Raw genomic sequence first — 72089 nt, 5'->3', positions numbered from 1 at the left:
TCTCTTATGCATCAGGCAGGATAACAGCCCACAAGCACACCGAGCTTAGTGCTTGCCGCTGGATGCTAACCCACCAAGCTAGGTGAGACATGAAATGAGAACATGGTGCTTCAGGAGCCTCTCAAAAGTGCCTCCAGCTACCAAAGCATAACACACAATCCCTGATGCCACTGTTTTCTTTACTTAACCATGATAATGATAGGGCTTTTAACCTGAGAGACCATCAGGAGGCATTTTTTCTTTATGCCCCAACTCCTTTCAACTTTGAATTCCACAGCTAAGCTGTTATCATGCTGAAATGTGAAGAATATGGCCAAGAGGTACTTTTTAGCTGTTGTAGCTGTTGGCTCTCTCCTGGGAGAGGCAGGACTGCATAATTTGTCTGATGTTTCTCCTGAGTAAGAAGAAACAAGTTTTCAAAATCAAGGCTCAAGACAGGTTTGTGGTAACAATGCTGAGATTCCTGAGATAGTTCTGTGCTAATGCCCTGGCCTCCTGTCTGATAAACCCTGCTCATGTTGCTCTTGGCAGTGTCTGGCTAGCTGGCAAGTGGGCATATATTTCAGTACCAGAGCTGAACTGGAAAATGAACCTGGGGGCACAACTCAGTGTCGAGTGCTTGTGGAATGCAAAAGGAATCCAGACATTTAATTCCCTGGTCTCTCTTTGGAAAATCCCTGCCTTGCTGCTCTCAGTAACTTCAGCACGTAAACCCGAGCAGCCAGCATCACCGATGAGCACCAGAACAGCTGGGACAGTGCAAGCTCATGGAGCATTTCTCTTTGCAAATGCTTTGTCACGCAGTGGAGATGCTGTACCAGGGACCTGATATTTTCCTGGCAAAACCACAGTGAAAGCCACTGCTCTCAGAACTTACTAAACAAACAAAGAAATCAAATAAAACAAACAAACAAAAGCAACAGCCAAACAGTCATAATAGAAATGAAGGGATAAAGTTGATGAAATAGTCTATAAAATATTCCTGGCTGCCTTAACAGGCATGGCATATTGGGTTGTGATCCCTCCTGGAGACACACCACAAAGGGGACAAAAGGTACATGCCTCTGAGTATTTCTCTCTCTAACCTTGCACATGAGGTTGCTTCTACCTCCTGCGGGGATCTCCCAGAGGCAGTTCACCCCATCTTGACATTGTATCTAGGAGTGGTAGGCTAGGTCACCCCCTACAAGGCTGACTTGGATGCTGACATGGAAGAGGCAAACACCTGACTTGAGAGGACCACATTCAGGTGAGATGAACCCACACTCCATGTATATAACAATTTAGCTCACAGGACTGAAGCATATGGACTGTTGTGTTTATAACTTAAGTAGTCTCCATATATAAAAGAAGGCAAGTCTAATTAAAATATACTGAGCAAAAATGGGATCTTTTTGCTCATGTCACAGCCCATCCCTAACACCACTGCAAACACCACAGATACTGCCACATACAAGTCTCAGAATTACATGGACCCAGGAGGTCTCAGATTTACTCTCAGCTTCAGCTACAGAGTATGAAACCAGCCCCATGCCTCATAAACAAAGGTTACCCATTGCTCGGTAAGCTCCTGATCTGTTGCCCATGGTTTATAAAATGGTTTCTCTAAAGAAAAAGAAACTCTTCTAGGAACAATCAACTCCAGTGTCAGCATACCCAGCCAGTACATAAACAATGTTGATGACTTCCAGCAGTGAGATGGGACAAATTCAAAAATCTCCTAAGTTTCCTGACCTAGATGAGACCAGTCACATCATGGAAGAGATTGATATCATCTTTAGCACCCCAAAATAGCTGTTATTGTCATGTCTGGGACTAGTAATGCAACATTAGTAATGCACTATTAATGCATCCATTGAAGTAGTTCATATTTTCTGTGTGAAGTATGATTGTCAGCATGTGTTTTGTAGGAAATGCCTAATTTATTGAACAGAATAGCTTCACAATGAGATTAAAGTATGACTTGACCAGGTGGGAAAGCATTTTACCCTAATGAAGGCTAATGACTTGCTCAGACAAGTCATTATCAGCAATATCTGCTTGCTACCAGGATGGGAGAGGATGGTCCCTGACCACCAAAACAAAAAGCCTTTAGCATCTCTAGAGAGCTAAAGGCAGACACTAGCCTTGGGGCAGGAGTGTGGAAAATATTTCCTGAATAAATTAATACCAATAATCCCGGGAGTGAAGAGTATCTTGAACTTGAAGAGAAGCCTGGGAGACTCAAAGAAAGAACATCAAGAACATGAAGCTTAGGTTAGGAGTGGGTCCTTAGGTATGGTTGATCAGCTCATTAGGCAGTGGTGAGAGTGACAGAAGTCTTGCTGGAGCTAACTGTAAGATAAGTAAACAAGTGCTCGTGTTTTTTGTCTTCATCCCCTATTTCTAAGTCATTTCAGTGTTTTTATTATTATTGTTATTGGTATTATTATTTAGGTTCTGTAAATAAGCACAAGTATCTTATTATGTGTTAGACTGTTGTTAAGGATGATGAGAATATGTCTGAGGTACCTGGCAGACATCAGGCATTGCTGCTGAATCCTTAACCTTAAACACTGGTGCCCCAGCAGTGTGCTGAAGTCACTTCTCTGGGCATTTGGAAGGAAAAAGAGGGATTCCCTGCAGAGGCTGCCTTAGGAATGAGAAGGAGGAGGATCTGTTTGGAAGGAAAATTTTCCAGTGACCTGAATTGGCCAGGAAAGTGAATAGCTCTTCAGCAAGACACGAGAGAGGCTGTCCAAACCCCCACCCCAGGGACATAAAAATAGTCACATGTTAGCAAATAACATATTACATCTCAAGTAACAAGACTCCAACAAAATGAGTAATCATGTAAAAGTGGAAGATTGGCTGATTTCCTCTCCGTATAGCAATTTTACAGACAACAACTCTGCATGATGCCACACGTTGGCTCACCAAGTGTATGACAACATCTTTAAGGTAGCCATGACTTCCTAAGTCTGTAAGAATGCATCTAAATAAAAATACTCTTATTTGCAGCCATGAGGAATGCATACAACTCACATGGAAAATGTCCATGAAAAATCCAACTCTTACACTTGTATTGTCATCTTGTGCAGACGTACAGACAAGGTATCACATTGACATCGTGATCCCAGGCAGCTAAAACTTTAACCCAGTCCTAGTTTCTTTCCACCTTTTGGCAGGGACACATCAAAACATGTCAGATCAAGCTATTCCACATGATGTAACCCATGAAAAACAGTTGCCCCATCCTGGCTTTGGTACATCTAGTGAAGGATGAACAAGTGTTCTATTCATCATGTTCCCAGATGAAAGATTGGGAACAGTCCTTGCTCAGTAAGCTGAATTTCAATTCTTTAAAAAAATAAAACAAAAGAGAGAGAACTGCCATTGTATGTTCTGTGGAGCAAGACTTCCTGTATCTCCTCTATTAATAAATATGATTGTAGCAAAGTGACACCTGACTGTATTACCCACTGATTTCTCCTCCTCATGGTGCTAAAAGGGCAGCTGGAGAAGCAATATGAGGGAGAGCCATGCCCACCCACAGACCTTTTCTTGTGACCCTATGGGAATTCTTGTGCACCTATCTATGCCACAGTTCTCATGAAATTTACCCTGACCAAAAATATGAATAACTTAATGGGATCCATTCTTTGCTCAGTGCAACCCAAGCTATGTAAATCTAATAATTTTAGTGTCAATATTTAGTACAGTGACCTGAAAATCTAATCCCCATTTGTCAGTACATTCTGGGTTGGTTTGGATTTTATTTTTTTTTCTGCTTATAATGCAGCTTCTTTAACCCAGAATCTGAATTGTTATGTGATTAAGCCTACCTTGGAGACAGGAGATGAGAAATTTGCCTGCCTTCCTATAGATGGGTGATGTGCAATTAACTGAGTAATTTTAGCATCTCAGTGCCTCAGGTACTTTATTTATTCCGAGGTATTTTCCCCTTCCTATCTCAGAGGGGGTTGTGCAGAATACAGGGAACACCTGCAATGCCCTTTGATGATTTCAGCTGCTATAAAACTCGAAGTATTAATGGACTTCTGAAACTTTGAGGCAATGGAATGAATGAAGTTTTAGAGTCCATGTTCCAGGCTCTAAGCTATGCTTAAGTATATATTAAAGCCTCTGTGAAGTTCTTATTGGTTATTTTTCTTTTCACTGAGTGGGGTTGACTCCATAATTCTTGTACACCTTTAGTCGTTAACCTGGGCTGGAGGAATCGGTGCTCATTCCTCTCTTCCATAAATATGTAGCTGGAGCCTGCTAGTGAGGTCCTTGAGTGCTTGACAGGCCTTCAAAACAAGGAGGGCAAACTGGAGAAGTGTAATTTTTTCCTTGCTCTTGTCATGTACTCTTGCCTGCTTGTATTCCTACAGCAGAACCACTGAGGGTTAATGAGTTCTTCTCCAGTACAGTGGTCCTCAAAAACGCTGAAAGATGCCAGCTGCCTGCCCACACATCTGCGGTGGTGAACTTCACCCCCTAAACCTTTGGATGCTTCCCCAGCTCCCTAGACCTGTTGCAATTCATGGATGCTCACGGAGACTCAAACCCTGCACTTAACCACGGCAGCACTTTGGAGAGAAGGTTTCAAATCCACATCTGCAAGGAGTAACTGGCCTTGTCTTCTTAAAAGGTAACAGAAATACTGTGGAAGTTCAGATCAAACTTCAGCCCTCACATCTCAGGCTCTCTATGGTGTGGTAAGTCATCTGAACACGTACAGTCTTGGAGTAACTAAGTGGGTGTGAGAGCGTCTGCGGCTCCTGGGCACCTGTTGGTTTCAATGTCAGAACCAGAAAAGGCTTATTAAGAGACGTGACGTAGCCCGTTTATTTTGGTCAAGAGTTTTCAGCCATGCAATTTGATTTGCCTGTGGGTAACAGATTATACCAGATGGTTCCTCATTCAGCCTTCTAACATTGTACTTCGCAGCCTTATCTTGCTTGCTTCACAGCTCGCCCTCCTGCACTAGAACACAGTTATTTTATTTTTAGATAATTAACCTTTTCTTTTGCCAGCCGTGGATGAAGTGCAGGGCTTCATAATTGGTGTGTTGTTGTCTCTGACTACCATACACCCCCATGGGGACATTCAGTCATTGTTAGGGCTGGAGTCTCAGCCTGAATCCGTGACACAGAGCTGCCTTATTATTTACCCTGAGTGGAATGCAGTAGAAATCGATGAAATGAATGATTATCATTACCCAGAACTGACTAGAATTCGGATGCTAAATGATGTGGCCAAATTAATTTTTAAAAAGGCGGAGGTGCACGGTGGCTGCGTAACACTCTTACACTTGAAAGCACAACTCTCATCAGGGGGGAACGTATGACTGCAAATGTTTTTTCAGCACCTAGTTAGCAGAAAAAAATGTGAGAGATTTTATTGACTAGTGAATTTCTCAGGAAGTAGGGTGGTTAAAGCAGTACTTACATATTGAAATAAAGGGCAGTGCCCAAGTCCTCAAGTACAGCCAAGGAAATAAGCCACATCCTGGGGAGGTCCTGTCTTATAAGCCTTATTCCAACAAGGAGGCCTTGGAAACCAGTATAAATGACTGCCTACATGGATATTGTCTGAATACAACTTTTAGTTGTGGCACAGGGGCTTTTGATCTTTGGGTCATTGAAGGGTTGGGTTTTTATGAGAGCTCTAAGTGGGTTGTTATTCATGATCGCACATCATCACTTCTTAGTACTCATGAGCACTTGGAGAGTCAGCACGATCTGGGTAGCTTCTGATTTTTCCAGAAAACAGGATTTGATAACAACATGTGGGGGAAGGGGAAAGGAAAATCCTTTTCTTTCTTCAGCTACAGATGGGGGTTTTCACAGGTACTCCCTGAGCTCCTTTTCAAACCCATCATTTTTTCCAGTCCTCTGGACAAATGTATTGCTTTAACTGCAGTGGTCAAGACCTGTATAGACCCATGGTCCTGGTTTACTGGAAAATCAAGGTGAGTTTATGTCAGAGCAGTTCCTGATGCACAAGGGACTGAAGTCCAGTCTGTGCTGCAGTGAGGGCACCAGATGGGAAAGTGAGATGCTAGATGGTCCCCACTCCATCACCTTTGATCCTTGCCTTCTTTGTCTGGTTCCATCTCAGTAACAACATATGGTGAGTGGCCATGCAAATGGGAAGGGGAGGGAGGTCCTGGCTTCAGCCTTGGTCTGTGCAGCCCTGGCAAGTCTGGGCTTTTATTGAACTGTCCAGAAGCATGCCTGCCTACACCAAGTAATTGCATTTTGTTGTGGCTGTTATAAAATACATTGGAAACATGTGTGGCTAGAAAGGCACATTAAACCTCTGTGTTTCAGTGTGAGTTTCTTTTGCTCTGTTTTGTTTTGATTTAATAGGCCAAAGGAGACATTTCAATGAGGAGCTGTGGCTCTCTCAGAGTTTCCTGTGTTCTTCAAGAGGCTGTAGGCTTTTGTATTAGGGAGGGAGCAAGCTTAGGCTGCTGTGGGTCCAAGGAAAATTTTTGCTCTAGCTAAGTCACCCATAAATTGCAACCCAGGGTGACATCCTCTCCCTCTAGTACTTGCACTCTTCCTTGGGTACACAGTGCCTCAGAACAGAGGAGGAAGAAGGACATTTTCCGGTGGCTCATGAATATGGGGTTCATCCTTAGGGGAACATTTAGCATCAGGGCAATGCCTGATGAGAAACAGCAGTCTTTCTTAGCAGCAGCATGTGGATATTTCATCTGTCAGAGTCATGTTCCCATTGCTACCCATGGGACAATTTCACTTCATTGCCCAGGGCTCCCAGCTATCTATCTGAGTGGGATATCTCTTACTGGAAGTAGCGCTTAGGGTCTGATCCTGTAGAAAGTCCCTAGGAGGTAGCTGAATTCTCACAGGTGTTGCAGGCTCTTTACATGCCTGAGGTTTTGTGTGATCAGTCCCTGGGTTTATGGACAGGTCCTGTTTCCCCTTTGTTGTGTTCCTCTTTGAGCAGCTCTGAAATCAGGAGCTGATCAAGGAAGGCAGTGCGATATGTCAGGTTTCATTATCACCCTGGTTCCTGGTAAAGAATGAGGATTGAGCAGCCCAGTTCTCACAGTTTTCAACTTTCATCTGCCTTTGTGCATGAAGCAGTGTTTAAAATATTGCTCCTACTCTCCCCTGCAAATAAGAGAAGTCTGTGCCTCCAGCAGGAGGTATAAAATATTTTGTTTATTCAGGGAAAGATAGCAATCATGAACATTAGTCTGGATTTAAAAGCCTTGGACTTTATTAGGGAAATTGACTTCAGTTTAATAGGAAAGAAGGGGAGGGGTGGAGGGGGTGAGAGGAACACGAAGGAAATTTCAAACAAAAATGTTCCAAGACCTCTTATTCATGAGTTTAGCTTTTGCCTGTTGAGCTTAAACAACTTTCCATTAACATTCCTTATTGAGTACTGCAAATGGAAAAAGCAAATAAACATTAGTCCATGGCCTGATGTGTTGTCAGTGATGCTGTTCATGATTTTTTTTTTTTTTTTGGTCTGTCAGTGAGAGGGAAGGTGCCAGCAGCACTGCTAGTTGCCATCCCGGCCAGACTCATGCTGCATTTCTGTACAAAGCAGGCATGAGAAAAGAGTTTCATTCCACCTCCATGCTGCCTGCATAGGGACAGATGAGAGGGCTTAAAATGCACCCTAGTATAAATTAATAGTTGTCAAAGATGAGTCATCACATCCTACATTACCTTTCCTAAGCTGGTCAGGTTCTGTTTTGCAAAGTCAGTAGGCTTTTCTGGAGTTTACCATTCTCATCTGGAGACCTCACAGCTGTAATGAGCAAGGACATCTCTTTAATTTCCAGTCTGCATTTTATTGACCTACTTGTTCTTGTGCCAGGATTCTCTATATTAATTCTTCCTTTCCTCCCTCCCTTCTTCCCCCCCACCTTTTTTTTGCCCCCTCCTCCTCACGGGCTTGAAATGCATATACATCAGATATGTAACCTTTCAAGACTTATTATTGAACAAGCCAAGGTCTCCTAGTCCCTTCTTATAAAAGAATGTCTCATCACCACGCCCAGCTCCCTAGCAGGATTCAGCAGATTCATTTCACTAAGTGCCTTACCCACCGTTCTCATAAATACTTGTACTCTTCATCTCTTGGCTGGGTATTCTTCCTAACACTGACATTGTTTTTTCCACTGATACATCTTCCTTTACCTTGCTTTCTTCTTGCAATCTGCTCATAATTGCATGTAGGAAAAACACTTTCAGTCTTGCTCCTTCATTTCTTAGCTTAAAGCTCTTACCAGAAAACAAACAAACAAAAACAGCTGAATGTGAGTGAAAGAAAGTTTCTTATGCAGAAAAGACCACTTTCTAGGTACAACCTAGACCTGTTTCAGGGAACAAGCTTTTTTGAGCCACTGGTTCTTCAGCTTCCTTTTCCCTCTTTCTGTGCACACCAGAGGAATTCCACTACAGGGTCCTTGAGGATGTTTGAGCTCTTCTTTACTGTGGCTGAACTATGACAGCCCTAAATCTCCAGGCAAGAAGGATGCTCAGCCTCATGAGTTGGCCTAACTTGTAGTTTCATACAAGCTCTACCACAAGATAAAACCTTTTAAACACTCATCTCACTTGTTAGCTTTATCAAATATCTTTAGCTAAATTCAATGATGAAAGTTTGTGAGGGAGTGGGGAAAAAAGTCATCCACCTTATCCCTATGGTTTTTCTGTGTCAGAATGTGTGAAGGGACCTCTTGTCCTTGTGTAGACTGGGAACATCATATTAGGGCTGGCTGGAGACAACACAAGATTAGCTAAATGCTGTAGTATTACTTGAATGCAGCACAAAAATGTCCTACCATCGGGTGAGGCCAGCACGCCTGGGGCTTGCATTAAAGTGCATCATTAGGTCTCAGATGATCTTTGCATATGTCTTCTAAAATGTCAACACACAGCTGATCCCATACAGGCCAGCACATCCTTTTATACCATTGTGAATTTAAGTCAGTTTTTCATTCCTAGCTAGTAAAGTGCTGTTAATACTCAGCTAATGGGTTCACCCAGAACTCCTCTCCTGATAAATCTCTTGCCTTAGACTCAGGACAGGAGAGACAAAGAACTAGGTGATCTCTTTTGTTTGTGATCTAGTGAGAGATGTCCCTGTCCATGGCAGATAGGTGGACTAGATGGCCTTTAAAGATCCCTTCCAATACAAACCCTTCAGTGATTCAATGACTCTATGAATCCAGATTGCTTGGCAAGTAAATATATGTGTGTTTTTGCTGGAAATTATTATCCTTTGTACTTGAAATCCCTGCTTTATATCATTTAGCAAAGTTCCTATTTGACTAGTTTTGATCCAGTGAGGAGTTACAACATCTTCTGAACTCAAGCTTCTTAATTGAGAGCTCAGAAATGTTCAGGTGATTTACACAATGCACCTACACCTGGCCTCCGAACAGCTCCACAGGCTCCACCAACTGTTTTAATGAGCAAGAGGAACTGTTACGCTGATGACAGCAGGAGCTCTAGCACTCAGCTCCCATGTACGTGTGCATATTTTAGGCACCTAAATAACCTGTGCCTGGAGCTGAGTATCAGTGTACGTGCTTAGCTTAGGACAAAGGATTTTGAGGGGGTGGTTCAGAGCACCCATTAAGTGGGTAAGGAATCTCTGCTGCTGAAATCAGATGCCTCCAGTGAGATGGTATTTCTATGGGGGAGTAAAAGGGAAGAGGAGGAAGACAGAGAAGAAAGCAGGAATGGAGCTGTTGTACAGGGCCTTGGGGTATTATAAAACAGCTGGTCATGACAAATATTTGTGAGTGATGTATTACAAGTCAGATACATTTCAATTAAAAGACAGTGTAGGCAAAGGTAAGCTAATAAGTAAGATTTAAACAAGAAAATCAGTACAGGAAACTGTTGAAGTGTAGGAAATACATGTAATTAGCAAAGACAGCTGATCTCAGGATTTGGTGGTGAATTTTAACTAAAGGTATGGAAAGTATCTTAGACTTCTATTTCAAGAAAGAAGAGAAAAACAAGTAGAATACGACTACAAACATAAAGGCATGAATAATGCAGGGGTAAAGAATCATAAGAAGAAGCAGGGAACAAAGAAAGAAAAATGGAAAAATGGAAACGAAAAAAAAAATGATTCAAACAATCTTCAAAGATTGTTAGAAAAGGATGAAAGCTTCACTGGGTGTGTCAAAATGAAGACATAAGGAAGTTGAGCATTCTGGGGTGGATATTAGAGCTATTAAAATAACTTTCTTTCCAAAACCTAAGTGAATGTGTTGCCTCTGTTTTCAAGAATTTAGGGAGAAAGGCAATGGTTAATGAAAATGAGTGTCTACATGGAGCCCAGGTGCTTACATGTATGAAATGATGAACAGATAACCTCCATCACAGGACTTTAAAAGAACTCTCAAATGACACTAGAATTGTTAGTAAAGTTTTTCAATAAAATTCTTGAGTTAGAGGTGATATTACAGAAATGGAGAATAGCAAAGGTAATACCCATGTTTTAGAAATGTGAAAAACGTGATATGGGAAGCCATAGGCTTGTTAACTTGATCTTGATACACCTCAGGTCTTAGAATGCAATAAAAGGACGTGGATAACATGTAAATGACAGAAATGCATCTTACCAGACTAAACTGACCTTTCCTTGACAGGATAATTCATTTTCTGAGACAAAGGAAATTAAGTAAATTATACCTATATAAACTTAGTGGAGTATTTGAGAGAGGGCTACATGGACAATTATTAGGTGAGTTGGAGAAGGGGATTAGCAGAAGAAAAGTTATACAGAACTGGCTAAAGATAAGATGAAAATGGAGCTAATATTGAAAATAGAGGCATTATAAGAAAGAAATTCTCTCTGATTTGGCTGGTGATTTAAATAATTTTTGCCAGTACAGAGAGGACTCAGAATATCTTAATGAAATGGAATGTAATTCAAGAATACTTAGGATCTAATAACAAGGGTTTCAGCCATCAGATTAGAGCTTTTCTGAAGTGAATGGCTGAGAAAAAGACCAGGTGACTAGAAGCCACTGAACTGAAGAAGCCATGGAAAAGAAAAGGCAAATGTGATCTTAAAAATATTGGAAAGGTATGTCAAAAAAAAAAAAAAAAAAAAAAAAAAGCCATTATAAAAGATATCAGTGAAATTTTAAGTATTACCAGGCTGCCTTAGAGAACATTAAACTTGTTTGCTCAATCAAAGGTGGTGTCACTCATCTCAGTTTTCTTCACGTGACTCAAATTCACCCCTTTGCACACACATTCCCTACCAGCACCACCTTGTGAGAGCCAGTCACCTTTGCCCCACCTGTGAATTGTGCATAGTTTTATATCCTGCTTACCAAGTGTGACCTGACTGTGTAATGGCAAATCATAGCTGTGGAGTGATTCTACAAGTACGCATCATAACCGTGACTGCAGTGAAAGTTATTTTAAAAGTGTCCCTGCCTCCCTTATTCATTGCAGTACAAGGGTGGGAGTGCAGATTACAGTACAACTGAGGCATGCTAGCAGCTCTGGGCTTGGCTGTCTCTTCAGGCTTTTGCCCTTCTCTTTTTCTCTTGCTCACCCATCATACCCTGCTATGACACTGCAGGGAAAAAAAAAAGTCCACCTTGTCTGTTTGACGTAAAGATATATCATCACAAAACCATCCTAAAGTCTTTGCTACCAGTTAACGGCAGGCACAAAGTTTTGTGTAGATGTGAATCACAGAAGGTTTATCTACACAGGTCTGGATTCCTGGTACACCAGGCTTCCCAAAACAAAAAGCATTAGAAGCCAAGAGCAAAACTTGGCAAAGTCTAGCAACAAGGAACACAGGACCCTGCTAAGAGGTGGAGAGCTGTCTCTTGGAAGCCTTGATGAGCTCCAATTGCCCAGTACATGGTAAGGAGAGCTGAAAACATAATTCTAGCTTGTATGGTGAGTGATGAGTAAGGGGCATGATTTCCAACTGTGAAAGTATATCTAGCGCCGGTAGCCACAATTTCAGAGTAGATGTCATAAGGGAGGAGATGATAAAGCAATAAAAGGTGACTCAAGGGATGGGAAAAATGCCTGCAAATGAAAGTCTGAAAGAGCTCACGTTTGGTTAGTTTAGCAAAGAAAGGACTAGGAAATTAGTGTATTAGAATATGCAATTGCATGGAGGAAAAAAGCCCAGATAGTGAGAGGTGCTTCTATCTGTGACACAAGGTTGGAACTGATGCCTGAGAGAAGTGCAGGTCCCTGCCCCTGGAGCCAGAGTAAATGGGTGATCCAGTGTGTGTGGTGCAGAGGTGGACAGACTGTGTGATCTGATAGCTCTTCTGGATCCTAAATCCTGTGAATATTTGAGTTGTGCTGCAAAGATCTTTCTTCATTCAGGGTTCCTGTCCCTCACCAGAAGACAGAGCAAAAGTCCCTGGGGAGGCTTTCCACTGACAACAGTGGCTGTGGGCCGGGGCCACAGCATTGCAGTGACATGCAGAGGGAAGCAATAACTACTTAGAGAAGTATTAAATATCAGTAATTGCCTGAAAAGTGTCTGTGATTGTATGTCTGTGAAATTTAGAAAGTGAAAGACAGGTCTATACTATCTTTCCAACCAAGAAGGACTTGGAAAACCACATCCCATCTATTACAGACAGATGGGTGGCATGCTGGGACTGCTGACAAGACTGTGAGCAGCTCTGGGAGAATTAGCTCTTCAGGTTAATTTTCTGGCAGGCAGCTTAGGACCAATTTCTTCTTTACATTACCTTTGATCTATGATTTATTATACTTTATTTTATTTATTTTCTGAGGCTTAACTCACTGCATTGCCATTTCCTCAGGTAAAACCTTGTGGGCTCTGCTGTGCTGCAGAGATGTGCTTCGCCTCTCAGCCCTTGCACAAAGCCCTAAGGTCAAAGAAGTAGTGATCTCCTCCCTGGGACTGACTTGCTAATTATCAACTTCAATTTCATGCACTGTTTTTATCCATTTAGCTTCTTAAAGAAAGGTTTTCGTGCTGTATTTCAACAGAAAATTCCAGTTCATGCTCACCAGCTCTTCAAATATCCTTTGCCACAGGAGGGAAAATACGTTTCTCAGGCAGATGAGAGACCTCTGTGTTGGGCTCTTACATTCTCTGTTAGGTGCTATTGCAGCAAGAGCACATAGCATCTTTCACAGTCAGCGATTTGAAACCTGATTTAGGCTCTTCTGTCTGCTTTAGGTACTTCTATCTACTGTAGTACATATGTGCTGCATCTCATTTCATGGAAATGATGAGGATGAGGAGAGATGCAGGTGCAGATTTCTCCATTCAAGCCTTACTCAGCAGTGGGAGGGTAAAGTGGCATGCAGCCCTTGTCGTGGTCAGTGGTGGGAGATGACAACGGAGAATGTCATCTGGAGATGTCTCTCTCACCACAACCACTGTAGAGAGTTTAGGCCACTGTGCTCTTAAATGGCATGCCAAATTTAGGCAATTTGTCTGGGTGTCAGATGTAAGGTTCATCCAAGGGTATGGAGAGAGACAGCATTAGGCTCTCAGTGCCTCTCCACACCATAAATTACACCAAAATTCCTTAGCAATTGCTTCTTTGGAGAGCATCTTAGGATAATCCATATGAGAAGACAGACTGTTTAATCCTAAATATCTAGATGCTTTAGCCCTGTTAGATGGTTGTACAAAGAACAGGAACTTGATTCTCTGCAGCACTCTGGTGAATGTGACCAAAAGAGATTAAAGATAACCTCTGTCTATCAGCGATTACCATCCAGTCTTGCTTACCCTGGTTTTCCTCTGTTATGTCCCAGTGTCTGCATTGGATGAAGCTAGCTTGGAGCTGGGCTCTGCCTGCACATGTGGCAAAATGACACCATCTCTCTGGTGGATGGTCTTTACTGGGGGCTCTTTCTAAGGAAACTTCAAAGGGAAAACATGGTTTTGGTCCTTCTTGTCCCACACTGCAGAGGAAAGGGTCAGGCATCATAGAGGAATTAACTCAATATCAAGACCTCTGTGGTTGTTTTGGTTGGTTGGCTTTTTTTTCTTTTTTCTTTTTTTTTTTTTTGTGCGTGCGTGTTTTTTTTTTTTTGTTTTTTTTTTTAACACAACCTCCAGTCTTCAGAGGCTTTAGTAAATCCTCCTATTTCAGCTTCATTTCAAAGCAAAAGTAAGAGTCTTAGGGCTTACCTATGACCTAACCACTCAAAAGTGCAATTTCGTTTCCCTTAAAATTTAGACTAAACAGTTTCAAGACTCCAGAGAATTTACCTAAACTTTGCCAGGCCCTGAATTAATCATGTTTAAAAAAGGTAAATAATTTTTTTTACTAAAATGACTTCCCATCCTGTTGCCTCAAAGAGAGGTGCTACCATGTGCAGCTAAAAGCAGAGGCACAGTTGTTTTAGGACAGTACCCCACAGAGCACCTTTCTCCTCCCCACTGAGTAATGCTGTTTAGAGTCTATTGCTTTCTCATTTTCTGTGTATACTACCGAGGAGCAGAGGATGAATGAAAGGCAAAGCGTGATGAACTGCTCTTGCAGATGACAGCTGAAAACTGCCGTCAATCAACCACTGTCTGCCTTCCACCCGCATTTGCAGAGGGGGTTAATGAAACCAGAGTCGATCACGGTTGTCCTCTGGCGTGGAGCGCCTGCATGCTGCAGCACAGCAGCTGTGGCTTGGAAAAGAAAGGGCTGAGGCTTTAACTGCCACCAGAAAACCTCCCTGACAAAATAAACACACAAGCAAAAAGGTGAGAGCTTAAACCCTGACACCGGTGACTCCTAGCTGTGTCTCAATAAGGAAGGCAGATTGTCTGGTGAGCATGTTATTCAGAAGTGGTATCAAGTATTGATTTATTTCCAAGAAACCTCAATTACATTGTTCAAAGTCTTGAAAAAGAAGGATGGCCTTGGAGTTATCAGCAATATGAAACTGGGCAGTAGATAACAAAACCCATCAGTGATTCTGAGCTGTTTTAATACACTTCTTGATGTGTTTCTCAGAAAACAATCATCACCAGATATGCTCTTTTAATCTAACTAACCAATGCTGTATGGTGACATCAACTTGTTCCATTACCTCCTCACATGGTTGAGGCTTTATGCTTCACTTATCTGAACAGATGAGCGGATAACCTCCACTTCCAGAGCATCCTTTGGATTTTTATGGTGTTTTGAATTAGCGATGCAAATCTAATTTTGCTGAAACAGACCTAGACTCCATTACTGAAGGAGCAGTTTCTATTTGGATTAACAAGGCTGCATTGTGTCACTGTCTGATGTAAGGTGCAGAAGTGCCCAATTTATCAGAATATTAAATGCAAGAGCCTGTTGTGGTTTCTCTCTAGCCTACAGAATGTACATTTGCAGGTCTGCAGCTGAACTCCCTTCATCAAACACCTCATTACCTTGGCAAAGTGAGGGGAAATAGCAACTTAAATGCTTCAGGAATATACTGGTTATATATTAACCCATGGATCTGTAGCTGTAGGAATAGGACAAGCACCACAGCGTTTCTTTTGTTTAATAGAAAATCGAATCAGAACAAGAATTATACTCCCGTCCTCTTTGGGATGGTGCTTATGACAGAAATGAGAAGAAGAACAATGTTGGAAAGGAGTTTAAACTATGCCTGTGCTGGTGCTACCCAGGAGCATTTCTGAGGTGTGTGCTCCCACGCCATGCTGAAATGAGACACAGGCATGTGCCACCTGCCCCCTCCAGGGTCTGGTGTCCCCAGAGGGCATGTGAGCTCGACAGAAGCCCTGGCATATTCTGAAAAAGTGTCTCATCTGCACTTTTGAATGGAATATGATCCCTGAGTATACCACACACCACCCTACTGGTCAACGTAAACGCAGACCAAGAAATCAAGGTTTTCCTTCTGGCTGAGCAAAAAGCTTTCTGAGTGACCTTGTAGCATTACTGGATTCTTTGTAGCTGGTCTATTTTATGTAAACTGATAGGGATAACTTTTACCTATTTGGCAAACATGTTTCACATAGAATGAACATTAGAAATTACAGTACAATACAACAGTAGGAGGATCACAGAATTAGATTTGGCCTTTTACAAAAGTTGCCATCCCTTGGGAGGCTGTTGTCTTGCAGTTAGACCTTCACATGTCTGTGGAAGCTCCTGTAAAGGTAGCACAGCACACTCTGAGTTTGTGGCTCCATTGCATGCTATGAGGCACTGCTGTGTTCAGAATTGATAAGCCTGCCACAACACCTAGGAAATAACAATGCAGTATGCTGCTGTGTGCAAACCCAGAGCTGCTATGCAAGATTTACCTTTCCAGAGAACTATAAACTTCAGTGAACTGTGTATCTTCTCCGTCTGTTGTTGTTTATGTGCCTATTGATTTATCTACCCATTCATCCACCCAAAAGTAACTCACAGCAAGAGACTTCTCAAAAGCTGTACAAGTGTTTCCATGCCCCTGTTTTGATTCTCCCAGGAGTTATTATTCTGGCACTTCACAAAGCTCCTTGTCAGTCTCTATAAAGTAAAGAACTTAATTGTGCAGAACAGATAGTTCTTTGCTGGTGGCACAATGCCTACAATTATGAAGATGGACAAAAATTATTCACTATGCTGGGGTAAAGTTTGCGACATCAACAGTGGATTTTTCTTCCTTTGAAACAAAAGTTTCTGCATTTTGAATATGTATCATCTTTTGCATGTACTGCTGGTCACCCACCTAACTTGGTTACAGGAGAATTACCACAGCAAACCATATGGGGTTGTAAACAACAGGAAGGAAAAAGGAACTTCTTGTTATAGAATTGATGGGAGTGGATGTAGTTCAAGGACCTTTGCTGCTTCCAGTATGCCCTACAGCAGACTTTATAGGGATGCAGGAGACAGAGGGGATTCCTAGAGATACCCAAATCCCCCTTTGCATCTCTTAGAGGTTCTTCACCGGTGTAGAAACGTGAGCATCCCAAGGAGCCCTGCATGTGCCAGAGAGCTTTGAAGACCTGACCTTGAATGTCCGTGGACATTCCATTGGACATGGAAGTCCTTAGACACATACAACTCCCACTGAAATGGGACTAAATGGGAGTTAGTAAGGTGATGAGGTGAACCTCTGGTGCCAGCTGCTCATCTTTACTGTCTGACTCAAAAAAGCACAGGGACATCAAACTGGGGCACTACCAGTTGCAAATCATTATGACAATTGCATTGGAAACCAAACCTTGAAGATATTATATGCTCATACTGTTTCATGAAAAACTGTCTTAAAGGGGATGCAACTATTTTAGTGATGTTCCTAAACTGGATCTGGGCAGGTACAAGATGCAAACTGTATTTCTGTGAGTGCCACGGACATCTAAAACAAATATATTTGTAATTTGTGATTATCCTGAGAATATGAAGTTGGCATCCTGGCAGATCAGGCTTAAGTACAATAAGAAGCTACTGTCAGTGGAGGTTGAACCAAACAGTCAGAAATTCCTGATTGAAGAAAGGTGCCCATGGAAAAGATGCAGTCTTTTTAGGGTAGCGGCTAAAGATGCATTTTATCCTTTGCCAGGTTTACTCTGTCTCACGACAGGGAGAGATTTCCCTCAGGACCAGTTTGCATTATGTAGAATTGATAAAGCATGCGCTGACTCCTCCTTTTTCTTGTACCTGATGTGATTCCATTTGTCCCTATCCTGGGCAGAGGTAGCACAAGCAGCAGCACAGCTTTTCTTCAGTCACTTGCCCTAAGTGCAAATGCCTGCATGACATAAAAGATCAGAGGAGTTAGACCATATATCATAATTTGCTCCCAGTCCTCAAGGTTCTGAAGAATAAATTAAAAAAAATATGCTTTCTGAAACCATGACTCTTATCTCAAACGCCCAAGATTAATTTCTCTGTTCCCTTCCTTCCTTCCCTACAGCCTTTTGGGCTCAACTGCCGGTAGAGTTTCTTATCTCGGTTCCTAAAACAGACCATACCTCCTCCCCTCCTCTTCTTTCTCACAGGCACCCACACACCTCCTTGGCAGGAAGCGCCAAGAGGGATTTGCTCCCACCATGACTGGCAGAAGAGTCGCATCGTGTCATTTCTGGTCTAAACTCTGTGCTGACCCAGCTTTGAGGATCTCCCGAGATCCCTTCCAACTGGGATCCTTCCATGAGAGGATGATTCACATGCTGTGAGGGGAAGCCCTGAGCCACTGACCAGCCTTCCCACAGTGAAGCAGCCACTTCATGAATCATCTGCAATCCAGCTATGGGTTTAACCTAAAATGTGCGTGCAGTTTTTTGCACACAGAAAGCACAGGCAGAGGTACAGCTGCCTAAAAACTGGTTTGGGGGAAGGCAGTATTGTCAGCCTGCTAGAAATCTTGCCTGGCACCTTGTTCTGGTCAGGTCTTTGAGCACTGGGAGAGCTGCCTCCATTGCAGCTATGAGATTGCTGTACCATGGGAAGACATGCAGGACTTCTCTGGACTCACATACATGTGGATTTTACTGCAAGCCAAAAAAATCTGAGAGGGCACTGTGAGCTGTAGCACTCATGCTACAAAGCAATTAAAAGTGGCTGAGGGAACTGCTGTACTTGGAATCACTGTGCTTCCAAAGCAGTCAGAAACAAACCTGCATAAACCACTCGCTCTGGGGAAGGGAAAGCACTGGAAACAAATAGCCTCAGGCTTGCTCTCCTACAGCTTAGAAGCAGGCTTCCTGTGAGATAAAGAAAACTGCTGTGGAGTTCAGGGTTTGTTCCTGACCTCCTTATACCTCTGGCTTTCCAGGGACTTCAGCAGTAACTTGCAGAAGGAACCATCTCCTTTATTAGGGCCCAGGAGCCTATGGTTGCATTAATTAACACGTTCAACACTGAGGCAGTTCTCAATCACCTGTTCTGCTGATGGTGTAAGTACTAAGTCAGAAAGGCACCAAATTAGCTAAGTGGTTTCCGTCATTTGAGGATGACCTGTGGTTCCCGCCCCAGTGAGAAAACACAGCATTCAGTAGGAGACTGAGAAACAAGGCTGTATCAAGCCATTTCCAAAGCCCTTTTAAATTCCTGTTAAGGTTTGGAATTGAGCAGCCAATTTAAATTCGTCTCTTTTTGCCCATTGCTAATTTTATTTAAGCTGAAATACTTTAAAAAAACATTTAAATGGCATACAAGCAATAAATGTGCAGATGGTAGGTGGGCAGACAGATAATTTATGACCTAGAGCAAGCTATAAGCCATCTTTACCAGTTGTAAATGATGCCCTATGTGTTTCAGACCTTTGACACTATAAACTCTAGTTAACATGAATGATGATTTAGCCCACAGTCCAATTCCACCCAGAAACAAAACATTTCCTTGATTAAAGGATTTCTTAGGGGAATATTTAATGTATCATATAACAGCAAAACCCTTTTACTTAGCAAATAATTCCAGATTTCCAAAACTGCGCCAAACTGAGGCTGTTCTGGCAATTCTGTATCTGCTTCATAGGAACCATATTTCTCCTTCTTAACTAGATTCTTTAAAAGTAATAATAAACTATTGGAAATGCAAACTGTGTGTAGAATAAAAATATTCAGGCCTTTCTTGGAAATAAAAAGCCCATATAGGTAGTTGGACATACTTTCAGGTCTGTGGACACATGCCATTATTTCATGAAAACCAGGATATGCAGCACTGGAAGGGATTTCGAGATGTTTTCTAGGTTGGGTGTTCCTGGACAGTGGGACATTTGTCATCGATGATAGACAAACTGTTTCTAGGATGGTCATGAGGGCATCTTACCTGTTTCTTGGGATAAGGCCATCCAGGTAGGCAGTTGTAACAAACCACTAGGTAGCGTGGAAATAAATGTGTGACATTAAAGATGCTGGGAGTGTGGAAGGATGATGGGAAACTAGAAAGCATGGCATTGGGAACTTAATTAAGTGGATGACTGTAAGTGATAAGAGGGAGAGAAAAGGCCAGGGACAACTCCTTTCTTGCTCATGACATTGTTGTGATGTCAGCTGAACCCACTGAAGGAGATGTCTGTATTACTTTAGCCTTTCTCTTTTGAACATATTTCCGTTTGATGTCCTCTTTCTTAGAGCTCGAGGTAGAAAAGAGTGACGCAGAGACTTCGTTGGGTTAGAAACTGGCTGGATAGCCGGGCCCAAAGAGTCGTGGTAAATGGAGCCAAGTCCAGTTGGAGGCCAGTCACTAGTGGCGTCCCCCAGGGCTCGGTGCTGGGGCCGGTCCTCTTTAATATCTTCATCGATGATCTGGATGAGGGCATCGAGTGCACCCTCAGTAAGTTCGCAGATGACACCAAGTTAGGTGCGTGTGTCGATCTGCTTGAGGGTAGGAAAGCTCTGCAGGAGGATCTGGATAGGCTGCACCGATGGGCTGAGGTCAACTGCATGAAGTTTAACAAGGCCAAGTGCCGGGTCCTGCACCTGGGGCGCAATAACCCCAAGCAGAGCTACAGGCTGGGAGAGGAATGGTTGGAAAGCTGCCAGGCAGAGAAGGACCTGGGAGTGATGGTGGACAGTCGGCTGAATATGAGCCAGCAGTGTGCTCAGGTGGCCAAGAAGGCCAACGGCATCCTGGCTTGTATTAGGAACAGCGTGACCAGCAGGGCTAGGGAGGTGATCGTCCCCCTGTACTCAGCTCTGGTGAGGCCGCACCTCGAGTACTGTGTTCAGTTTTGGGCCCCTCGCTACAAGAAGGACATCGAGGTGCTTGAGCGGGTGCAGAGAAGGGCGACGAAGCTGGTGAGGGGCCTGGAGAACAAGTCCTACGAGGAGCGGCTAAGGGAGCTGGGCTTGTTCAGCCTGGAGAAGAGGAGGCTCAGGGGTGACCTTATCGCTCTTTTTAGGTACCTCAAGGGAGGCTGTAGAGAGGTGGGGGTTGGCCTGTTCTCCCACGTGCCTGGTGACAGGACGAGGGGGAATGGGCTTAAGTTGAGCCAGGGGAGTTTTAGGTTAGATGTTAGGAAGAACTTCTTTACAGAAAGGGTTGTGAGGCATTGGAACAGGCTGCCCAGGGAAGTGGTGGAGTCACCATCCCTGGAAGTCTTCAAAAGAAGCTTAGATGTAGAGCTTAGGGATATGGTTTAGTGGAGGGCTGTTAGCGTTAGGTTGGAGGTTGGACTCGATGACCTTGAGGTCTCTTCCAACCTAGAAAATTCTGTGATTCTGTGATTCTGTTTCTCCTTTAAGAGCCTGCCCAGATTGCATAGATTTTCCTGCTCTGCTGATGTACCAGCGAGCAACTGAGTGTGGTGGGTTTGGCCTCTGTGCAATGGAAGAAAAGCAGTTCTCCAGTCCAGCCCCTGTCACAGCTCTCCCATGATCTGCCTCATCGTTGCCCCCTGCTCCTGTGGGCTCTGCTTTAGTCACATCTGCAGCTTCAATGCCAACTTCTCAAGGCTGGGAAACTAGACCATGTCAGTGTGTTCTCCACAGGTCCCTCAGTTTCCACATGGGATAATGGTACTCAGGTGCTGTCACTGGAAAGGGTGGCTCTGTGAACTGGTCCTACTTGTAGAGGAGGCACAATCAGCCGTGAGATATGATACACATCCATGCACAAGGACAGGACCAATCACCATGAAAACAGACACAGCAAATTGCTCAAACCAGACACAAATGTTTTCTAACAACTGTCTCTTCTTTATTCTATTTGCTTTGCATTTACAAACTTCTGATGCCCTTTTTATTATTTTTAACCACAACCTATGTATATATAATTTAAGCATCTAATTCTATCTACTTTTTTTTTTTTTTCTTTTGAAGAAGACTACATTGATATCTAGGCCTAACTACTGAGTTTTTAGTTTGTTTGTTTGTTTGTTTTCTGAATTTATTTTCTTTTGGTGGCTTTTAATTATAAGCCTCAGCCTGATTTGTTCGTTTGTACTCCCTTTTCATTCTCTAACCTGGATATTTTCAGCCATTTCTTATTTTTTGCCCTCTTAACGTTTTCTGTTGCATCTATGCTTACTGATCCGAAGACTGCTGGTAGTGCAGCTGCATTTCCTAACTACCTTTCACAGACCATTTATTATTAGTTTATGAGCCATGAGCTGCTGCACTGGCCTCTTCTCTCTGTTTTCCAAGAGCAAAATGTGACCCATTTGCACCTCAGATTGTGTTACAAAACACCATGGGAGCAGAGCTTTTCACAAAATTGCCCAAGGCATCCAAGAAGCATACAGAACAGTCTTACTTTTTTAATGTCATTTCCAATCAGTTTTGGTGTCATGAAGGTGTGGCCCACTTTAAACTGGCCACCAATTATTTCGCTTAGACCCACAAGCTCTTGAAAAGCCCTGTTCACAGAAACCCTAGGATGGGAATGCAGAAGTTGGTGCTGGCACCAGGTAGATGTGCACAAGGGGTGTTGGCAGTTGCTCTGTCCCTCGCTCAGTCACGCTGGAAATGATGGCCAGTCTCTTGCCTTGTCCTCTTGATGACACAGCAAACCAGGAGGTGGAAAAGGCATCACCAGTCATAAGCCTGTGTTCACCATTCCCATCCTCTAGTGGCTGGCGGACGTGAGATGGCTCAGCTCAGCAGCTGCCCTGTGTTATCATGCCAAGTGGAAATGGATCCTAAAGCTTTTGTTAGCAGGCAGGCTTTCCCTCGGCCATGCCCCTTTAAATCAAAGCATTTGCAATTCAGTAAAAGCAACGGATAAGTACAATGAAAGCCAGGAGTTCCCTTCGATATGGAAATGTTTCCCCAAGTGACTCAAATTAAATTTCATAAAAAGAAATCCATAGTTCCATGAAATTTATAGATGCATTATAAAAAAAAAAAAAAAAAAAAAAAAAAAAAAAAGTAGTATATTGCAGGTTGCTTGATTTACTGTTGATTCTTTGGGCAGCACTCAGCAGACCAAAGGAGGAATGTGATTTGGAAATGCACTGGAGGGGATTCAGCAGTATGCTGGCAGCATCAAGTTTCATCCAATTTGAGGGGATTTTCACTCTCCTTGGATACTGTAACTAGCTGGGCTTACTATCAAATTACATATTGCTGGATCTCCTGTAAATCTGAGAACTAGTGAAAATAAATGCAAATATAGTGACTTTTGCCTCATTTGTGCTCCCATTAAGCTTTCAGTTATTCTGACATAATTTGTTTCTTTTTTACTGTGTCTTTTTTATGGATTGTGTAAGAAGACTGAAGCTTCTACACAGCATAAGGACACCAAGGTATGTGAAGAATACGTATTGTGGACAAAAGGTCTTTAAGGATGGGTACTGTCGCAAGTTATGTCAACAAAAATGGTGCAGATTTTTGAGCATTTCCTCTTCCCTTAAACCAGAGTGGATGGAATAGTGGGCCTCATGATCTTACCATCACATTAATGTGTATGTATCACATTAATGTGTATGTCCACCACCCTGAAGCAGACTTGTACTGGCCAGATTGAGTAGAGTGAGCAAGTGACCATCTTCACTTGTCCTTGCCTTGTCTGTTCCTTGGATCTCTCTGTTCTTCCTTCCATTTTTCCTTACATCACATAAACGGGAAAATATTAGTGATTTGGAGGCAGCTGCAGCCACAGGAGCACTGGGTTTCTATTTCCCCTCTACAGGGTTCCCTAATGAACCTCAGATTTAGCTAGGCTCCTTGCTGCCTTTACTCCATTTTCATTAAAAAGCTGTCCTGCACTGTCGTCTGCAAACAGAAAATGAGAGATAAATTGCACTTTGGAGTTTTAAAGCACAAATGATCAGCTGAGGTGAACAGAGGCTATAAGCACGTGGAGGCAAAGTACCAGGAAGGCTGTAAGATATGGCGAGACATTAAACCAGCAGTCTGCCTTTGCTAGAGAGAAAGGTTGGCTCCCACAAAGCCAGAGGAATCTTATCCTGGTAATCAGTTACAGCCGTGTTTGCTCAATGTAGTGTGCTAAAAACGTGCAAAAGCAAGCCCTGAAGCCTGCCACAGAGATATCGATGAGCAGACACTTGAAAAGGCTGGGTGCTTGTTAATGTTTAACATGCGAGTCCTCATCTGACTCTGTGGTGTTGAGCTTTATTTGTTTAATCCCTAAATTCACCAAGGGAAATAGAATGCTGTCTATTAGCCTATGATAAATAAGTAAAGAGGAAGATCTGGAAGAGTCTTGCCATATTTATTCTGCTTAATAATACAGGAGCCTGTTCTACACAGCTTTCCATTTATGAGATGAAGCAATATTTCACAGTGATTTAAGCAAATCCTCTTGCCTCAAACGTGATGGCAAAAGAGGTAAAATTTGTCTGTCCTGAGGTCTGCAACTGGATTTGAGAACTGTCTTCACATTACTGCTTCTGCCAGACTCATTTATGGCCAAAGCTGGGAACAAGAGGGGACACACCATTTTGAGCCAGAGTTAATTTAATTTTAGACGGGGACTCATAGCTCAAATCTAAGGACAAACCATGCCTTAATGGAATATTTGTGTGGGAAATTTGTAGCTTTTCTAGCTAATAATCAGGCTTCTGTCGTAATCCATGGAAAATACAGACTTATCCCTTCTACTGAAAGCAAATTCTGTGGAATTCTGCTAGTTTGCTCTCCTGCTTTAGGCAGCACAGCAAAGATACTGCCCATGTGGGATGACACGATAATCCTAGCAGACCAAGGAGTTTCTTCCAAACCAAGTTAGAAAAAAAGAACCAAGTCTACTGGAATAGGATCCAAAATGCTGTCTCCAGGTCTGAAAACTTACATAGGCTCAGATTTTTGGTCCATTTGAAGCCTCACTTTTACAGCCCTGCTCAGGCAGGATGAGTGTCACAGCTGTTCATTGCCAAGTTTCATCAAACCCATGTCAAAAGCTGGAGAGGAGGCCACCAGCTTCCTACAAATAGCCTTGCTTGGACACAGCCTGTGCTGCAGGACAAGATCCCCTGAAAGCAGAACAGTGAATCTTCATGTCAGGCAAAGGGAGGATCCCTTATTCCTGATATCTGCCTTAACAGGGGTTATAAAAATTGCACTTAATGACGTTAGGGCTGCTATTTTTAGGCTACAGCACTAGGAGTTCTGGTAGGTTTGTTTAATACAGAACAGTCATTTCCTTTAACAGTCCCTGCATGGTTTTACAAACTGACTGCCCATCCATACCTCAGCTAACAGTTTTTTTGGGGGTGGGGTGGGGGACGGAGTTGGGGGGTGTCACACTTTCATCTTTTCTAGCTGCCATGGTGATGGTAACACAAACACCTCCGAGGGATGAGTTACTTCCCTTGGAAGAAGAACATCTTACTGTACACACAAGGACTGCAGAAATCTTTAGCGTAATTTTGACCACATGGTAAGCTAGTTTGGTGGGTCATAAAGCAGAAAACCCCTTCTGGGGCCAAGGTCATGTCAGCTCCATCAAGGGAACATTTTATGTGATTCTCTTCCACTCTGAAGACCACGTTTTGTTTCTCACTCAGGCCAAATCAGGGGTATAACTTATGAAGAGTATTTTGCAATCTAAATAGCTATTTATACATTAAGTAGAATATTTGTTGCCAAAAGGAGTTTCTCCCCAGATTCAGATCTAAACCACATTGATTATATGCTTTCAGAAAAGCCTTCCAACCCTTTATCCTCCTGCTCATACTGTTTTCCACAGAGGAGGGTGAGCAAAACATCTCAGCCCCTCCATGGAGGACCGATAGAAGTTTGCACACACTATGCATGCAATTCCACATCTGGGGAAACTGGGGGAGACTGTGCAAAGAAATTGTTCAAAGCAAATATAGAAGATGATTGCCAGAGCCCAGAGAGGGCCCCAGTATGGCTGGGTGCTACCTGACCTGTACTCCACTCTCTTTAGCAGCAAATACATAATACAAAATGATGGTCTCCAAAGCTCTAACACAGGAAAAAATAAAATAATAATAATAATCTTGCTATGTCTGGCATTCTATTACGGTATGGGATATTTGGGGGTTTCTTCTGGAGATTTTGTATTATTTTTCTCTGGGAATGAATAGTTACACTGTAGGGATATCTGGGAAAAAAAAAAAAAAAAAAAAAAAAGTGTTTACTGGAAATAAATATTCAGGATGGAGCCAAGAGAAAAGACCTTATATTATGAAGACAGGCAGCCTTTGCCATTGTAATTTAGAGTCAAACTGAGGTTGTTTTAACTTATTCAGCTTGTGAAGAGTTAATGCAATATGCTTTCAGATGCCTTCAGCTGCAGTCTCACCTCCTCCCTCTGGGTCCTTGCCCTATATTCTTGCACTGCAACTGGTGATGGAAGAGTCTGAAGGAAAACAGAAAGAGCAATATTATTAGCATTCAGAAAATGTAAGAATAAACTTTGCTCCCTGAGGGAATGACTTGAGTGACACAGTGGAAAAAAGCCTGGGGACATGTCTTCCTGCACCCTCTGCCTCCATTACCAGTGCAAAGATCCCTGGGTCTCCAGTGGAATTAAGCCTGCATTGCCTGTTGCACAATCAGGGCATGCCTTGGTAAGATACTGATGATTAGATCTTTCTTAACCATGAATACGTACCAAATCTATCTGTTGTTGTTCAGGTACAGGGAATGAAGCTCACCCTGTGACCATTTTGGCAGCAAATATTATTTTCCTTTGTAGTTCTGAGGTTTATAATTTTATAATAAATACTTTTTAAAACAAAAATCTAAAATGTGAGATATTTTATATCAGCTTCATGGGGAAGGAAAAATAAATGAAACAGGATACACACATGGATATACACAGAAATGTAGACTGTATATTACTAATATATTAACAATCTGTATAACTTTAAGGTAAATAAATACAGTAAGAATGAACAGGAAAGGTAAAGTAAAATGACTGCAAATGCTACTCAAAGGTTTAGAATATTTTGAAAGTAACTCTAAAGGTAGCTCCAAGAAGATTTCAGTTTGGCATTGAAGTATGTGTAAGTTTTCCTATATAGCTGGGAAAATGACAGTCAGAAGGTGGCTTTTTTAAACTGACTTGGCAAAAGTTTTAATAGCAACAGCTGTCCAAACATGCTGCAGGACTTCTCTACACAAAAATACAACATCTACTGAATTTTTGGATTGGGATTTTATTTACAAGCAAATCCTGTTGCCCTTGCACTGCCTTCACATACCACATTTTACAGACAGCTACATTTTTTGTTTCAAATAGCCTTGGGGTTTCTGTGAGGGAGAATGGCAAGAGTGAAACAGAGAAGAGCATAATATATGTGCCAGTGCTCAACGTTACAGATCTTGTAGTGAGCATGAGTTCACTGCTTTGTAAAGGTACACAAGAAAACTACTGTGGAGGGTGGGAAGCTCTTCAGAGCAGAGAAATAACTCCAATTTTGTATGCATGAAAATATTTGAGAGCTGTGTTAGTGCAGCACCGCTGTTTTCTGTCCCCAGCCTAACCACACCAAAGGCCACCTTCACCCTCAGTGCCTGCCTGGTGCTCCCCATCAGCTCTCATGGCACCAAGCCCAGAAAGCAGCAGACCATGTCCCAATGCCAAGTTCCCCCTTCTCCAGTCAGTTCTCTTCTGCCATGTGTGACCAGTAATTTGGGGAAGGTGAGAGGGGCCAGGACTTGTCTTTGATGGGGTCCTCACCCTTAGCTTTGCCAGTGGGAACCACGAGGTACTGCCAGGTTGGTGGTAGCTAGCTCAGATGACCAAGTCGCAGGAGTACCACAAGATTTGTATGGATCTGCTGGATGGAAAGGGACAGAGTGGATCGGAGGCTGTGTCCTTTCACAGATAGGTTTCCATGGTGTGACCTTTTTGCAGCATCACTCCAGTGGTCCCTCCTTCATGCAGCAGCCCTCGTGTCTCCCTGCTGGAAATGCTCTGTCTCCCACAGCCTCCGGTGCAGTGGTCTGGGGAAATCATCTAAGGCATCTTTTTAGAAGAGCCAGCTGACGTAGAGCTGTTCCTTTGCACACAAACAGAGAATCCATGCTCAGGCATCTCCCATGGGGTCCACGGAGTGAGATGGGGTTTGAAAGAGACTCTAGTTCTTGGATAAAGGTAATAAGAAAACATCCAGCCTACTCCTCCCCTTTTCTGAGGGGCTCCACTGAATCAGCAAGATCATATCCAACTATTAAGAAAATCACTAAGAATATAAATGCATTAGGAATAGAAGAAAAAGAAAATTAAATAAGGAGAAGGGGAAACAGAAATGCTTCCAAGAAAAAAAAAAAAAAAAAAAAAAAAAAAAAAAAAACAGGAAGAGAACAAAGCAGTGAACTCTGGAAAGAGAAGATGAAACAAGTGAGCCAGAGTCATGCAGACCTCAGCATTAGTCAGTGTGTTGCTGAGAAACTGAGAATACGTCTGGTCTAACTCCCACTAGGCATGGGTGGTGGGTTTCACAGAAGGAATTACAGCGCGGTGAGAAATGGCATTAGGTTTAAGAATAAATTTTCAAATGGCATTAAAAGGAAGGCCTTGAATCGTCTTTTGAAATGTCATTTTGCCCTTCCTCTCCATATTCCCCACTGCCATCTAAGTCGTTTTTTTTTTTTTCTTATTTGAAAGCAAGAGCTGGCTAAGGATCATTAAGCAGTCAATTTGGTGGTGTTTGAGCATGGGCTAAATGTAAGCCTTCACATACTTTTCCTATCCACAGAGCTGAGACTCAGCACTTTCAAGGAAGAGGAAAGATTTATGGATTAGACATCCATGCACGTTCCCACCCGGGTAGCCCCACGCTCCCTCCCAGCCATGTCTTGGCTCAGACACCTTGGAGAACAGCATCGAGGTAACCATGGTGACAAGGGCCTTAAAATGGTTGTAGTCATGATCATTTAAAACAAACAGCTGCGTAAGTCTGGCCTAATCCTAATGTAATCCTCCCAAGTCTGGCAACCTAAAAATAGAAAGGCAAAAAAAAAAAAAAAAAAAAAAAAAAAAAAAAAAAAAAAAGGCCGTCCACCTACTCAAAATTAGTTCTACCTCAAACAGCGGAGAATTTGTGCTTTGCAGCTAAATCTAAATTCTGCTTCTCCGTGAGACAGGGCCTTTGTGTCACAAGTTCATTGTTATATTTTTAGACCCAGACACTGAAAGGTGGGGCCCAAATATAAACCTCATTGTACTTTGGCAGCAAACAGGAACCAAACGATACCTTGCAGAGGTCAAGCTCAATTTGAACTCTCTCTGGAAGGCGGGAGATTTTTTATTTGTTTGTTTGCTTTATTTTTCCCAGACATCATAGTTTTTTCATTAGCTTCCTTCACAGGAAGTTTTTAGTAGTTCTTCTTGTGGCTCTTATGCTTGTCATTGTGGAGGGATTCAAAGGCTTTAAGTGACTTTCTGGAAGACCATCAAGATGGGATTAAATAACCATTCTGCTATTTTAGCCTGGGTCTTCTGACCCAAATTCATCCTTTGTGGGTCAAGACATCAATATCCGTGGCTGTACCTTGCCTTTGAGAAAGATGGTTTCACGCTTGTCAGAAGTTGCAGTAATAAATAGGACAGAGCTGTATGGTACAGAGACAAATAGAAGAAATCACACAAGGTCTGCATCAGGAGCTTGTGTGTAGGAACCAGCTCCTCCCTGCCACATTCAGGGACTACTGCCATGTCTCTGGATGCCTAAGGAGCTGCACTGGTGAGGGGACACTGAGAAAGGAGATTATTTTTCTGTGCTCTTAGGGTCCCACCGTGCTCTCCCCAGTAGCAGTGGATATAAATCAATGTTATCATGCAAATTGTTTTTGGAACCTGAAGTAGGATCCAAGATGTGGATGGATGTTCCCAAGGTCACACACGATCAGCAGCAGGGCACAGAAGGATATCCTTGCTTCCAAACCGACCTCAGCCCCACCAGCTGAGGAGGCAGCACCAACATTGTCACTGCACCTTTGGTCTCCCCCATGGGGCTGAACTGAAGAGAAGCACTCAGAGTAATGGAAACAACACCAGGGTTGTAATGGAGGAGTGGGGAGGCTGGGAAAATCTTATCTGGCTTCCCACAACCACTAAGTACTCCTTACAAAGTGCTGATGGAGGAATTCTGGTACTGCAGTGTTGGGGTAGGAAGCAGAATAAGACAGCACTCAGGTGCAAGGGAGAGCCTCACTTTCCATCACCACTGCTGTTTGGGTAACACAACTTAATTTAACCTTCTTTTTTGTTGTTGTTGTTGATATTTTTTGTTCTTTATTTTTTTTTCTGTATAAATTTGTGAGAGAAGGAGCACAGGGGTGCTGAGGAAAGCAAAACTGATTTCAAATCTCTATTTATAAATCTCTAATGTTTATAAATCTCTATTTATAAATCTCTAATGTTGTGTTTTAAAATCTTTCAAGGTAATCATCCTCTTTCTACCTCCCAGGTCTGTTTATGTATTCCTTATGTCCTGAGTGTACGAGTGGACCTTCAACTTCCCATCTGTGAAAAACAGCCATCATAATGAGGTGTTGATATGTTTGGAGTGCTACCTGCTACTATAATAGGAATGATTAATAGTGATAGATCATTTTCCACACCCACACAGATAATAGCATCTCTCCTGGGATGGCTGACAATGTAATTGTGGCAGAATGCAGGGAGGCCTGAAACTCATTTCATTAGTTATTGACTGGGGTACTTTGTCTCGTCCTTTAAAAAAAAAATAAAAAAACACAACACATACACACAGAAAAACCACCTGACAGGAAAAAGGAAAAGCGTGTGCAGTACTTTTTAAAAATCAGCACACAGGCACAATTAAAGATAACAATGCAGCAGCGAATCAGTGCAACCCATCGGCATTTTCTTGTTCCACCACACACAACAACGTATTTGCCCCAAGAGACATTTTTGGAGGTGCAAAAGTTCACCTGCAGCCTGTTAATTCACTTTGAGACGGGACTGCGATCACTTAATGGACTCTTCTTGTACCGGCTGCTATGGTAACTGCTGCATCATGCTCTCCATAGGCTTGTTTTCGGAGGAGAGTGTAAACTGCAAGAGCAAATCTCAGATGGGTTTGTTACTGGAATCAAAATCCCAGGGCGGATTTGCAATTCTACACATGGTCTTGGCCCACCGAGCACTCCTTTTATGGGCATGTTTGCTCATCTGGCTTAATTTTAAACCCAGTCCTTAAGCATTGTGTGCTCAAAAACACTTCTCAGAATTGAAGTCTTCTGGGTTTGGGCTGGGTTGGAGGCACATGTGGAAAGCTTAAGAAAAAATAAAAAATAAAAAATAAAAGCACAGGAAAAAAAAATAAAAGATGAGACAAATAGAATGGAGATTGGGTTAAATCATTCAGCCCATCTGGCCTAGTCATCAAGCTTAAAGGGTACAGAAGCAAAGCCCTCTTCAAAAGCAAGCAAAGAAATGTCCTCAGGAGATTGGAAAAAGAGCTACCAAGTCTTAACCGAGCATAACCAAAGCAGTGGTAAATACCCAAGTCTGCAGACACTCTGGAGCAACAACAAAGAGACCTGGGAGTGAAGATTTCTCATCCATCTCCTTCTCATGAGAACTACCATGAAAAGTGACCTTCACCATCTCCTGTCTCATCTCTCTGAAGAGAGGGACGAGTCAGGTGCTGGGACAGGGCAGAGGATCCATGTGGGTGGGAAGAAGGAAAGAGCTGAGGGAAAGCAAGGGGAAAAGGCATCAGAGAAAGGGAAAAAATGGGGAATGAGAAAAAGAAGATGCAGAAAAGTGAAATTGGATGTCAGTGACCTGCTGGAAGCTGGCAAATGTGTTCCTGCACACGGATGGGTGAGGTCAGGCAGTGGCGGGCAAGCAGGATAGGGGTAATGACAGAGGATGCAGGTGCATGTCTGGGCAGGAAGCAGACTTTAGAGCTGGAAGGGGCCTTGAGAAAAGAAGAAGCTTACTCTTCACCCCACAACAGGACACTCCCTGTCAGGGTCATTTCTCACAGATATATGTCTGACCTGTTCTTAAAGATCTCCAGCAGCAGATGCTCCTGGACCTTCATAGATCTCCCACTCAGAGGTTCAACATGTTTTTTTCAGAGCTAGTGTTGAACATCCCATTTCTTTCCCAAGTGCAGAGAAGAACATACTGATTATATCTTCTTCTCAGAAGTGTTTGAAGACTACTTAGTCTATTCCCCTGAGTTCTTCTCCAGGATTTCTTAAAATATGATGTCCAAATATTCCAGCTGATGTTTTACCAATGAGCTTCAAAAGGATTATTTAATGCACCTTACAAGCTACATTCCTCTCAGTATGATGCCAACCTTTTTTGCAGCAACATAACATTCTTGACTGAGGGTCAGCTTGTGATCCACCATTACCCTCATATCTTCCTCTTCAGAACTGCTATTGATCAGATTTCCACTGTATAGCCAAGGGAAATGTATAGCCATGAAGACACACACTTGATTATTCTAGCCTGAATGCAGTACCTTCTGCAATTGTTGAATGCCATTTGGATTTCTCCCTTCAGACCAGTCTTTAAGGTCATTTTAAATTTTAACTCTTTTTTTTTTTTTTAATTTTGTTATCTTTAAAAATATTTTCCCTCACTTCAATCTCCAAATTTAATATATGGCCTTTCTAGTCCCTCATCTATTTTATTAAAAAAGGTACTGAGTAAATGTGATTCAGGACAGAACCTTGCAAAGTCCTATTGAATCCATCCATTTTAACATGGATCTACGGATAACTTCATCCTGGGAGAGGGCAGAAGAGATAGAGAACGGAAAAGAAAATGGGAATAAGTCAGTTAGAGTGAAAAACCTCTTAGACTGGGTGGAGGTGGTGTGGTAGATGTAAATAGGTAGGGAAATGGACTGTAACATCATACTATTGCTTTTGGCCATAAGGTAAGAGACAGGACTGAGTAAAAGGGCTAAAAGAAGCAGCATGAAACCCAGGGGAACCCAAATTGAACTGATGGGTTCCCAAAGCATTTGACAAAATCAGTGAATCAAATAATAATAATAATAATGATGATAATAATAATAATAAATCAATACAACTATCAACAAGCTATACAATTTGTATGTGGTGCCTGTCAGACCAATGAAAAGGAAAACTATTCCTAGGAATGGGCAGACAGGCAGTGATGGGCCCGTCAGCAAAGACACCACCACAGCAGAAATCTGGGAAGAGTAATAGTACTGGGGAAGAGGTTCATGCAGCACTGGGCTGTGGTGTTCCCCAGTGCCTCCACCTGCAAACCTCTCCAGTTATGTCCATGGGACAAGTGCAGGGAGCAGGCAGCACTGTATGAGTAAGCACCCAGCGGAGCTGCAAGCAGGAGAGGGAATGACTGAAAGTCATCTGATACCAGCTGTCAGCAGGACATGCTGGAGGGCTGCTTTTTTCCTTGCTGCTGCATCTCTGCGACCTGCCAAGTGTGAAAGCAGGGCTTTTAAATTGGTATCAGTGAGCAAAGCCCCAAGGAAGACAATCAATCAAGAGATAGGGTGGTGTGTCTGTCTTACGGGCTGTCCTCCCCTCCTGCCCCTTTCCCAGCAGAGGCTGTCAGCTCCTTGGGTTTGAACACCTAAGCCATGTGGCAGCCCGGACATCCTGCCTTGTCCCCATCACATGGTGTGAGCTATTTAGGCTTTCTGCCCTCTGCCCTGTATGATGACTTCTGAGGTGGCAAGAGCTGCCCCATGTGGGTGGAAGGGCCGGAGGGCAGGCAGGCCTGGACCACCACCAGGCCTTCCTGGGGTTTGTCACCACCTCTGTCACCGGGAGGGCATAATGACAGGTCACCAGGCAGGCATTAAGGTCATGGGTGGGGAAATGACCATCCCAGTGCCACCAGTGACCTGCACCTGCTCCTGACTGTCCCAAAATGTGTGATAAGTCAGCGAGGACAGACCTCGGCCCCTTGGGCTTGGCCCCGTGCCACTGCCACTGATGGCAATTCACATGCTGAGCTCCTCTTGCTCACCATTCACATGGGCCGTGTTCTGACACACATCACCCAAAATAGAAATTCCTTTCTAACTACATGGTTGTCTCTAGAGCTGCATTTGGGCCTCGGTCAGCTCCTGAGACACCAGAGCCACCTTCCTTTGAGGCAAGGAGCACGTCCTCCTCGGTCAGCAGGCGCTGCCAGCCTCCTGGGAAGCTTGCAGCCATACAAAGTAGGCAAGCTGTGATAACGCTCTCTTCCCACTCGTTTCGCCCAGATTGACAGCTCTACCCAGTTGCCAGTGGTGACAGTTTAGCTACCACGTCATCTCTCCATGGAAGCTCTTCTGGTTGGCCATAGCAGGAGATATGCCTGAGCCCTGGTTTGTCGGAGCTGAGGGGGCAAAAGGAGGTGCACAGGGGGGAGGAACGTGAAAATGAAGCTAGGCGGGTAACTTCTCTGGTAGTTAAAGATAACACACCGGCAAGGCAGTCCCTTAGGGACTCTGCTGCTTTGTATCCTTCCAGACAAACATACAGACAGGGACCCCTTCAGCCTGGATTTGGTGATTACAGCCAAAAAATAATCCCATACCTGTTCTTTCAGAAACCTCAAACTTTGTCATCCACTGTCCTCCAAAATAAAGGTCATGTGTAATAACACAAACAAGCAAGGACTAGGCCTTTTTTTTTTTTCTCTGTGCTTTATACTTTACCTCAATGTACCAAAAAGAGAGACAAATTAGCTTGAAGCATCCATTTTTCAAGATACCTGGGCACTGCTTTCTGCAGGAGAAATATGAGCCTGAAACCATCTGTTATTTCCTGTGAAATATCTCCCCTGTCTGACAGGGCTGACTGCTGCACTTCTTACTTCCTTTATACAAGCAGACAAAAAAAAAAAAAAAAAAAAAAAAAAAAAAAGGAAAAAAGGCAGCTCATGGCCACCCATACTTTCAGCTCTGTTTACTGATTTCTACAGCTTCCTCACGAGACACTGCCAGAAAGGCAGTAGTTTAGCTGACTACAGGCTGTTCTCATTAATCCCCCTTAGCTAAACAAGATGCAGGATGGAAAACTGCAAAGCAGGAAAGCCAGCAAATTACATCGAAGCAGCATTTTAGGAAATCTGAGCAAGACACTTTTTGCATCATGCCCCTGTTGATGAGCAGTTGTTTCTAACAAATTGTTTTCTACCAGTCTAAAGCACATGGATATTTGTATGCATGTAGGGCTGTTTGTAAAGTTTCTGGAAGGCCACTTCCTTCCTCCCATGCTCCCACAGCTTTTTGATGTCTTCGCTGCATTCAAAACATCATTATTTATCTGACCAAGGGTGCTGACCCTTCTTGTTTCCACCTTATTTACATTGTTCGCATTTCAGGGGAGCAAATAAAAGGCAACAGTGGCAATGCTGTAAGCAGGAGTGAAGTTATGACATTGCTGCAGCACTTCTCACTTCATCCTGGGGCCTTTAGATTATATATATATACATATATATATACACATATATGCATATGTATATATATAAAATCTACAGGAATTTCTTGTATTTCAGTTTGTATCCATCATCTCTTGTCCTGTCACTGGGCACTTCTGAAAACAGCTTGTCTCCTTCTTCTTTACTCCCTCCCATCAGCTATTTGTCCACATGGATGAGATCCCCTTGGGCCTTCTCTTCTCCAGGCTGAGCAGTCCCAGCTCAGCCACTCTTTTTATGAGACATGTTCCAGTCCCTTCATCATCTTCATTGTCCATCATTGCTAACAAGGCAGCTGGTGAATGGCATTTCAGAGCTCACTGTAGCAGCCTTCTGATCAGCTCCTGTTTTGCCATAACCACTCTGTCAGGCTGGAGGAGCCCAGCTAAAATTGCTCATATGTTGATATCTGTTTGAAAGAGCTCCCAGTCCACGCACATGATGCTTTCCTGACAGCATGCCAGAGACGGATCACTCGACTTGCTCTTTGTTTTCTTTTTTCTGCCAAGCTCACAGGCTCAGCAGTCACAGAAACATAACCTCCAAGGTATGAAGTTAGCTTTTCGGTGAAGACACAGAAATCAGTGTTCATTTCTTTATTCTTGTTTTGGCAAGTGATGTTACCCTTTGCTCAGATCCCCTACTACCTGTCTTCACTGGCAGCATAACAAGTTGGGAGCTGGCTCCCTGCTTGCTGAGAAACTTGTTCCTCTTTTGAGCTTAAGCATTGCAATCACTGAGGCATCTAAGTCAGGCAGTTCTCGTAGATGGCTTGGAAACAAGTGGTCAATCTTTTTATGCTTCATTTCAGTAGACATAACAATGCTTTCTTCTCCTTTATCTTTCCTGCCTTTATTAGGTTGTAGTCTCTGCAGAGAATCTGTTTACTACTCAGTGTTATCTTAATATAATAAATAAATATATGGTGGTACAGTATTATGGGATATATATGATACTATAAAGATAGATAGATAGTTACAAACATACACATTGTGAAGGATAGTAGGCAAAATACAGGTTCTTATTTTTGCTTGAATTATTCCTGTTAGAGGTACCCTGATGACTTCAAACCTTTTGTTAAATTAAATTACTAAAGCAGTCTCCTGAATGTGTAGCCTTCACAAAACAACGATCATGAAACATGATCATGAAGCTTGGGGACTTTCCATTCTTCCTGTAAACAATATCTGCATGGGTTGTTACAACATCATCCATTAATGCTGGTTCACGTGGAACGGGGTGGGATGAAATTGCATGTTGCTGAAAATCCAAACAAAATGAAGTCTTCTTTTATGATCTTCTAAAAGGATACAACTTCACGCCCTTTAAGTGTCAAAGTTTTCAGATAAAAAAATGCTTGGCAAATTGGTAAATAGGGTAATTTTCTCTAAACACATGCTATAAAAACCTGACAGATTTTTTCCAAGCTTAGGAAAAAGAGTGAAACCAGAATGGTTATTTCACATAGAAAGTAAATCCCTTACTAGTCAATCTTTCTGATGGGAAAGGAAATTATTATATAGACCTGGCCAGGCACCATCACATATTCCGTCAGAAATACTTCTGTGGGCAGAGACCCACAAACCTACAGTATGAAGGGATAGATCAAGAGACCACCGTGTCCGCTGGAGGGATTACAGAACAGTACTTTACAGCAATACGTCGCTTTGCCAGCCCGTCTAAAGTTACAGCATTTCCGTAATCCACGTAATACGCTGAAGAGTTATTAAGTTTGAGTAAACCAAACACCAGTGGGTGTGACAGCCATGTGGCAAGTGCTTGACTCAGACATCTACCACAGAGCTTGAATTTCTCATATATTTTTGTACTCCTCAGTGAGGACAACAAGCAAGGCTGGAACTTATTGGTCAAGGGCTCAGTGGGCTGTGTCGGGATGACTAAACACTTGTCCTGGCTGTGGCACCAATCCTTGACTAATCTCTCTGTGCCTGAGGTTTCAGCCTTTCCGATTGCTTTGTTCTCAGGCACCATTCCCAGCAGGAGAAGAGAAATGTCGTCTGTGGAATAATTCCCCCAAGTGAACAAAGACTTAGCTAAATGTGTTGTGACACGGGAATAGAAACACAAGGGGAAAAAGTGGGAGGTTGTTTAAATTTGCTACAAAAAACAATAGCCTGTGTATGCTGACAAGACGTAGCACAGTTTCTGACATAATGGATCAGTTGTGTCCTCTCGTTCTGCCGATCCAGGTCAGTGAGTCTTGCAGCATAAGGTGCCCCACAGGTTTAGCTGTTTTCAGGAGCTAGATCTTAGTTGTGATACTGGAAATGCTCAGGTGACTTTGCTGTTATGCAGAGTGATATAAACAATGAACTTTGTGAAGAAGCCCAGAGATAATGGGGAGTGACTGAAGCTTAGCACGAAACCACTCTTGGGTGTCATGCTGTTTATAGACTGTGTCCATTCAAGCAAGGCAAAGCCTCTCCTTCTGGGGAATCTGTCATTCTTTAATGGTGTTACTTGGCTTTAATAATTAACCCCACTTATTGATATAGCTATTTTGATTTATTTACTTTAAGAACTGGGGATTTTTCAGACTCTTCTTAGAATAACAGCTCTCTGCTCAGTACAGTGTATGGTAATTTGCAGTTCCCGGATAAGTGAGCTCTGAGCTTTGACTCACCTACCAGGGACTCTTTGCCATACAAATAACAGCAGAATATGTGAGGTGTTTGTAGGCTCACCAGTTCCTATTTTATAGTATGAAGGTTTGTTGACTGATACTTCCAGAACTGTGGCAGTAGGGAAAAATGCATAAACATGACTCTTATTTTCTTGTGTTTGTAGGTGATGTGTTCAATAAAGTATGAGCCAAATTAAGCTGTTACACTGCACAAGCTGAGTGCCCTAAAGGTAGCTAAACCACACTCCATTTCAGACCAAAATATAAAATTTTAAGCCAAAGAAATCTTTCAAAAAACAAATGGCTTAACAAAAACTGTGACTACTTTCTATAAATATTTTTGGTCTGTGTATTCAGATCATCACAGCTATACTAACTCTACTAATAAACTTTATTTTGCATTATTAACTCTGCTGCCAATTTAAATCTTGAACTGGGAAGCAGATCCTGGAGTGAGTTGATTGTTAGCTAACGTAGTGAAAGTCTCATAATGAACTAAAGCCTATCAGTAACAGCAGTTACTGATTTAGCTGTATGATTAACTGCAACTGTTAGGAACTACCTTTCAATGAGTAACTAAAAAGATTTCAGCCTTATCTGTGGGCTGTTTTGCTCTTATGCTCTAAGGTTTTTGATCCTCCTCCCTTAAAAATAGCATCTAAAACAATTCTCACATTGATCATTGCTTATTTCTTTGCAATGCATTTCAGCACACATCTGGAAGTCATGGGGTTAAAAAACAACAGGGAGAAGGGGAAGATATTACATTTTGCTGACTTTGTCCTAAAAAATTCTTTGATATTGTTAATGAGCTACAAGGAAACACTAAAGTATAGATGCATAGAGGAAGCAGAACAGTTCTGAATCCATTCCCATCTGCAGGTCCCCCTAGATTCCTGCTGCAATATGGGAAAACAAAGAAGACACTCAGTCTGTACCATCAGACTTTATTATGTTCCTCTGTTATGCAAGAAAATGATTGCAAGGCATGTTCATAAGGAGATCATCATTATACAATTAAAGTGAAACTAAGCTGGTGTTTGGGAGTATTTAAGCTGCCATTAGAAACTGAAACTCGAGCTAATATCATATTTCAGTGATGTTCTGACAAGAGCTCTGAAGGAAATTGCCCTTAGTGAGTTGTGCCTGGATCTATATGCTAGGATGTACAATAGAGCTGATTCCAGGCATTGTATCTTCACTATTCCCATAGCATATGCAGAATAAGAATATCTCTGTAACACAAATACTTATTCTATTTGAGCCTCTAGGCCTGTCCTAACTACTGTGCTGTAACTTCTAAGCTAAACTGTATCAGGGATATGCAAGAGAACTTCCTTCATCCGTTTTTGCTTGAAGCAAAGAGCATCTCTTTCTGAAAAGCAATCTAATCTTGATTTGGAAATTGTCAGTGATGGAAGAATCAACCACAACCCTGGGTAGATGTTTCCGATGGTTAATTATCTCTGTGGTTAAAAAATGTTCCTCACTTCTAGTCTGAATTTGCCAGGCTTCTGCTGTCAGCCACTGGATCTCATTATATCATTATCAGCTATGTTAAAGAGTCCATTTTCATATTTTCCTTAACCATGTAGGCATTGAGAGGGATCCCATTTATGCAGCTTTAGCTGTCAGACAGTCACCGTATAACCTAAACTAGCTCACTAGGCCCCTTATCATTCAACTCAGAGAGCCAGTTGTCCCTCTTCCATGCTCCTTGAAGCTGGCAAGCACATCTACTTTACACACAACTATAGCTGGGCCTTGCTACACACTCCCTCTTCTCCTGTTTGGGTTGGGTTCATGAGTGGACATTGTATGTGGACCCTGTGCCAGGATGACTCTGGCTGTGACTCTTCCATTTTTGCCATATGCAGAACAGCTTTCCTACAGCCAAGGTGCCTGATAGAGCGATTACACCTCCAGGATCTAGTCTAGCTTCCTTGAAATACCAGATACATTTGTCTGCTACCAGATTCTGGAGGCCAGCGAGCCAGACATTTAGTCTGTATCCCCCTATCTCTGAAAGGTTTTCTTGTAGACTAGAATGGTTTGCAAAGATATGAGATCTTTTCTGTTCCAGACTGCTAAAGGTCACTTAGTGATGTCAGGCCTGATATTGATTATGTGATGTCCCCCTTTTTTTTCCTCATATGCACATCATATACAATGAAATACTTGATGAAAAAAGATAATCTGGCAGATTTCAGGGCAAACTTATGTTATTCCAGAATGATTGACTGACCTTCCTCTTGAGGCAAGAAGCAACACTTCCTGTAGTGGAGACATCAACCCCACAGTTTACCAAGACACTCATTTTCCAAGAACATCAAGAGCTACAGGAATAATTTCCTTCTCTTCCTATCCCTGTCTGGCCAGGTCACCACCCAAACCACTGCCACTGTCTGCTTCTCTCTTTCCTGGGTAAGCAGGATGTTTTCTAGACTTGTCACTTCGATCTTTCATTTTCTTTTTGAGCTAAGAGGGAAAGAGTGGTGTCTTTCCTTGCCTTCACTACCAGGAATCATGCTGTCTTAACATCACTCTTGCAGATTCACATCAGTTCCATTGAGTCAGGTAACTAAGCTGGTGGATATCTACAGCAGAGATCTGTATGACTCTGAAACTAACATAGGCTCACAGCAGCATATTTTCCCTTTTGCAAATATAAATTTTAAAAAGTGAAAAGGGCAATAAGGAGTGGAACAGTAGCACCAAAATGAGAAAAAAATAACTCAGTAATGAGAATTTGAAATTTTTATTACTTATATTCCTAGACTGAACTGAACCATTATTAGTTTTAGTCTCAGAAATGCAGTGGATACTGGAGCAAAAACTCCTTTATGTAGGAAAGAATCTCTAGTTCAGGAATATTGAAAAATATTAAAGTTTGAGTCCTCGTGTGTAAACAGTGTCCAGTCCTTGAAGCACTGGTGACATAATCCTTCAGCCAGTGGGTAGTAGCAAGGATTTCCCCAGTAGTGACAATGTAGTAGGAGCAAGTGGCCCTTTAGACCCTACTGGAAATGTTCTGCTGTCTACAGGGAAGATTACCTTGAAATGGAGAGTGTGCACATGTTTGTGTGTGTGTGATCACAGGCACAGCTCCTGATGGATATCACATTACAGGAATACTTTCACCACTGCTTGTAGAAGCACAGATGTGCCAAAAGCTGTGATCCAGAGGGAACTTGTCAAAGGCAGAGTGAGAACAGTTAATCCTTCATGTCTATCCAGCCTTTTCTGCTGCAATTGTCTGCAGGAATGCTGCCTACCACCAGCTGCGGCCATGCATGTAGGTGAAAACTGAGCCAGGGGCTCTCACATCACCACAACTTATTTCATGAAAGCCACTGCTCCGTAATGGTAACAGCCAGCCCAGTCTGGATTTGCACTGCAGTTAGATGCCATATTCAGATGGCACGATTTGTGAGCACATCTAAGATGCAGTGATAAACCTCCATCCTCACTCCCCAAATGAACATCAGGGTCTCTGCCCACAGCATAGCATCCTTCTGGGTAGTGTCATGGTTTGGTGGTGGTTCCCCAAAGGGGTTAGAGCAGATCACCTGGATGATTATGATTTAAAACTATGAAGTTCACCTAAACTGGGATTTAGGAATTATTTTGGGGGGTGAAAGCTGAATATCTCCTTTAGACCCAAACCTCTTCTACTCAATCTTCACTGTTTGATACTGAAAGACAATGCATTAAGCAAAGGGTTTCCCTCTTCACTCGCACCAATCTGATTTATGAGGCTGTCCTCTCCTCACAAGAGTACTTATGCTTTGTATTTCTCCAGAACAGCCTCATAGCTTACAAATATTTGCACATGATAGAGCTGGAAGAAGATTTTTAAAGATTTGTAAATAGTTTAGGCAGATAATTTCCATTCATTTAATGTAATTCTTTGAGGAGCATTGAAAAATATAAGGGTGTTTATGAGAAATTTCTTTCAATGCCAGAAAACCTTTACATAGCTACTGCCAATGCTACTGTGCAAATAATAATACTGTAAGATTTCAAAATCATGTTTATAAGCTGGAGCTGTTATGGTTCAGAAAACTCCAATGATTCACCAGCACTGTTGTTATGGTTAATTTTCCAGGAAAAGTACGTTATTGCAACAATTTCTCTTTTTTTGCCATCACAATGTTTATTCCATTTTCTGCTTGTTTTTACTGCTGAATCTTAGTCTGGCACAGAGATTCTCGTATCTAAAAAGGGTTTCTAAAACCATCAGCATTTTGAAACATATACAGACTGCCAGGGGATCTTATTTTTGGCTTTTTTAATAACTTAGTGTTTTTGAACTTTTTAACAGTAATGAGCAATCCTCCCCCTCAAATAGCAACATTTTAAAGTGGCGTTTCAACTTTTGTGGCTGCAGTCCACTCTTTTATAATGTGGGAAATGCCCTGCCTCTGAACTGTGTAAGTGATACGTCATTCTCCTCAAGTCTGCTTTTTAGCAGAAATGAGTAAACACCTCTGAGGTCCTGAGGACGTGTTTTCAAAACAGTGTCCAGTACTCCCAAAGATTGAAACAATGATGGCTGAGGAGTTAATAGAAAGAAAACATCAGGTCAGGAGAGAGTTGCTGAGGACAGGACAGGATGAAAAACTTGGAGTAATAGCACGGAGCAAAGGACAATTTTCTCTTTATTCCCCAGCAGCAGCAAAGTCTGTTGGAGTGCTGACTAAGCCTCCCGGGGGAAAGAGTGGGAGTCCCAGAGGATGAGTGGTAAACATGGGCCTGGACAAAGCACTGGGAAATGTGCTGCTTGTCAGCAACCCTCCTGCTATGCGATTGAGATAAGATAGGTGGCCTAAACTGTCTCAAAAGACATCTGTGAAGCATCTCTCAAGGCAGAAAGGGAGCAGGAGCCCCTGCAGCCTCTCTTGTTCCTCCAGGCCCTGCCTTTCTTCCATTTCCTCCTTCTGCTGCTCCCTTCTCCTCTCCTTTCCTACCCTCCCTTATAAGGTCCCCACAAACAGCTATCGATATGTGTTGTAACTCTTTCTGAAGAAATTTGATAGCATGCTGACAGTCTGGATTATCACAGTACATTGGAGATATTGAGACCACAGCATGCAGTTTGTAAGACAGCCACAGCTCACCTTATGGTCTCCACAAGGTTTTCATGGGAGATGAAGGGGAAAGACCCTTTGGGGAGGGCTCTGCCATCATGGGAAGGATGTGACGCATGGGTGCAGCATGTCCAAACCCTCCTCACTACTGTATCTGGATCTGTGCTCATGAATAACACAAGCCAGAGTTTTCAGTTTTGTGATGGATGTTTTCAGACCTCCATCAGAAGGTTAGTCCCATGTGACACCAACACCTGGAGAGCTTGGAATGAGGAAAGGTGCAAGAAAACCATCCTCCTTTCCTATATAGAACAAGACAGGCCCAGAGAAGAGCATTTTAAGAATGACATCAAAGTTTTCTCATCCAAAGGGAATCTCTCTGGGTCAGATTCCTCTGAAGAAATATAATATCTATATCTGGGCATCCTACACCTCACAACATCAACAGGAAAAATAAGCACAACTAAAAGTGGTAATACACATCATCTGAAATACCTTCCAAATTTGCCATGTACTCCTGGGCATTGACTCAACAAGGATACAACAGTGATTAACTCAAATGTAAATAACTCTGTTGTAGACATACGGAGATAGGAGACATGGATCTTGCTTCTGTGCCTTGGTGTGCCCTGATTTCACTCTCTGTCAGGGTTGCAGGCAGTGAACCTTAACACTGTTCCAGCTTCAATTGTTTAATTTCCCTTTGCCTTTCAGTCTTTTTTCAATTCACACCTGAACTTTGTGACTTCTTCCATGCCACTCCCCACATGCAGAGCATTCCTCCAGTTGAGATTTGACAAACATCCTGGTTCTAAACACAGCTCAGAACACACCTGCTCTGTGAGACTCTGGGGCTGTCGTGGCCCCACCCCAGCAGGGGATTTCTCAGTCCTGTGGAGCACCACTGGCATTGCCAATTTCAGGACCTCCTCTCACTCGTATTTTACTGGTTCCTTATTGAAAGGAAGTGCTGGATCCCACAAATAAAATAATAAATTCACCTCTCTAAAGACTGAAAGTTCAAGTCATTCCTTTGTATGGAGTGGGGGATACAGGGAAAACAGAAAGGAAACTTAAGAACTGCCTCGTGACTGTAATCAGGTGAATGATTTGTGCCAAAACAAGTGAATAAATTGCTCTCTATGGCCACTGAAGGCAGGACAAGAAGTGATATATTAAAATTGCAGCAATGGTTAGCTGGTAGCAAAAAAATTGCGAAGGGGAAGAGAATGGGGTTATCCAATACCTTGGTTAGATAGCAGAGACCCTGTTGCTCTTGGTTTTAAGATCAGACTTGAGAAGCACATCATCCTGCCATCACAACTGAGCAGCAGACGAATGGGTTAAATAGTGGCCCATGACCCATTTCCCATGAGTTCTGTGTGTTTGTAGATAAGAATCCAAAAGCGTTGAATCACAGGGAAGGTATCCTAGCTCATCCCAGGGCAAGACAGGGGCAGAAGGTTAGGATTTGGTGTTGTCGTTCTGTAGCCCTGAGGAAAGTTACTGTTTAGGTCACAGCCCTGTTTAACTTCTAATGAAGTTGCTCAATTCTGCAGAGCTGACAGAGCAATGTCCTGCTGAGGTTAGCAACAGTTGAAGTTCAAGAGTGGGTACAGAGACAGAGAAGCATCAAAACATGCAGGTGCATTTGTTTCTCCTACTTGTTGCTCCAAGAGGTACTTGAAAATACAGATATGCCAGGTGTTTTTCTCATTTGTGAAAGCACAGAGAGCTTTCTAAATATTCTTTGTTTAGTTCTGAGTTTTATCCCATTCCTATATACCAAAGAGATGTCATTTGAACAGGCTTGCAGGTAGACTGGAGAAACATCTGGTTTGACCTGGGAAATGTAGGTTTAAGGTAAGCAAGTGCACATGAGGCATCTCACACCTCTGGCTCCCCCCAGTCTCCAAGAGCAGGGCACCTTTTTGAACATGTCCTAACTCCTTTCCAGCACAAGCTCAGCTTCCTTCATGGAAACACCTTTTCTGAGTCACATCTTTGTGCTCAGCTGGGATTTGGCCAGAGGCCACACCTGGAAACCTATGCTGAGGAACATTCAAAGATATCAACCCAGCAAGCATGCTTTAGCAGGGTCTACATTTGCTCTGGCACCCTTGTAGCCTGTCAGATGATTATGGTTTATTCTCTAGTCAGGTACCCAGTTGTTTACCTTCATCATTTTGTAGGGCCCAGGTTGGGATGGCTGTTTCTACAAGGTAACATGTGAGATCCTGACACTTCTCTGGAAGGGTGTCTTGTCGGGAGGCAAGGCTGTGCTGCTCTCATGCCAGGAATGATGAGATATCCCTCACATGGTGTCAGTGCTTGACTGGACATGGGAGTCAGATTGTCACATGCCATATCTGTCTCTGTGTGCCATGGTGGCCTGCATGGCCCAGCCTGTATGGTCTGCACCAAGCCATGTAACTACCTCCTGATGCTCAGAAGGAGACATGGAAATACTGCACGTTGTCTTGCTGCAGTAACCATGCTGCCAAGAGGAACCCATTGCCCTGAGGGGAATGAAAGCCTTGAGATTGGCTGGAAGGGATGTGAGAGAGATATGTGCTAGGTTAGACCAGTGCCTTGTCCTTATGCTTTGAAGTATGCATGGTCTGGGACAGGTCCACATGAAATAACTCACAAACACTCCATTTTGTGAGGTGCAAAGACCCCAGTGACACGCTCTTTCACATCAAGCCTCCAGCATGGAGGCCTAAAGGTAGTAGACAAGTAGAAATGCCATGTGAAGAGTCAAACCTAACTTAGGCCAAAGTCATGGACCTGGGCACGTTCAAGCCATATTGTAATGAAACACAATCCCATCAGTCCTGCCAAGACTGGTAGTAGAAAGCTCTCTGAGAAGGGAGCGTGAAGTAGCCTCAGGATGGGTGGAAGGAGAGGGAGGGCTAGCTGAGGAGCTGGATGAGCTAAGCAAGCCGGGTGAGGTGGTGAATCAATGCGTCATTCCTTGTGCAACCACAAGGCAACTCCCCAAGAGGTTGCCCTTCCCAGGAGAAGCGTGTGTCTGGTGGGGGTGAATCCCTTCTCAGGACCCAGCAGATGAGTCAGTGTTGACTCAGGTCTTTGTAGTCCTCCCTGCTCAAGTGATACTGGGTAAAGAAGGGAAAAGATGAAGCCTGTTTGTATTTCTCCTATGCGACTCCCACTCTTGCTATAAACTGTAAACACTGCATAGGAGCATTTTTTTCTTTTATTTTTCTTTCTTTTATTTTATTTTTTTTATTATTATTATTTTTTTTTTTTATAAACTTGACTGCTGGGTGCATGCATTAAGCTATAAATATAGTCTTTCATAGGGGGAAGAAAAAAAAACAACCTCGTTTATAAGTGTCCCATTAAGCAAAAACATGTTCCATTCTTTGTGGGGAGACCATTCTCCTGCCCACATGTTGAGGTATCTTGGAAGCAGTATGTAGCTCTTTGAGGACCAATTATTAATTTGAATTTATTGAGTGCTGACAGATGTGCTTGGTGCTTTATGGTCACATAAGGGAACCCTTGTGGCTGCACTATTTCAAGAGAAAACTCCCATGAAAAGGTGGAAACCCTTTTGGTTTAAGGAAACTGAAAGACGCTGTTCTGATTTTTGAAACACCGGCCTCAGCAGCGCTCCACTGCATTGACCAGCTTACGGGCCAACTTGTCTCCTTAGCAAAGTGTTAATAAACACTGACAGAAGTAAACAGGGAACCTCTCCTCTGCAACCAACCAGGTAACATTTGGTACACTGATTCTGTCTGCTTCAACTATGTCTGAGGGACACAAAGCTGCTGGGTACTAAGAAATCAAACTCAGTTTCTTTTCATCTGTGTAACTGTAAGAAGAGTTTAGCTTCTCATTCTGAAACCAGTTTGTGAGTTGCAGGGGTTTTATTGATCTGTATTGTCTTCTCCCATCATTCTTTCCTGCCAAAGCAAATGGCATTTCCCGTGAGTCTGTGGTTTCAAGGATGGTGTCATAATAGAAAAGAAAAATATGACCAAATTATTTTATTTTTAATGATACTTCTAATGCTCTCTTTCAGCAGTGAAGAGCAGCAATTCAGCTAATGGAGAGACATGTGAGTATAAAATTCAGAGTATGGCTGGGGTTGACTCTAGAGAAATGAAGCAAAGGAGGCATAAGTAAATCCTACAGGCTCACACAACATAGCTGGGGGTATTTTTCTTCTTTAAGACAAAACTGGATACTCTACACAAGTAGAGGTATAGTATGTCCTGGGGCTTCCAGGCTGTCTGTTCATGCAGTTTTTCTGGTAGCTTCACAAAGTAAAATCTTGCCTAACTCTTTGCCTCGTGACCACAACCTTGAGAACACTGACAATACTTAAATAGTTGTAAAGGCAAAGAACAAACAGGCATACTCCCTTCTTGCTGCTGCTGGAGGGAGAGGTGAGACCCTAGAGGCTCTCACACACTTAGGCTCTTTAAAACCAGTGAGTCAGTGACACGTAGTACGGAGTCCGGGAAACCATCCCGCTAACCTTTTCCAAGTCCTTAAACTTTTGATGTGTGATGGTGAAGGTGATAATGATTAAAAGAAGAATCTGTTACGTATGGGGAGATGAAATGGCAAAACACTGTTGTTTTTTTCTTTCCCCTCCCACAGGTTAGATTATGCTATACAGAAAGAATTTACCCAAAGGCAGATAATGCTTAAACCATTTAGAAATAATTAATAGACATTAGAGTCACTGCATACTACAGAAAACTGTGTCCTGAAAGGTTAGACAATAACTTTCTTTGTTAGAGTAAAAGATGTTTGTTTAGGCCCAGCTGGAGCTTCCGACTGCCTAATTACCCGGAGATGAAGTAGCTGTGCTCTTAAGGAAGTCAAAAATGCACTCCAATGAGTGCTGGGCAACACAGGCCACCAGGTTTCCACAAAACGTCATGCAGATATGTTGTTAAATTAATTTTGCAGGTGGAGGCTGTTCTTAAACTTCTGCATTTTCTAAAAGGCTAAAATAGGTTTGCAATATATCTGCAGAATTGCTTTCTCCCTTTTGTAATGTAATACATTAAAAAAGCACCTTAGAGACTGCCGATGCCTCTGCTCAGGTTCCATGAGGACTGTCCTCCTAGCCATGGCCAGGACCCCCTTGTCACTCATGGGTGACCACCATCCTTCTTTGGGACCATGGGGATGGCAGCAAAGATTGAATGACTTCCAAGAGCCGAGTGCTTGGGCAGCTTTGTAAACTTGAAAGTCCTATCTATTTGGCCATGTTTCATGCTCGTTTTGTCTCTCCCTTCTCCCAGTGGAAGACGGAAGAATGAAGAATGAAAAAATGGAAGAAGGAAGAATGGAAGAAGCTGGCAATGCTCACACCCCAGTGTAGCTGGCAGAAAGTGAAGCTAAAGCAGCCCCAGATCCTCTGCTTGTTAAACACAAGGGAGGAAGGGGATTCACCTGCTCCCAAGGTTTTGCAGAAAAAGTGGTTGGGAAGCATCCCTTCTCCAAGATCCTTTTTGATGGTGCCACTTCCCAGCTCACACTCCTCAGTTCATCTCTGGCACACAAATCCCAGCTCAGCTTGAGGTGGGAACAGTTTGCCCTGCTGAGTGGGGATGTAAAAGGGGGCTTAGACATTCAGGAACTGCAAGCCAGCTCTCTGGATTTGCTCCTGATGTTTGCCAAATGCTTTCTATTCACTGGAATATGATGAAAAACATTTCTGTGAGTTTGTGGCTGTCTAGTTCCTAGCAAGCCGTTAATACAAGGGATGAAGGGGAAACCCAAACCCCCAAACCAAAAATCTGGACAACTTACAAACCTTCTCTATAGCTTAAATAGAGGCTTGGTCTAATACTCCTAATTGGCTGGAGCAGCCCTTACAATTTCCCAGACGGTTACTTAAGTACATGTAACCACTGTAACTGCTATGCCTGTTATTGTGCTGCTTTCCTTTCCTGCTGACTGACACAGAGCAATGAAACTACCCAGGTCTGACATTACAAACCAAGACATTGAAGCCAAGGTATGAATGTAAAAAGGCAATAAATACCCTGCTAATCTCTCCAGCAACACAGAAGCAATAGCAGGAACTATTTGCTCCAGAAAAAAAATCTAGCTGGTGTTTATTAATTTTATTTTTTTATTCTTGGAGTTCAAGTTGTTCCAGTTTTTAAATATATACATACATTTGTGTCCAAAGGGTTTGTACTGCTATAGTAGAAACCTAGCTTTTTCCTTCAACCCTGGGTCTGCTATTGCAGTTACTCCGACATGTCACTATGCCACTTAACAACTTCCTGCGACTGAAGTCTCCTTCCCCTTCCCCTTCCCCTTCCCCTTCCCCTTCCCCTTCCCCTTCCCCTTCCCCTTCCCCTTCCCCTTCCCCTTCCCCTTCCCCTTCCCCTTCCCCTTCCCCTTCCCCTTCCCCTTCCCCTTCCCCTTCCCCTTCCCATCCTAGCAAGGATCCCATGCCTTCCCTTATTGTACTTATTTACTGTTTTTCAACTTTTCGTGCTGGTTTTCCTTTCATATGTCCATGGAATTTATTTTTTTAAACCCACACTTACTTGGGGAACAACAGAAACAGTCCCAACAGTTTATAGCAGGAACTTCTACCAGGGGCTTATGCTGCTCTGCCTTAATATTTTAGCCTTGTTAGAGACCAGATATCTGTTGCTCATGCTCCTGTACCAAGTTAGCTCTGTTTACAAGCTACTGCTTTTATTGATACCTTGTAATGAAAACATCTGGCCTAAGGACATCAAGATGCCCCTTTCCCTTTTGGCTTGGCAGTTTGGTCTCAGAACTATAAATCCCTCCTTTCCCAGCACCCCTTGAAATGATGACCTCTCTGGAGGACCTCTCCTCTCCTGGGCCACCCAGCAAACCATCAACAGAGTCCCCCAGCACCCTACTTACAGGACGGCTTTGAGGAGCACAGCCATGCTCAAAGGGCTTTTATCGGTGAAGGTTTCCTTCCCCGTGGCTGGAGTCTGGGTCCTTCTCCCCATTTCTCTTGCAATTGTCATCTCCTTTCCCAGCCCTGCTAGGATCCAGGCTGCATCCTAGACTAAACACGCTCCTGGCCAAGGAAGCAGCTGGGGTGTCCATCATCTGCCACTTGGCTCTCCAGAGCAGGCACGTTTGTGTGTGAAACCAGCTCTGGCTCGCCTTTCCTGCCCCTCTGCCCCTCCTACACACTCGTGTTCATTCTCTCTTCCAGAGCTTTCGGAAATGGAAAACAAAGATTCGGGCTGTCTTGGATCCAGGCATGGGAGTGAGGCAGGATGATGTCTATAAACATCCAGAAAATAATGGCATCATTTAACTTTCAGCAGAGGGCTTATTTATCTCTAAAGAGATTACACCAAGTGTTTCCATCCAGAGCAGAGCCATGGAGTAGATGTAAAACCGTGGCAGGAAACTTTTTATACACGAAAGGGGATTGTAAATTTCTGGCGTAAAGTTATGAATTACATTCGCTGTGGACAATAAGTCAGATGGTTCTGCTTTACATACTTTTGGAGGATTGATTTTTAAACAAAATGCTACAAGAAAGTAGTGGGGGGGAGCAGCATGCTCCTTCTCTGCAAGACCCAGGTGGCAGCAGGGGGCATGGCAGGGGAGCCTGTACTGCTGGAGAGCTCAGCTTGCCTTCTGGGGAGCTGTGCTGAGGGCTGCCCACACCCTTGCCCAAGCACAGCGCCGTGGGATCAAGGACCAATGTGAGCAGCCTGGCTTCACTGTCAGAGCTACTGTGGGTTTGGAGGCTAATTCTGCACTGCATTAGGATTCAGAAAGCCTAAATCCGTTGAGCCAAGACGCCCTGATGTGTGCATGTGTGCCAGCCATGCAAGGGGTCAGCAGCTCCAAAATTTAGCAGATGACAGATTGACTAGGGCATGCTGGAAGAGCCCCAAACACAGGAACAGACCAAGAGAAGTGTATTACAAGAATATCCTGCTCCTTTCTGTAATGTGGCTTCCACTGGCATGCAGCAGCAGCAAAATCCCTTTGCCTGGCATTAGGGTCAATGTACATTTGTGAGAGATTCCTGAGCCCAAACCACCCAATCCTCGTGTTTGGGGTGGCAAAGGAAAAAAAAACAAATGCACGAACAAACAGAAACTGTGATGAAAGGGTTCTGTTGGGCAGCAAGAGCCACCCTGGGACTGAGGGCTCTGCAGGAGGTCTGTAGATGTGCTTCAGCTGAGACTCTGGAGTCAGAGGAGATGGATGCTGTGTGCTTCCCTCTGTGAGATGTGATGGAGATTACTCCACAGCAGCAGACAATAAGTCTGGAATCACAGCTTTATGCAGCTCTGTCCAGGCACCTCTAATATCCATTTACTGGGAAAAAAAAAAATAGGGATAGCTAAGCACTGTAATTGAGGTTCTCCTGTTGAGTGGAAATGGTACATCTGCAGAACCTCCCTGGGCACCCATCGCTGCTGCACCCAAGCACCTTAGCCATACCAGTGGCTTCCAGGGCCCCTTCAGTGCAGTCATGGCTTAGCAGCCCTGAATTATAGCATGGGAAATGAAGGGCTAGGAGTGAAGATGAATCTTTTTAAAAGCCTTTTGAAGCAACGTTGAATCTTTATCTCATGTATTCTGCTCTTGCTGTAATACCGCTGTCTCTTCCCACATGTTTTTTTCAGTACGGGGCAAAAGTGAGCTTTACCCTCCTCCCCTCTGTTCTGGTTAAGCTCCGTAGAGATTAGGGACCATGATTCTTGCTTATGCAGGTGCAAGCCAGCGCAGTCAGAGGGAAGTGACTTGGGTCTTGGCACGGCTGCAGTTTGCTCTGTTGTGCAAGCGGGATCCCAGCACACAGCGAGCTTCCCACCCCTTATTCACAGTGGTTTGTCCTGGGCTGACCTGGATGTAGCAAGTGAGAAAAATGCTGGATGGAGCCTCGCTTAATGTTAGGTTCTCTTTTAACTACTAACTAAGCCGCCTCTGTACCAGCATGTCACTCTGAGAGGATGTAGACAAATATATCTGTGCTGAGGAGTGGCAGAGGCTGCCGTCCGCTTTTAGAACTGCTGAGACGCACGTTTTCCTAAGCTGGCTAATTAGTATGGGCTCAAAACTAACGGCTGTGTTTAACTGACAAGGCAATATGCCCTTCACCCGTCCCTCGAGATGTCAGGAGAATTATTCCTTTTGAGAAGCGTACTCATTAACTCATTCCTCTCTATCTGCTTTGATCTTTTCAGTCCAGTGCTTTCCCCCCAAACCCCTCTTCTCCCTATGAAGGAGAGCATGAAATAAATTCATACTGATTTCCAGCCAGCTCTTCCTCCCTCACCCTGCTGGGTTTCATGGCTTGATCTTCTGTGCCAGCGATGGCAGATGGCACCCTGATCTAATATGAGGAACCTGAGGCAGGACCATGATCCCTAGGTATTGGCACCAATGCAGCCGTGAGAAGATGCTGTTAGAGAAACTGAATAGCTGCAGATGCCTCTGTCCTCCTCCAGGGCAGCAGGGAAGAGGCGATGATTCAGCAAATCACTATTTTCCTCCCAGGTTGTTCCCCAGGGCCCTGGATGCAGCTGAAAAATGATGACCTGGCCTTTAAATGGGAATGTGGATAGAGTTTTCTGGAGAGATCTCATTCAGGCAAGTAGCGTGCAACCCTAGTGCATATAAAACCATATGCCCAGATGCTTGTGATGTTTATTTTCTCCACAATATGTTAGCACCTGACGAAAGCAGGTCAGAGTCTGAAGGTAAATGACATTTGATGAGAAAGAAAGAAAACAAACAAACAAACAAACAAACAAACAAAAAACATAACAATAATTGCACACTGATATTTAGGGACAAATATTACCCTCAGACTGAAGGGCTCTCAGCAAGGGTGTGAAATGTTTGTGCACTGTTTGGTTCATCCAAGAGCTGAGAAGTTAATTGGCAAAGTGGCAAACACTGCATTTCTCAGCCTTGGTATCAGAGGCAAGCCTGGCTTTGCATAGGAGTCAGGAGGGATTTCAGTGCTTAGGTTGCACTTCGATACGAGAGACATCATTTTGCAAGTTAAATGTTTGTCAAACATCTCCAGGACCTTCACTCCTGCAAGGGTCTGTTTAGCACTTGACAAGATTCACTAGCTTTGCATTTCCAGACAGGGGTGGCTCTATTTTAGCTCCCAGATTTGGGGAGCAGCCTACTGGTAGCTGTATTCCAGGAGTGCTGAGCATTTCTCTGCATTACATACAACTACAGCAAGCTGCAGATCTCTGGGACTCCACAAGGTCAAGTAGCCAAGATTTAAATCATTGCAGCATGGAATTAGAGTCCTATTTTGAGCCACCAACATTGAAAAAAAAAATTTACTCCAAGCCAGCAATTGCCTGCAGTATCATACCAAATTCAAAAAGAAAAGTCAAAAAAAAAAAAAAAAAAAAAAAAGGGAGGCAGAAAAAGGGTAAGGGAATAAGAGAGGTTTGCCTGAGAATAATGTTATTACATACTGTGCACCAAAAGGAGATGACTTCAGGGATAAATGACCCTTGTGACTTACTTCCCCAAATCACAGGATGTCAATTTGTGTTTTGAAGGCACCTACTATGTATTGCAGGGGACCGATGTGAAAAAGTGCATGCTGTCCCCAGACTAAATAAGTGTTGCTTTGTTTTCAAGCTAGAAAACACAGAAAGAAAGTGGGAAAGGAAGGGAGGGACAGAGAAAGGATGTCACAGATGAAAGCATGTTCTCAAAGGTCACGCCAGAGTGTCCTTACCTCAGCAAATGCTCTGGCTTAACTTCATAACCGAATAATCCTGCTATCTGATACTGCCTGAGAAATAAACAGTGTTCTTTAAAGCTCTTGCCCATTTCGCAGCACTTCCCTGACACTGTAATAAAGTAGGTTGCAGCAAATATCCTGCATGCCATGCCTCTAAATGTACCAGTTAATTACTGAGCCCTTTAAACCTGCTAACAAGACAAGCCTTGTTCTTTCAACCTATTGCTTTTTGCCAAAAAAAAAAAAAAAAAAGGAAAAAAAGAAAAAGAAAAAAAAAAAAAAAAGAAGAAGAAGAAAAAAAGTCTGTTGGGCAAATAAATCTTTCCAGAGAAAACAGATTTGTTTCCAAATCAGTCAACTGTGCTGAACTGGAAAGGAAGAAATGTTATTTTTTCCAGGATGAAAGCAAAACAAGATCTCTGCCTGTTTACCCTGTCTCACCCATTTCTAAAGAAGGTCAGTTTAATTCCTTCATTACTTTTTCCTGCTGTCTTATTTATCTTGAAATCTTCTAGCCTTTTTCAATTTCACTGGCAAAGCTCTGCCTGGTTGGTCCAACATAGGAGTGCACTGTGTTTTGCTCTTCACAGCCATGTAAAGATGCTGAATAGAGCTGGGTGAGCTGTAAGGATCCAGAGTTTTTCCTTTCTTCCTCATTTTCTCCACGCTCCTGAAGAAACATAAATCTCAAGAGCTTATTGTCAATTTGGTTTCCTTTTGGCATCGTGTTCATTACAGATGCTCCTAAGCCCGTGACAACAATCACAAATTGATTTTGCCCCAGCCCTGTGTGTTATGCCACACCAAAATGCAATCTCTGTTCCTCTAAACACCTTTTTATACTGCTGCCTGGGACAGAATTGGGAAGGAAGGAATAGCAGTAGAAATATGAGGCAATGTGGTGAGACAGACGGAAAAAAAGTGTTTTTCTGTCTTCATAGTGGGTAGCTTTTAATTTTTAACTCAGAAGGAGGTTTGGGCAGCTCTGAGGGATGACTACAGTACAGTGACATAAAGTAAGGGCCATCGGGTCTGTCCTACACCAGCCAGCCAGCATGCAAGGTGTGTTTTGTATGCCAGAGTGTCAAACTGCAGAACTAGATGCATTTTTTATTCATTTTTTTAGTGGTTGTAGACTGTAAGAGGGGGTCATTAGGTCAATTAGTTGGGTCTCCTAGATGACATCTTAACTAAAGGCAAAGGCACCCTCCTGAATTCTCGTGTAAGTATTCTGATTGTGCTGGGTTGGTTACACCAGTCTGACCTCTTTTTGCTTCACGTACACACCACTGACTTTAGAGCATCAGTCCCAGCAGAAGGGCCTGAAGGGAGGTATAAGTTACTTGCTGATATGCAGGTTTTAGGATAAAAGCCCAGACACGTGATGAGGCGCCCATGCCTTATCTCCAGCCTCTTCTGCAGCTGAATTACTCCATTAGTGCCTCAGGCGTTGAATGTGCAGACACACGTACAGCAGTTTAGCTGGAACAGGGAGCAGTGACATGGTGACTCAGGCACCATAACCTGAGCAGGTGCCTATGACCTGACAGCAGCTGGGCAGCTCTAGAAGCAATCCAAGTTCATTCAGTGCATGCACACACCAAAGAAGAGCCACAATGACCAAAGGCTCCGTGTGAAAGTCTCCAGTGGTATATTGAACCTGTAGCAGGAGTTGGTTCTCACTTTGGCATCTAGACTCAAGGTGATAGCCCTGTTGTACTATAAGATGTGCTACTTCCATAACCAGAGAGCGATAGGATACAATAGATGGCAGTGCATACATGGTTCCGAAGCTTTGCCAGTGAAATGAACAGCATTGTCACATTTTTCAGGGCAGTTCCAGTCCAAGTGCCAGCATTAAGTGCAGCAGCCCTTGCAAAACAAACCAGCACTCCCCTGTGCTCCCCTTTGGTTACTTCTCAGGTTTTATCCACACTGCTGAAGCTGCCAGCAGTTTTGTTTAACCATGTCATCCTTTATCTGCCCAGACACCAGAAGATTAGTCAGGCCTTTTGCTCTTTTCTGACTTTGGTGGCACACAATGCCGCCAGATCTTCTGACACCAGAAATGTTTTCTTTGTTTCAAGGGCTCTCCTTTCCTGAGGTGGTGTGGGCCTTTCCAAAGTTGCCCAGTTGCTCCTGGTAAAGGTAAAACCTTATGGGATGAAGTCAGCTGCTTATTTTCAGGAGGATGCCAGCCCAGAGAAAAATCACTCTCACACTACCAAAGCCATTTGGAAAAAGCAACCTACCCCATCCTACCCACTGCTAGGATGTCTCAGATGTTCCTGCGTGGCAACTGATCTGTTCTGATGACCTTCATGAGAATGGATCCATGCTCCATTACCAGTGTTTTCAGTTCTCTAACTCCCTCAGATTTCTGGGGTTGTCATTTTGAGTCATTGTTAATACTAAAGAAAGTATTTTCAGCAAACAAATAGAGTGGCTGTGAAAAGCAGCACACTCCCATTGAAGGCAACAGGAGTTATTTGAGTGGGAGCAGATGGCACCTGCTTTTTCTTTATAACCAGTGTTTATTCATTCACTCTAGATGCTCCTAAAATCTTTACCCTGTCAGCCCTTCTCTGCATAGATCTTGTCTAGCCTGCATGAGAGCAACATTTGCCAGCTGTGCTGCCAAGAAATTACACTACACAAATAATTACCCTTGAGCAGGATAGCTTTGGCAGCAGCTACCTGAGTGCTGGAGAACTGCAAGTAGTCAAAGGGCAAGACTTTGGGGAGTGCTGCCATAAAGTGTCTGGTGGAACGTATTAGGGAGACATTCAGCAAATGTGACTGAGACCTCTGATTCTCTGCCAGCTGTCAGGTTTGGAATTACAGCCATAACAATTAGCTATGATTACTTCCCGATGTTGTTAAGTACAGTGCAAAGATCGCCAGTAGGAGTAGTTTCTTTCTGTGATAGGCAAGAGTGGTGCCAACGAAGAGTATCAGATCACAGGGTTGAAGACTGGTGGTGGATTGACAGATGTGGATTGGGAGGATCAATATTTACTGTTTGTGCTTAGCAGGTTTCCCTCCAAACAGCTACTGTCAGAGTCTGTTAAAACTCAGCCATTATTACAATAATGATAATGATAACCCCACGCAGTGCACACACAAAGAAAATAATCTATCTTGGTACACGGCCACAGAGTTAAGATGTTAATAAATTGTTGGGCTTTACCTAGAACTCCTGGCCACCGTTAGGTCACAAGTTTAGTCTCCTGAGATCTCAGAGACAAAAGTGATGAGCAAATACCAGAGCTGGAGACCTTTTGTATGAACACCCTTAATACCAAGTAATCAAAAGAAGTGTTTTCAGCTGAGTTCCTCTGGAGCTCACAGCTAAATTTGGGCAGAGTACCTCTCTGGGCAGCTGGGCAGATACTACTATTTTTTTTTTTTTTTTTTTAAATGACATTCATGTGTAGTATCTGATAGCACACCTTAGACATTTCCTCTGTGTGTGATAGGTATTGTGATTTGCAGGACTGAACAAATATATTCAAAGCTCACTATAGTTTAATTTTGGATTTCAAGCTTTCATTTTCAACAAATACAGGCTGAAGGCTATTTACACTGAAGGGGTTGAATAACCTTATTTACACTGAAGGGGTTGAATAACCTCACCACAGCCATTTTTTTCCCCTTTCATTTACATTTTCCCACATTCCTACCTCCTATCCTAAAGGCTTCTGGAAGATTTTGGAGAGTGTAATGAAGATGGGATTTGCGTGGAAAGATGGATCAGTTCAGCCAACCACAGTGTAAGACTTGCTTCTCCTTGTTGATCTCAAAACCTGGTGTAATGTCAAGGGGTTCAAATACCTGTAGAAGTCATGACTCCAGTCACGCTTAATTTGCCAAGTCTAAAGTTGAAGTGTTTGGGTCTAGTTTATAGCAGCCTGTAAAAATAGTAGATGCATTGAGAATTGTTTTTGTTAACAGCCAGGCAAATTCAGTGCTTTCTTGAGTGCCTGTCTTCCAGTCACTGTACCCTAATCAGTGTTTAGTTCCTGGCTTGGCTGCTGGACACCTCTTATCCAAGAGGTCTGATATGGAGCTGCTCAGTTATAACGGACCATGGATGGCAAAATCACTATTTACCTTCCCCCGTAGAACAAATGTGGTTCTTACAATCAGACTTTGGTTAAATGCTTAAGGGAAGACTATTTCTGCCAGATCAAAAGAATGCCCATGGAAACCAACCGTGGCAGAAATTAGTTTAGTTAAACATTTGAACTAATCCTTTCTGAAGTTCCTTTGGCAATGTTTATTCAGCTTTAATTGTTTCACGAACACACAACAGTTTAAAGAGGGCCTTAGAACCTACATCAAGCCCATACGGTTCATTTGATACAATTTAATTTGACCACTTGAGAGGCATAAACATTCTTTACATGTGAATTAAAGGTGTCTCTGGAAGGCATTCAGCTTTTCACTAGATGTTGTTAAGAGGTAGACAGAAGCCAAACAGAGGATTGTTATACAGAGCTTGTAATCTGATATTCTGCTATCATTACCATGAAGCTATTTTTCACAGTAAAAACACCTTAGACTTGGGATTCCAGGAAGAGGTGATTTTATTATTATTATTATTATTTTTGTATGAAAGAGTAGATGCTTTATTCTTCTACAGTTAATGGAAGAAAAATCTTGCTGAAGTTTGCATAAGTTTAAGATATGCAAGATCTGCAGTTGTGCTGCTCTGTTACAGGACACAACCTGGTAAGTCATTGTTCCCAATGTTGCCAAATATTATGTGTAGTAGTGTAAGGTTAGCAAGTGTACAACAAACTCTTTGACTTTCTGTCTTCTCTGGAGACAGCAGAAATCAGTGGGTAAAGAAATAGCCTACAGATTTTCCCTCAGCTAAACCAGGAAACTTTTAACTCTGAAAGTCCCAAAAACATGCAAAAAGTAATGACATTTATAGGACGTGAGGCCATCTGTAGTCCATCTTCATCTAGATTTCTGGATCTGCTGAGGAGAAAAATCCTGTGGCCGGACAGTATCATGGAACAAAAGACACCTTGCACATTTGGCCTTGAGCAGATTTGGTCCTGGGAGCAGAGGGAACTGAGCACATCCAGAGGGAGTTTCAACCTAAGACTTAATTGCCCATTCATCTCCACTAGGTAGAACTCCAAGAAGCCTTTGTCCTTCTCCAATGATTAGGGAGAGTATCCAAGGGTAATTAGACTACTGGCTTACATGCCCTAGCAAGGGCTGAAAGACAGGATGAATCTAGGTTCCAGAATCCACTATATATATATATATATATATATATATATATATATGCAAACCAACAGTTACCACTTTGATTTATTACACAAAGAGGAAGAGAAAGGGGATGGACAGGAAAGGAGAAGAGTCTGCCTTCTGAGCTACTTAATGTAAAGTAAAAGTGAAAGGACATTTGTGAGTCAGATATCTGAAAGGCAAAATCATGTTGAGAACCAAGAGAAAAACAGAAGTTTAAAAAAAAAAAAAAAAAAAAGTTTTGTTCATCCTTTCAGTTGCTGTTCTCTTCTAAAGAACCCTTTATCACCTACTCTGAAGTGACTTGTGAACTCCCAGTGAATTGCAGTTTGTTACATTAAGTGGGTGACAGCAGTGCAGTTTGCCAGAGGAAATACAGGTGTGGAGATGCTCCAGCGCAGCCTAGCTTTCCAGAAACTTAGCTAATAAACATATGATAACAATTAAATAACAAATATGGCATTTCAAATCCCTAGATTAGGGTCACTGTTTTCTACACAGGCATGTTCTCTTCTGCCCTAAACCTGGCCAGGTGCATTTCTGTCCCTGGGAAAGCCAAGTGAAGGGGAATTGTGTCACTTTGGCCAAGGGCAGAGCAGCAATGGAATCCTGCAAGGGTAGGTACAGGGTGAAGATGGAGGGATGGACATCAGGGAGACATGGAGGAACCGAGGAGCTGCAGAAAATCTGAAAGGTCTGAGTTTGACCATCTGGGGCAGCAAAGGTTGGAAGATGTAGGTAGAAATGGTAGGAGGTAAGTGGAATAGTGAAGTTATAGAGGTTTGAGGGGGGTGGTACAGCAAAGGTATCATTTTGGATCCCTGAGAGTATCCAGGCAACCTCTGCAGACCGCCAGGCACTACAAAGGTCTTGCACACAACATTTCTCACTTTGGAAGAAAAAAGTGAAAGCTGTATAGTATACGTTTTGGCATCTCAGATAGAACAAAATACCTCTGCATGGGTAAGTGCTCTTACCCTCTGTAAGATATCATCTATACTGCTAACCAAAAAGAAGGCAAGGACTGCTGCCAAGGACAAGCAGCGCAGATTGCTGTCCGCACTGCTTAGGGCTTGCTCTCTCTTGCCTACACTGCTTTGTCTTGGATAACTTCTGACTCCCGTATGGTCTCCATGTGGTCCTGAGAGAGAAATGCTGCTTACTGTTTGTTGTCTTTTTTTTTGGTGGGAAGTGTGTGACACACCCTGATGGCTGCACCTAAGTTACGTTTTTACAGAACATCCCCAAATTTAAGTTGCATGCCTGGAGGTATGCTGTTAGGGGATGAGTTCAAGGACACAAAAGCTTTTGGGACAGTGGTGGGGGGTCGTTTTGGGTAGAGGGAGGCAAACCTGGTGCAGTCTTATCTATACTGCGTTTGGGAGGAATCCAGAGGATTTTTTCCAGGAGCAATATGCATCTAGGGTCAACATGACTATTGGTCAGATGATACAGGTCACCACTAACATCACATGGCATTTTATCTTGAAATAGGTCACTGCCATGGTTGTCCAGAGAGTTTTCTTATTGCAGCCAGCCTCACTGAACAAACACTCAGTTGTTGTTTTTCTCTCCAGGCTAGGGAAAAAAATAAAATAAAATAAAATAAAATAAAATAAAAAAAAATAGAAAGCATAGTTGTTTAAGCTCTAATGCTTTTTAAGGGCTTGGGATTTCCATCGTTTTTTGCTGTTCAGCAAACCTGCTAAGCAGAACCAGAAGCCTATGGCCCCTCTGCGCTGCTGTTGGTTTGGGTTGGAGCGCACCACCCCAGCGTGTGCAACCCAACCGTGAGAACAAGCCGCGCTGCCCTGCAAACCCCGCCGAGCATGCACGTTAATGCTTAATGTAGTTCTTGGCCCGCTGTCATTTTGGCAGCACTTTGGGCTGCAGACCTCAATTTAATACAATTATTAAATGTAAGACAAATACCATGTAGGATACATCAGTCATCAAATCACAGACGGGAGGTCTGGATTTCAAGAGGTTATGTTGCCGGTCCATGCTCAGAGAATCAAACACACCCCACACTATTCCAGGTGATATTTGTCCAATTTTTTCTTAAAAACATCCAGTGACAGAAGGGTCTTTAGTATCTCTGTAGGTCCGAGACCCCCAGGAAAGACAGAGTGAGCCCCACTGCCTCTGTGATCACAAGGTATTGATCTGGAAACCAGGGGGGTGAGGGATTGCATCCCAGCTCTCCTGCTGACCTGCTCTGGGACCCTTATAGGTTTCCCAACCACATGATAGAAGGAATGATTATATTGGCTTTACCTGACAAACCACTTAGATGAAAAGTACTTCTGATAAAGATCTACAGACTAAAAAGACCCCAATATTATTAGCATTTAATAATACTATTAATAATTTAAAATAAACTCTATTATTAAAATCAGGAACTGATTCATTATAATATCTTTGTACCACAAGTACTCATCTAATGATATTTTTTTTCATTTTGTAAAGGTAGCAATTTAGAAGACTGGTATTCTTTCCTTGCTTTCCAAAAGATTTGAGCTGCAGGTTGTGGGATGGTGAGAGAGAAAATTTTTTGCTCTTTACTGTTTTGTTTTCACTCCCTCTGTATAGGACTTAGACGGGAAGCTAAGTGTCTCTTTCTCATAATCAGCTTACTAAATTCTCTCTCCAATGGACAGCCTACAGAAAACTGAGTCCAGGTAAGAGCCGATGAGCACAGCAAGGGCATGGGGTCATCATACAGATAGCCCTTTGCCTTTCAGAGTTGTAAGTTTTGCATGGCCCTGGGGATCCTAGGGGTGTTTTTAGAAGGGAGGCTTCAAATGCATTCCTGACTCTTTTTTTCTTTTTGAGAGCAAACCACAATTACATGGGGGAGAGCATAGCGAAGGTATTTGACTGCCAGGCCCTGGAACAGTGGATCTACGGGAACACTTGTGTTTGCATGGCTTGGTTTATTTAATCTGGAATGTCCTGTGACTTGGATCCCCTGTCCTCCTCTTCTCTGGCACACACAGAAGAATGGGGCTCTTGGGGGATTTCCATCTCCCCCATGCAAGAATTTTGCCTCTGACACGTATGAGGAGTAGGAACAGGACTGCGGCAATAAATAAATATCAACATGATTAAAAACAAATGTATGAAGAATTATTAATGATACACTGGAGAGAATGGAAGTGTGCTATGCCAAAAACACCACCAGAAACTGAATGGATATCAAGGGCTACATAGCCTGTTAAGGCAGCAGAAGAGGGCAAAGCAGTGATTTAGTACATATGCAAAAAGCAATATTTGAACCCACAGCTGGATATTTCCTGTTTAATTAGTAGACTTGCTCTGAGCTAGGAAGACAGACCAGACTCAGGACTATGCATTTAGCATACTTCTATCAACAGGAACTGCCATGTTTTTGTTCTTATTTTCCTTATTCCACAGCCCCCTCGCGCACACATCATGCTTCCTATGCCTTCAGCTCTTGGAGAATTTTTGAGAACCAGCAGTCCTTCTCTTCTTGTTTTGAAGACATTACTGGAAAGACAGCTGGATTGTCTGAAAGCCCAGAAAAATATTTTTTTTCACAGGGTAGGAGGCTGAATTTGGTGATACAGAGGGGCTCTCACCCTAAAACACAGCTTTTTTCTAGTGTTTTTCCTGTTTTTGCCACCAATGCATTTGAAATGCAACCACCACATATGCAGGGCTTTACTCCAGTGAGTAATTATCTAGCAGCTCCTATTCTGAGTGTTCACGTAACATGTGTAGATGGAGAAGGAAACAAGTCATTTGCATACAGAGCAAATATTTTGTCATCACCTGCTGTTCATCCTAATGAGATTTTGCCAGACTCATTAGAATGATTCCACGCTTCTTAATACCCACTGGGATTGCTTTATTATTTGATAGAGTCAACAGTTGGCATATGCCACAGTGTCTTTGTATTCAGCTCCCTTGAAACTCCAAAGGCAGCTGAACAAAGGAAATGAATAACTGGTTTTGCTTTCCTCTTTTTCCCAAGATGTCTTCAGGCTGACACCAGTGACTCTTAGGCATCACCATTAAATGGATCTCTTTATCAGTCCACTCCCACCAGCTTCTGAAGGCGGTAGGTATTCTTTCACCAGGGACCAGTTTGTCCCCGCATGGCTGAAAGCAAGGACCCCAAGGGTACCTGCTGCCTGCCAAAGCCTAATGGTGATTTCTGTTTTTCTGCTTTCCCTGCTGGTTTTAAAATCTCTATTTCTAAACCCACTAGTGGTATTTTTTTCCTTCCTGTTACTCTATCAGAAAGCTATACAAACAACGGGAAAGAGCCCTAATACAGGGAAGTGAGGAAATTTTAAAACAAACAAACAAACAAATGAAATTCAGCTGGTGATTAGTTCACTTCAATAAGAAATTATGGAAGATTTAGGCAACATTTTACATGGCACTTTTTGTGTATAGGCTTTCCATATGAGTTGGTAATCACAGACAGGTTGTATCAAGCGCAATAAAAATAAAATTAAATAAATACATAAATAAATAAATAAACGTACAGAAAAACATTTTTTTTTCTTTATTCTGACATCTGTAGTAATTCAAGGTGTTCTGATGGCATTAACAGGATATAATTGGTTTGGATGATACTTGTAGCAGCATTAAGGGGAAAAAAAATCTTGAAGTGTGATATTTAAGTTGACAGTGTCACTTTAAACAAATACACTCTACATGATTTTTGCTTTGGGAGTCTCCTTTTACAAATAGACCTTGCCAAAAGCCAGAGTAAACATTATGTTAATCTTAGATCAGCCTTTAATTTCTCCTACTTCCTTTCCCTTCCCTTTTCCTTTTTATTTCCTTCCAAGACAACAATATTATAGACAATTTAAATCAGACATGTCCATAGTTGAACAACAAAATCACCAACAGAGAACAATAAGAATAGCAATAAACTCAACATTGTAATTATTTTCCCATCACACCAGCAATTACAAAAGCAAAGAAAGAACAACTGAGTGCTCTTAACCTGATATTGATCATTTAATTTTCTCATGCCATGTAATATTAAACAGGGTAATGCTACTACAGGGATCCCTGGCAACAGTTAAGTGCAGCTACAAAAGTCAAACTCCTCGCAGGCTTGAGCAAGGGGGATAACTCATGCCAATGGTAATACTTATGTGCAATGGAAATAGTGGATTTAAAGACACGTTAATACATAGGCATGAATTTGACATTTCAATGAGGTCCTTATCTGGCCCACTTCCCACCAGATTTGTGTTGACATGATCCATATTTCTTACTTAGAGCTTCTACAAGGCCAAAATGCTGGTCACTGGTTGGCATAGGCTAATGGGGAATTGTACCTTCAGTCTACACTTCAAGGTGAAGAATGAATTTGGCAATAGGTTACTTCATAAGCATTGAAACTCATATGGTTTTCATTCATGCTGTGTGCTGTAGCATCATCATAGCTAATGCAGACGAGCTGAAGTTGAGGTCTTTGCTGATAGGCTGCTTTTAACTTTGATTTATCTGTTGTCCAGTCTACCCAGAGCATATGCCTCTCTTTACACTTGGAGATTTGGTTAACAGAACATAGGTGCTGTTTGACTTGAGTACTCTTCCTGGTATCTACCTGCTGCTCCTAGAGACCACTAATTTCCCATTGGTTTTCAAACATATCTCCTAGTCCTGTGCCAATACTTTAAATATGGGAGGATAACTCAAAAGAAAATTGATATCCATTTTTGAGCAACCGAGTTTCATCTCAGCATTTGTTCCCATGGATAGCTCTCCAGGTGCTGCTGACTGCACTGGCTAGATTTCAGTTGACTACGCTGGAAGCTGACACCTGTCTCTTCTGTCAACAACAAATGTATGCTAAATTTTCTAAACTTTGTCCATGGGAGCTGCTTTGCCATAGTACGTTTGGCCTCCACTTGCCTCTTCAGGTGGACTTGTACCACCTGTAGATACTGTGCCATATCTGCCAGCCCTGCCTCGGTATCTCTCTGCATCTCAGATGGCATTTGGTGTCTGTATCTGAGCACCTGAACTTTGCTCATGGAGTGTATCTCAACTCTCTACAATCTAGGTGACCTTCCGATGTTGTTCTTGAGATTCATACCATAAATTAAGTGGATAAATCTGTTTATGAGAGCAAACTCAGACCTGTGTTTAATTGAGAGCATAAATAAAACCACAAAGAACCACCATGGGAGGAAAAAGAATGGTGAACAGACACTGCGGGGTGAGGTTTTCTTCCCCATGTTTTCATGGTGGGTGCAGTGGCGGTTCCTCAGAAGCATTCTTGCTGCAAGAATGCCATCAGATACAGAGGAAGCACTGAATTTGAACCATATGTTGGGGCCCTAAATGCAATCCCATTTACAGCTCCATTAATTTTAGTTTCTGTTATTTCATGTTGTACCACTTACTTTAACCTCTCTCTCTAGGCAAATTATGATCAAAGTCCTAGTCAAATTACCTAAAGTTTGAGCGTTTCCTCTCCTGATTTATGTCAAGGAAGAGCGTCTTGATTCAGACAGGTTAAGAAACTTCACATCAAAACTTGCAGTACTTCTGCAAGACTTTAAAGAGTGTTCAGAATGTTTGGATGGGTTTGCTTTTGTTTCCACTTCCCAAGGAAAGCTGCAATCATTGATATTTGTAGTATTTTCGTCCATCCCCAAATCCTCTAGCCACTGAAGGGAAGGAGGGAGAGGGAGGGCAAGTCAGAGAGGTCAGATAGTCAGACATTCCGTCAAGGAAAGGATCAGTAGTGAAAGAGAAATGGAGTTTGATGACAAATGCATGGTCTTCTAGGGGAGGGACAAGCATGGAAAATTCTGACACTGCAATTTTTATCAGTCCTTTAGCATATTTTTTATTTTCCTTTAATTATTCCTAGTGTCCATACAGATCCCACCATTGGAATTCTGTGGTTTTAATGATTATATAAAACCAAAAAAGCCAGAAGAATGAAAGTAGTCAGTAGCACTTGACACTGGCACACGTAGAAACATAGGCAGACATAGAAAACATGTCCTATAGGAATTACTGAAAATGTAGAACCTGCCTGTAGAAAAAGAAAATTAATGCAAGTGAAAATAATTTTTCCTTTAAATTGCAATATTGTTTATTTGAAGAAAAAAAAAATTAGCCTTTCTAAAGTTGTGATGTACATATGTTAAAGTGTAAATTTCCTACAATTAATCAAACCATTTGAGTTATAATTAAAGAATATTTTTTGCACTAAGCACTGTAAGTTCACTTAACAAGTTTTGAGGAAAGGTCAAAACCACTGAATTATGAAAATCGTGAAATAAGCAGAATGTACATGTGTGCTCAAACAGCTTTTGAAGCAAAAGAGTTTGTTTTGTTTGTTCATCTCTAGCATCCTCCACATTATCTGTGCTATGGAAACAGAGACTTTCTGGATGATGATGATGATGATGATGATGATGATGATGATGATGATGATGATAATAATAATAATAATAATAATAATAATAATAGTGATAATGGTAAAAGCCACTAGCCAGAGTATGTTCTCCAAAATGTGTCATGGGACACTTGTCCTGCTCTGCAGAGAGTCAGGCTGAGCCCTTCAGAATTTATTAGCTTGGGCTTAGTAGTGTGTAAACACAATTTCACATCTCTCAAACCCTTTCTGACCTGCAAATCCTAATGCCTCCTTGAAATGGCATAGTTCTTGAACTGATAAACCACTCTGCATTTAGCTAGCTCATGTCCCTATGTCGACGGGACAGTTAATCTACAGTCCTGATAAAATGGCCATAGATATTTGGTGGATGTAGTTCAGTCCAATATTTTATTCACTTTCTGCTGAGAGTGTACTTAAAAGTTGGAGAACCAGGAGAACCTCCTCTTCTAGTCTCTTGGGAGAGAGGATTAATTATAAACATCTAGAATATTGAAAGTTCTGGTGACTAGATCAATTCAATTGCCTTGTTTTCAAGAATGCACCATCTTAAAATAAATATATTTTAGGAATTTTATTCCTTTCATTTTTTATAGAATTCCAGTATTTGTGGGAGTAGAATCTGACATAAATTGAATAATAATAATAGAAAAAAAAGAAAAAAGAAAGAGTGAATCACCCGCCATTTCCTGGTACAATAAAAATGATAAAAGAAAAGTTTCCAAATAAACATATGTTAAGCTACAAGACTGTTTAAAGCAGGGGGCTCCCATGCTGTGTATCCTCTAGTACCTCTTATGTTTCTGGTTAACATTAACAAAAAGAACAAAATGTAGTTTAAAGGAGCCACACTTCACATAAGAGAAGCAATTTAGTATTTAGCAATAAGTAAAAATATATACTCCTTAAAGAAAAAAGATAAAAAGAAAAAAAAAAAAAAGAAAAAGAAAAGAAAAAGAAAAAAAAAAAAGGAAAAAAAGCATGAATGCAAAAGATTAAAATAACTAACAGACTAAGGTTCCTCACTTGATGTATTAATGTATGCTCACATTTATACAACTTATTTTAAAACTAGCCTTTTTTGAAAGGAATCCAGATAGGTTCAATCACAAGATACATTAATTACAACTCCTGCGTTATTCTGTGCCATGGATGGCCTTGTCAGTCTTGAACATCTCTATTACCCATTACTGTCAGCCTGCTTCTTGGAGAAAACCATCTCCATGCAAACTCCTTACTAGCCATTAAGTTGGTGCTCTCTACCTCTGAATTCATCTCTTCCACACAACAGAAGCATGGGAAAGTCTCCAACAAGACTCTTCACTGCCGTCATCCCTTATTATTTCATCCAGAAAAAAAAAAAATACAAAAGAAACAAAATAAAAAAAAGTCAACCTCACATGAGATTTTTCCCACTTCTTCCAGAAGAGACATCTAGCCTCCACCCCACCCGAGGCTTATCTTTGTATTAATTGTTGCTTTATGCAAGCAAATTCTCTCAGTATAACCCAGTGTCTGATGTCTCCCTGCCTTGAACATGATAAAAGCTGTTGAGGAGGGCTGGTCCTATCTCCATCTCAATCCCGCAAGGATCTTGGACTTCTTCCAGTTCAGCATCTAGCTGGCATGTAAAGCAGAAACATTGCTAGTGACAGTGATGAATGGTCTGTACTTGGCTGTTGACTGCATTCACACGGCTGGATATCCCTACAGCATTTGATTGCATAAACCATGAAATCCTTTTGTCCACATTAAGGATGTTTGGTCAGCATTACTAGATCTAAATAATTATCTCTGCAGAGGAAACTGGTGAACTTGTGTCCAAAGTAAGTAGACAGTACAAGGAGAAAGTCCATCCACTGAATAAACTAGCCACTCTCTCTGGACTATGGCAGTCAGAGTTGTGGAATTATTTAAACTCAATTAATGATTAAAGAAGAAGGACCTAACAGATACTTTTAGCAGCTATGCTACAGCTTACTTGTTATGTAATTGAAATTACACAAGCAATTAAAGGGCAATTATAATCAGCAAGTGAGAGAGTTGTGGAAAAATGAGATGTGAAAAGACAGGAAGGCTGCGGATAATTCATTCTGTCTTAAACAGTTGCTTCTCTTAGTGGGTTCCTGTAGCCAGAGATAAGCCGAATTGTTTTACAGTGCTCAGCAGGAGGAGAAACCACCAGCTCCTGAAACACGGTGAGTTTTAAGGATGTGGAAACCCAGGAGTGCTCCAGGTGCTGCAGGTAGGAGAGGCCAGAGCTCTGGGGACTTCACCTTCATGGAGGTGGCCATGGTGTCCTCCTAAAGCAGTTGCTTTAAAGGGGCGTCATCTTCCCCAAAGCGTCTGAAAAATGCATCATGACTAGTGAATATCCCCTCAAAAAACAGGGCGAGAGGGCAGGGAAAGTCTTCCAGTAGGAAACAGTCAAAATCTGAGCAGGAGAAGGAATGTGAACTTGCACAGAAGTTATTGTTTGTTTTTTATTTTTCATACTCTGCACATCTCATGTTTCAGGCACCATTTGTCGGTAGCTCGAGGCAGCCATTTTAATAAAAAAACTCGGCAAGGTTTAAAGAAGACATAGAGAAAGAAGAGACACATGTGTGTGCATGCTTTTACCAGTGCCATTGCTGACAAACCGTGTTGATAAATTACTTTTCTTGCTTGGGGGGTCCAACTCTCCCCCCTTTGCTGCTGCAGAAAGAAAATGTAAAATATGTCCACAAAGCCACAATAAAAACATGCTAATAAGTCAGGGGGCCATTTTCTGCACTCCAGAGTCTGAGAATCTGCCTGGGAAAGGAAAAAAAAAAATCTTCAGTAACTTCTGTATGAAGGTTTCCAGATGAGTTACCCCAGTTAACATCAGAAGGGGTTAAGGCTGAAAAAATCCCAGATGCAGCCTTGGCTTTAACCTGCCCGGCTGCCTGAGCAGGTGGGCCAGATATTTATTTTATGTTTCTGGGCTCAGACCAGATAAATGCCTGTACTTCAGAAGTCTCCCGTGTGCCTCGCTTGCTCCTCCACCACACCAGTTTCTCATCCAAGCATTTTTTCAGCCCATCTCTTTGGGGTGTTCCCCATGGAGAGAGTGGTAACATCTAATCCCTGCACGTTGGGCCAGGTCTATGGGAAACCTTTTTTTTTTTTCCCTGTAGAAAATCAGGAAGCCTTTGTGAAGCAAAGCAGTTTGCTGTGATTAGAGAGCAAAGCAGCAGAACAGAAGGCAGAGTTTTCTGGGCAGAGTTTCTCCAGGGAGTCGCTACAAGCCACAGACCCACTGTGATGTTGCTCTTGATTTACAGTTTCTCCAGGCACCAGTGTGTGTGCCTCTGCTCTTGTCAGAGTAAACAGTAATCAGGCTATATTTTGCTCCATCCACAAACTATTTTTAGGTCTTTGCTTGCAATTAACCCGCTGCAGAAGTTCAAGGAGTGCACACGCATCTCAGCACATGCACAGGATGCATGCAAGCCAGCCCTGGAGCTGCAGGAAATAGGTAGTGGCACCACAAATCCTAAATTTACCTTTCCATGATGGAATCAGAAATGCTGCTGTGCTGTCTTCCCCTGCCTATATATGCAGCATAAAGGGTCGGTAACTGGAGTGTGCATGGAGCAAAGCATCAGTTGTGATGGGTGACGTATCTGGCACAACCGGGATAGGGTCCTTCCTCCCAGAATCCATGAAAAGTGGGGTTTTGTTTGCTTTATTTGTTTTATTTTCGTTTCAGATTAAACATACAACATTACAGCCAGGAGAGACTGCCTCTCCCCCTGAGACGTTGCCCAAGGAGTAGACAATAACAAGTAGCATTGATTTATTGCTGCAGAGGAGGTAGAGAAAGAGGAATGCAATAAGCACTGAGGAGATGAGAAATGTACCCGTTCCTTCACCCCCTACACACACACATACACACGCTCGCAGCCCAGAAAGGGAGAGGAGGTTATCTGCCATGAACCAGCACATTGCTGAAATTCTAATGAAACAAGAGCCAGAGCAGGTAGGTGGTGGAAGAAATGCTGAGCTTGATGTGCATTTATCATCTTCCAATGTTGAGCCCAAGTTAGTGAGCAAAGTCACAGGAAGGGCACCCTACCACTTGCAAAAGTGTTTTGTAAGAAAGATAGGAGCAGCTACTTTCTGCATGGAATTAGAATAAATACATTTTATTCAAAAAAAAAAAAATCAAAACTTTGTCTTGAAGGAATACTAAGAAGCTTAGGAGAGCAAGCATGCAAACATCAGAAAATGCTAATTTAAAATTACCTTTCCTACCTGAATTCAACACCCATGCCTACGTGGATTGTGTAGGCACAGTTCTAACTGTGTGGTCAGACAGTATTTTTCCACACAGCTCCTTCTTTTGGTACACAAATCAGACCCAGTCTGGGGTGGCATCTCTACTTCATGCTCTTACAAAAGCTAGAAGTGGGTGAGGAATGGGACTGTGGGAAAGAGAGAGCAGAAAATTACATCCTTGGATGCTATCTTCTCCTTTGTTCCTGAGTGCTGCGAAAGATTTTTCAGCCAAGCTTTTCACAGATGGTCTCTAATTGTGTCTTTTTATTTTTTAGGTGCCTGACTCCCAAGCCCAGTGGTGTGGTTTGCAGAAGTGCTGAACTCTCAGTCTCAGCAGACTCAGGGAGAGAGATGCTCCGATGATTCACAGCACCATATCATATAGTAAGTACTCTGAAAAATCAAGTCCCCACGGGTTCAAAGCGGGTGGCTGCCGTGCTGACATAGCTGCCCATGTGCCAAATGAGGACCATATCGTTACGTCTCATCATGAAGAAGTTCTGCTAATATGAACCAGCTAATGGCTGTGGAGCTCATGCATTGAAGTGGCACACACTGTAGAAAACCCCATGAAGAAAATATTTTGTGATTCAAAGCGCATGGTGTAAATCAGGAGTATACCACAAAGTAACAGACTGAGTAGGTGCTCATCAGCTTACTGGTGTCCTTTTAGTGCATGGTATGAGGATGGAGGACTTTGGGATACATGAACAAACAACCCTCCAGTATGTGTGTGTAATTAGAGACAGAATTAAAGGAAATTAACTCAGGTTGCACGACACTCACATGGCTTATCAGCAGGGCAAACACCAGGATGTTGAGGTTGGCCAAGGGAGCTGAAGGACCACGCCAGCAGGGTGAGAGCCTGCTCTAGCAACACACAGGAGATGAAATGTGCTGTCACCAGTGGTCTCACACATACACACTGACAGCAGTAACTAGTGAAATTTAGGAACAGACCCAGTCCAGGCTATGAACCTCCTTTTGGGTGCAAAACCCTTAAATGGTTACCCTTGTCCTCACTCTCTTCTGCCTCACTACTTTTACTCACTGTAAGTTTCCCCCAGTCTCAGAAGTCTCATTCAATAGAGCCTGTGGGTTTGGGGCTCACCTTCCCAGTTTCAGTCATGGTCTCTGCCTGTGCTTGTTCACCCCATCCAGGTCCTCCATCCCGCAGTAGATCATTGTCTGATGTTTTCCTTTCCCTCACAAATGATCTTTTCATTCACAGAGCACTGGAGAGTTTCAATGTGTAAGTCAGGACTATTTATTTTTTAATATAAAACTTTTCCCTCAGCCTGAGCCTTGGCCACAATGAACAGTTCTAAATGAAATTCTCCTTCCCACCCTATCTGAAATAATTCAGCCTGAGGCAAACACCTGGATTGGATAAC

The 72089-nt window shown here is 42.6% G+C and overlaps 1 long non-coding RNA gene across 1 annotated transcript; it reads right to left on the bottom strand.

Annotated features, from left to right (window-relative positions):
• Positions 1-22136: 22136 nt before the first annotated feature.
• On the bottom strand, positions 22137-50086 carry LOC311441764. Its single transcript, XR_014696204.1, has 3 exons — positions 49877-50086; positions 26132-26188; positions 22137-22581 (listed from the first exon to the last, which is right to left on the bottom strand). It is a non-coding gene; the product is annotated as an uncharacterized lncRNA (long non-coding RNA).
• Between the last annotated feature and the right edge of the window lie 22003 nt (positions 50087-72089).

This window comes from Aythya ferina (genome assembly GCF_964211825.1).
Source record: "Aythya ferina genome assembly, chromosome: 1".
In the NCBI taxonomy this organism is placed as follows: domain Eukaryota; kingdom Metazoa; phylum Chordata; class Aves; order Anseriformes; family Anatidae; genus Aythya; species Aythya ferina.
Note: the sequence above shows the minus strand (reverse complement) of the source record. Positions and strands in the feature narration are given on the sequence as shown.